This window comes from Diadema setosum, chromosome 17, assembly GCF_964275005.1.
Source record: "Diadema setosum chromosome 17, eeDiaSeto1, whole genome shotgun sequence".
In the NCBI taxonomy this organism is placed as follows: Eukaryota; Metazoa; Echinodermata; class Echinoidea; order Diadematoida; family Diadematidae; genus Diadema; species Diadema setosum.
The window spans coordinates 20,237,064-20,309,152 of record NC_092701.1 but is presented as its reverse complement, the minus strand read 5'-3'; the positions used below and the strand labels follow the sequence as shown (position 1 = coordinate 20,309,152).

General features: G+C 36.8%; 2 protein-coding genes and 1 long non-coding RNA gene across 3 annotated transcripts; all 3 read right to left on the bottom strand.

Annotated features, from left to right (window-relative positions):
- Positions 1 to 11,889: 11,889 nt before the first annotated feature.
- LOC140240803 (uncharacterized) lies at positions 11,890 to 14,647 on the bottom strand. The gene is made up of 3 exons (XR_011902042.1): positions 14,580 to 14,647; positions 13,392 to 13,520; positions 11,890 to 11,945 (listed from the first exon to the last, which is right to left on the bottom strand). It is a non-coding gene; the product is annotated as an uncharacterized lncRNA (long non-coding RNA).
- Positions 14,648 to 16,373: 1,726 nt separating this feature from the next.
- On the bottom strand, positions 16,374 to 22,825 carry LOC140240511 (uncharacterized). The gene is made up of 5 exons (XM_072320278.1): positions 22,513 to 22,825; positions 20,575 to 20,703; positions 18,584 to 18,667; positions 17,778 to 17,861; positions 16,374 to 16,744 (listed from the first exon to the last, which is right to left on the bottom strand). The coding sequence occupies exons 1-5, from the start codon at positions 22,823 to 22,825 to the stop codon at positions 16,374 to 16,376; spliced, it is 981 nt and encodes a 326-aa protein (XP_072176379.1).
- A 30,765-nt stretch (positions 22,826 to 53,590) lies between these two features.
- On the bottom strand, positions 53,591 to 63,722 carry LOC140240802 (zinc metalloproteinase nas-39-like). Its single transcript, XM_072320578.1, has 6 exons — positions 63,555 to 63,722; positions 62,531 to 62,767; positions 60,409 to 60,450; positions 56,894 to 57,244; positions 56,147 to 56,179; positions 53,591 to 55,308 (listed from the first exon to the last, which is right to left on the bottom strand). The coding sequence occupies exons 1-6, from the start codon at positions 63,718 to 63,720 to the stop codon at positions 54,971 to 54,973; spliced, it is 1,167 nt and encodes a 388-aa protein (XP_072176679.1). The 5' UTR covers positions 63,721 to 63,722; the 3' UTR covers positions 53,591 to 54,970.
- Positions 63,723 to 72,089: the final 8,367 nt, after the last annotated feature.

Here is a 72,089-nt window from a genome sequence, read left to right as displayed (position 1 = left end):
TATTTTTGTATGGGCATGATTCTGATTGTTGATCCAGTGAGTAAGTACTGTATGATAGCAGTGCTTATCATAGTGTAATGTTGGTGTTTCATATTAGTTGGGTGTCAGTCAGTCCATACAAGTTTCTAGAGACCGTGTTTATATGGGGATAATGTTTGTATTAATGTTATCAAATCATTGAGTGTTCGTAATGTGATCTAGCTGTCCACATCATTAGTCAGAAGTTTGATTGGTTTAATTCCACACACATTTTTGGCATATTGAATGTGCATGATTATTCCATAGCCAAGGGTTTCCCATTGTGTTATGTAGAAGAAGACAGAAAGAAGAAAGTGATCGCGCCAGTGTGTTATACTGCCCTCTTACGGGCAGTGTTTGAGATGTATGTTATATTGTTGTTGTACAACCTTCGCCCCTTTCGGCCGGCAGTTTGTGTTGCGTGAGCATAATAAAGTTTGCTTGAACCTTAACTATTGTGACTGGTTATCCATCCCCGAACAATGTTCTTTTAATGGCGGAGAGTTGAATTAAAGAGTTTATTCATGAGTTGCTGTACAATTCAATAGGTTTCTGAAGTAATAACATCATTTAACAACGTTTAATATCCTCCAATATGCTAGTAAGGTTGCTCTTTGTGATTGTTATGGCCACGTCATGAAGCGTGAGTCGACATAGATCACCACTGACAAGCCTTTCAAACAACGTCACGTGTTATCAAACGGAGAGAATATCTATTATAAATACATTTGCTGATTGTAGTTGATGTTCAAGTCGATTTCAGCAGAAATGAACATGGTGTCTGAGTAGTATGAAGCCAAAGACTGTCATCAGCTCGTTTTAGAAGTCTCACTTTATATGGTTGATGTTTGTTGGTTGGTTTGAAGATAAACGCTTTACTACAGCAAATGATGATACATTTAAAACCTTAACAAGACAGAAACGGACTGTAAACTTAGAGGTACTAAAACTTACGCACCAACGTTATGCAATTTCAGTTATGTTCTTACCATGGGGGCATGTTGCTGAAATGACTGCCTCAAATCCAACTGAGGCTATAAAGAAATTAGAGTGAAACTTAATCCAAACAGGACTGAAGTGATAGTCGTTCCTGGCTGGTGGGACATGTCCCCCTGAGAACTCATCAGCCACTCCAGAAAAATAAGGGTTGTCTGCGATTGTCAGCGTGTCATATGTACTCCAAATACTAAAACTGACAAAGTACAAAGTCATGTCACAGCCCTCTGGAACAGACACCACCCATGTAATTCTAGTGTTTCTGTAGTAAGGTATGGGATGACTAGGGAAAAAGATGGCGGCTCTCTGGCTAGATTCCAGGTTGAACGTGTGTTCTTCTGTTACAAAAAGAAAGAGGAAAGAGAAGAATTCATTCAAAAACACTTCCCAAAAAGTTTCGTGGACTTTTAAAAGTTTTGTCCTTGTTTCGGTCTGTCTTCCTCATCAATGTGTGATAAACTAATGAAAAAAAATGATGAGGCAAATCAATGAAAAATAAAGTTATCATTCCATGAACAGACACACATGCACATGAAAGAAATAGAACTCACGTGTAAACATTTTGAGGTGCAAATGGGGGAGACCGCCATCGATAAGCAGTGTGCTTGACTAGAATGATCATTGATGACGGTATTTATGAAACTCAAAACCTAAATCACAACTGAAGAAATAATAACAACAACAACGACAATCGTGAAGCTCAAGTGCGTAAATGTATAGTGAATTTGATGATCAAATTTATATTAAGCATAATACTGTATACATCGGATCTTACATCCTACGTCGCTTGGCATTTGCCTTGCAGGAAATAACTCCGCACAAACTTATTTTCAGAATTGGCTAGAGATACTTTTTAGGATGTACATCATGTAAGAGATTTTAAATTCGGTTGACTTCCATGTTGGTTAAAGGTAGTATGGTGATAGCAGGACGGAAATGTGTTCAAAAAATAAAGAAAAACAAAAACCCAAACGTGTACAATTTGGATCTCAATTCAATTTTGCTCATTTTAGATTAAATTTAAATGATTCGCATTTACATGACATTATCTAAAATATGCCAGCAAACCACGACTGCTAAAAGATACACGACAAACTGTAGAAAATCACATAGTCAAACCACCGAAGAACGCAAAAACTGCACTGATTGGCAGTCGAGTAATTAAGGGAAATAATACACCTACAAATTATAATATCTTCTTACCATCTATGCATCTTGCTAAAACGATCACCTCGAATCCATCTGAGGATACTGACGAATCAGAGGTAAACCTGATCCAGGCGGAATTGAAGTCATAGTCAGTGCTTTTTGATTGGGGAAGTTGCCCTGAGAACACATCTGCTACTTCAGAGAAGTCAGGGTTGTCTGCGATTGTGAGACTGTCATGGAAACTCTCGGTACTAAAAGTGACAAAGTGCAAATCAATGCCACAACCCTCTGGAACAGACACCATCCAGGTGATATCAGCGTTGCTCTCGTAAGGTTGGGGATAATTAGGAGATAAGATGGTGACATTTTGGCCAGCTTCCAGGTTGAATCTGTGTTCTTCTGTGGTAAAATGAAATAAGAAAGAGAAAAAAAATATTTAAAAACACTTCCCCCAAGTCTTGTGGACTTTTTCAATTTGTTATTCTTTGTTTCGGTTTGATCTGTCTATTTGCGGGTGATTGATTAACGACGATAGTGTAATATTGATGTGGCAATTAATGCTAACTTAACCATTAATTTACCAGCTAACTTAGTCATTACATAGTTCAAATTCATTAACATCTCCATCAAATAAGTAGAGAAAATTATATACAATGTATAACCTCAATATATTACACTGTATTTGTAATAATTGCACCAAAACCCATAAATTAACAAAATGTATGTGATAATGAATAACAAAATGAACAAAACATAATTCTTATATTTTTCATACAAACATTATGCAAAGTACAAATTAGGTAATGAAAAGATATAAAAATACACGAAAGAAATAATATTAACATGTAAAAATTTTGAGGTGCAATGGAGGAGACCGTCATCAATAAGCAGTGTGCTTGACAAGAATGATCATTGATGACGGTATTCCTAAAATTCAAAACCCAAATCAGAACTGAAGAAAAGACAACAACAACAACGAAATCGTGAGACTCAACAACATACATGTGCAATGAATTTGGTGATCAATTTTATTTATAAGCATAAAAACTATACACACGCAAGATACCTGAACTTGAGAGAAAAGAGAAAAGGGATATTGAAGGTGATTATGCATTTGTAGCTACATTTACTCATAACTCACACGAAGTGATGTCACTTAAGAATGGGATATGGTTGTGATATGAATATGAATAAAGGAATTGGATTATTTTTCGAGTGATACATTGCTGCAAGGATTTATTTGTTTTTAGTTACATGATTTAAGATTGCGAAGAGAGACACTGCGTATAAGGTTACCTGTGCAGGGAGAGTTGATAATATGACGTTTATTGTGAGATCCAATCCCTACTCACGACAACACTTTATTGAATAAAATATACCCTTTGTAAGAATTGCTATGTTCTTCCTTTCTCTCCTTGTCCGTTTTCAACATCCCGTAGGCAAACTTTAACCGTCATTTTATGGTCGACAGTTAACATAATCATTTAGGTATGAGTTTCTCCAATTTGTCTCCCTCTACAAATCTAATTTGTTAAGATCGCAGGTGCTGAGCTATAAATTAATAAACATGTCGGAAAACCTCCAAGAGGGACTCGAACCTGTCATCTACTTCTCAAGTTCCGTGCAGCGACACTACCACCAGGCTATCCCTGGTCGTGACACGATAAACTTGAAAAAAAAAATACCCAAGCTCCGAAACATTGAATCAATCAACTCTGAATTATTACCTGTACAATGTCGTGTCCCACAAGGCTCTATATTGGACCCCTTACCATTCTCGGTGCATTTCAATGATATTTCAAATTCAACGTTGTTACTGCAATACATTCTATTTTGCCGACGATACCAAAGCAGTCTGTTCCAATTTAGATTTTTCAGTCACTCCTACGAACCCCTAATACTAAATTGTCAACATGGTTTAACAATAATATATCATTACTTAATATCAAATAAAAGACAAATTTTATTCATTTCCATAATAAGAAGAACAATAAAGATTGACAATTCACTCTTTGTATTTCGTTTTCCTAACGGTCAGTGTACTATTTTCTTTTTCTTCTTTTTTCATTATTTCAGTTGAACAAGGATGTACACTCTTATCCTAAAAGACAATCTGACAATTTTTCATTATTTCAGTTGAACAAGGATGTACACTCTTATCCTAAAAGACAATCTGACAAGTTTTCATGTGTCTAATCCTAAGCTCTGAAACCTATCAGACACACCGCATCCAATATTTGGAACTCTCTTCATTGTGATATTCGAAATATAATTCAGTCTACACTGGTCTATGTATTATTTTAAGAGGGGACATCGTAATTTGCCGTATCAAAGTCTGCATTTTTCAAATGGCTAACCTTTGAACTTCGTATTGTGGTGTACTAGTACTTGTTTCGTGTTGATTCGTATAAGATGTCTCTATGTACTATATTAGAAGCCAACTGGTTGTTATAAAGATGCACGAAAAACTGTGGAAAACCACACCACTGAAGAACTCGAAAACTAAACCGATCGGCGGTCGAGTAAGACTAGTGATGAAAATTATACACCTGCGAATGAGAATATCTTCTTACCATCGATACATCTTGCTGAAATGATTGCCTCGAATCCATCTGATGTCACTGATGAGTCAGAGTAAAACCTGATCCAGGCAGAGCTGAAGTCATACTCAGTGCTAGTTGCTGGGTCAAGTCGCCCTGAGAACTCATCGGCCACTTCGAAGAATTCAGGGTTGTCTGCGATTGTGAGACTGTCATGGAAACGCTCGGTACTAAAAGTGACAAAGTGCAAATCAATGCCACACCCCTCTGGAACAGACACCATCCAGGTAATGTCAGTGTTGCTGTCGTATGGTTGGGGATAATAAGGGGACGAGATGGTGGCATTTTGGCCAGATTCCAGGTTGATTGTTTGATCTTCAGAGACATTTGTCGTAACTAGAAATAAGACAGTGAAAATCATAAGAAGTTTCCAGAAACTGCTTGCTTTAGGTAGTTTCTTGTACAGATGAAAAAAGAAATGTCATGAAATAAAGATAGTAACTCATGATTTGACAAATTAGTAATAACTAAAGTTTCTCAACATGAGCACGGATAGGCAAGCATGAAAGAAATATTATCATAAAATATTTATATGTAGACTTTAACTGATTTTGAGGTACAAGGGGAGGAGACTGTCATATAACTGTGGGCTTAACTGGGGTGACGGTCTCAGAGTAACAAAGTGTTTATGGAATATCAAAATTTAGAACGGAACTAAAAGAACAGTAACAACAGAAAATGTCTTAAATCTCACGTGCAAACAAACAAATTTTGTGATCAAAATGATATGCATAGAACATGTACTATAGAGACAAAAAAAAAAAAAAACAGTCAAGGGACAGAGAAGGGGTACCTGACTTAGAGAGGAGAAGGCAGAAAAGGAATGTAAATAGTGATTTAGCATTCGAAGCCATATCTTAATTACAAGAAGTGATGCTAATTTTAGAGCCTATGAACATTGATATTGTACTCAACAACAGTTGGGGTGTGACTGTAATAGAGATATTGCAAAATGATTTTATAAGCATTACACACACACACACACACACACATATATATATATATATATATATATAATATATATATATATATATATATATATATGTATATATATATATATATATATATATATATATATATATGTAATGTTCGTCTTGGCATCTTGGAACTTTCCACGTGTTGGACTTCGAATGTTGTAATTATAAGAAGAAAGAGTCTCAAACAAAATTTTCGGTCTGCCACAGATCTTCGTCAGTGTAAACACACTTTACACTGACAAAGGTCTGAGGCAGACCGAAAACTTTTTAATAAAAAAAAAAAAAACTTCTAGATGGATCCATGGCATACTTTGACAATCTTTTTTTTTTTAAATAATTACATATATATATGAATAAATACATATATAGATATATATATATATACACACACATATATATATATATAGAGAGAGAGAGAGAGAGAGATATGTTTGTATAAAATTGTTTAAAATTGCCAAGGGAAACACTTCGTCTTTAAGGTCATCTTACAACAAGTTCTATATCTGGTCCATGATGTTTGATAAATCTTGTGCGTTAATAGGTTTTCGATTTTTCCAAATGATATTTAGCTGTGTAACGGTTGGGATATAAAAGGATCCTTTAGTTTGGGATGCTTAGCGATGCATTTTTAGATATTGCAGGGAGCTGAATACTAAAACAGAGTTGACAACTAAGAATTTGCATTCTATCACACGCGCTTTTTCCTACAAATTCAAAACATACATGTCCACAAGGAATTGTACACATCGTTACAGATAATAATGACAATAATAATAGTGGCTACTTGTATAGCGCACAGGTCCACTCTTCAGTGCTCATGGCGCTTCAGAAATGAAAAGATATTTACATGCATATATACATATTCAAACATTTCAACAAAGAAGAAAATGGTAAACAAAAACAAATATATACCAAATAAAGAATACAACATATACCAATTAAAACATTGATCCAACATTAATGACATACAGCAATTACAGTCCTCAGTATGAAAGGAACAGATAAGTTTTAAGATTGGATTTGAATGACTCTGTAGATGACAGTTCCCTTAACTGAACAGGCAACTGATTCCACAGTTTTGGTCCCATAACGGAAAAAGCACGATCGCCATACCCATGTTCTACTTTGGGTGTTTGGAGTATGAATGTATCTGATGATGAACGTAGCCTTCGTGTCGGATTGTATTTTTGAACAGAATTACTTATGTATACGGGGGAGAAAGAATGAACTGAATGATGTACTACTAACAGAATCTTGAAAATAATCTTTTTTTTTTTTTTTTTCTACAGGTAACCAATGCAAGGAACGGAGAACTGGCGATATGGAATCAAACTTATTAGTAAAAGTTAACGATCGGGCAGCAGAATTTTGCAACCGTTGAAGTTTTGTGACATCTTTTTTTTTTTTTTGGAAGATTACATAACAATGAATTCGAAAAATCCAACCGAGAAGAAATCAAAGCATGAATAAGAATCTCAGCGGCAGATTTAGACAAATATTCCCTTATGAAACTTGAATTACGCAACTGATATCGAACATTCCGCTAAATATGAGTTACATGACTTCGAAATGACATTTCCTGATCAAATATGACACCAAAATTACGGGCTGTTTTCGACGGAGTAATGCAAGTACTACCGATGTTGACATGACATGATTGATAATCAACTTTGCTTAATATATGCTTTGAGCCCAATAACAGAAACTCAGATTTATCATCATTTAGTTTAAGACCATTAGATGTAAGCCAGATTTTCAGGTCTTGCAAACATGCTTCGAGTTTTGCAATGGCGGATGACGATGAAGACACAGTGGGTTTAAAAGACAAATAAAGTTGTATATCATCCGCATAACAATGATAACTAATACAATGCTTGCGAAATACTTCTCTAATTGGTTGCATATACAGAGAAAAAAGCAGCGGGCCTCCAACAGAACCTTGAGGTACACCAAACTTTGTCATAATTTTACAAGAGGTAGAATCGCCAATTTTGACATAATGAGATCGATCACATAAGTAGGATATAAACGAATCAAGAACAGTTCCTTTGATGCCCAAATATCTCAATCTTTCAATCAGAATAGCATGATCGACTGAATAGCATGATCGATTTATACACGATTATTAAAATTTCTCACAAATCATAACATTCTGTCAGATTCTCAGTTTGGTTTTAGAAAACATTACAACACAACCCATGCTTTACTTACTTTTATAGACAAGGTAGCTCATGCTATAGATAGTTTTGAACATACAATTGGATTTTTTCTTGATTTTTCTAAAGCTTTCGACACGATAGATCACGAAATCTTGTTTTATAAATTGTGTCACTATGGAATCCGCGGGACCCCCTTAGAATGGTTTAAGAGTTATTTAACAGAAAGAAAGCAATTTGTTAATATCAATAGCCATGATTCGCAATTAAAGCCTATTTCATGTGGAGTCCCGCAGGGCTCCCTCTTGGGCCCACTTTTATTTATCTTATACATAAACGATCTTCCAAAATCATCGCAAATTTTGTCATTTATCTGTTTCGCCGATGACACTAGCTTGTTTTTTTCACATCGAGACCCTAATGCATTAATAAATATGATGAATACTGAGCTTAGGTCTGTGCAATCCTGGATTTATGCGAACAAATTATCTTTGAACATAGAAAAAACTCATTATATGGTATTCAGTAATTCCTTGAATGTTGTTCCATATGATATCAAAATAAATGATTTATGTTTAAAGCAGGTTAATAATACAAAGTTTTTAGGGCTTTGGATTGACCAAGAATTATCCTGGAAAACTCATATTAATTTTGTAAGTAAAATTTTGTTTAGAAATATTGGAATCTTGAATAAGCTCAAACATTTCTTTCCTGTTCATATTTTGCAGAGTATATATTCTTGTTTAATATCTCCACACTTTAATTATGGAATTTTGACGTGGGGAAATGCAATTCACTCATTACTAGATTCCCTTCTCCGTATTCAAAAGCGTGCAATAAGAATCATAAACCACGCCGGATATTTTGCCCATACAAATTGTTTTTTCCATCAAAACAGAATTCTGAAAATTCCAGACCTATTTTATTACAATCTCGGAATTTTCATGTATAAACTAACAACTAATGAATTACCATCTGTTTTTATCCACATGTTCAAAAGGAATCGTTCTATCCACTGTTATCCCACTCGCCAGAGTGACGCCTATCACCTTCCCCGTACTCGCACTATTTTTGCAAAGAAAACAATTATATTTACTGGACCCAGATATTGGAATGATCTCCCTCTAGATATCACTTCTTCCTTATCTTTATTCACCTTCAAACGCAAATTAAAACAGTTATTACTTAGTGGATACACACTACCAAGTTTTTAGCAACCCTTTTATGCTCCCAGTCTTTTGTCCTTGTCCGCAGCACCAAGTCATTCAAGTTATTTCATGGTACCGATACATCTTTTAATAATATAGCATTTTTGTTATTCAAACACTGCGAGATTTGTATGCAGTCTGGATTGTGCGATATCTATGTGGTTCATTAGTTTATTACTCATCGATTTTTTGTACTTGTGTAATTTTAGTTGGTCAAGACAAACATATCCGTTCTCCGTGTAAAATTATATGCCTATGAACTCGGGAACCTACAGTTTTACAAGCTTTAAAGCTTTTATGTAGGCCCCATCATATTTCTTATACTTACTAGTGACATTTTCACACAATATGACCTTGTACATTTGTGTCAAGTATATTTTCTTTTTCTTTTCTTCTACGATCAAAAGACATGATTGTATATATTTTGTATTCTTGTTTTGTTGTCAATAATTTTGTAATGTCATCATTGAGAAATGGAAATATGAAATAAATTTGAACTTTGAACTTTGACTGTGTCAAAACCTGAGCTCATATCAAGCATAATTTGTTACTACAAACACACACATACCATACGTTTATAGATATGCAAGAAATATTGGGTCAAACTTGCAATTCCTATATTCAACCGATCTAATAAGTATTCATTTCCTGCCCATATTCGCATAAGTAATTATACGTCTATTTATTATGTGAAATGAAATGCCATGATTAGACACAATGTATTACCCGTTATACGCACATAAACATTTTTGTATACATAAAAGAGCTTGCTTCCAAAAGGCGCTAAATCCATCATCGTGGATTTAGCACCTTTTGGTTGAAAGCTCTTCATATACAGTAAATAATATTCCTCATTGCATTGACATCATCTTTTATTGTCCCTATTTTACTGTATATTCTGTGTTTAAAACCCTGAAGAAGGCCTCGAGCCGAAAGCTCGAATGAATTAAGGAAGTTAGCAAGTATTACGTTTGTATTACGTAAGTATTTACGTTACGTTCAAATCAGAATTAGCTGAAACTTTTCCTGTCCGTCTCTCTAATTTTCTGCTTCTATACTAAAAATAACAATCCATGGGGAATTCCCCTTTAGGCTTGATTATTTTGGCCCTCAAGCTCAATTTGAAAGTCTGCCTCTTTGGTCAATTCTAATATGGGGGAAGCATGCCAAACTGCAGAAAATAAAAATGACACATCTGAAGATGGCAGATATTAAACAGGGTGCCTGCAAAATCAGTAGTTAGAATTATACACTAGCATCATGTATTTTTCCAGACAGGTAAACTTGCAGAAGCTGTTATAAACTGTTATAAAGAGGACTGCTCTAACCTTCAGTGCATCTTGCTGAAATGATTGCCTCGAATCCATCTGAGGTTGTTACCGAGTCAGAGCGAAACCTGATCCAGGCAGAGCTGAAGTTATACTCATGGCGGGTTGGGACAAGTTGCCCTGAAAACTCATCTGCTACTTCAGAGAAGTCAGGGTTATCTGCGATTGTGAGTTTGTCATAAGAGCGCTCAGTGTTAAAAGTAACAAAGCGCAAAGTAATGCCACACCCCTCTGGAACAGACACCATCCAGGTAATATCAGCGTTGCTGTCGTAATGCAGGGGATAATTAGGAGATGAGATGGTGGTATTTTGACCAGATTCCAAGCTGAATGTTTGTCCTCCGGAGACATCATCTGTCGTGACTAGAAATGAGAAAAAAAAAAAATAACATACGTAGAAGTTCCTATAGCTAATCCCATCGTGACATAACAGAAACTGATGTTTGTTTGTTTGTTTTATTTGTTTTTTTACATGAAATACCCGAGATACAAACAAGAGTACAATTTCGTATTATGGAGAATCTATTTCATTTCCTACATCAGATCAGGGCTATCACTGATTTCATGTAGAGGTTCATGTTTTTAAAATCTCATGAATCTTACACACTTCGCGTTCAGGAACGACTGTATCCGAAGTGATACCCATAGAAATTGCTGGTAAGAACTACTGTGATGTTGACACTCTTTTATCAGTCTCAGTTCTATCATTTTGTTTTGAAGTGTGCAATGCGGTGGCATCAGACCCTGTTATCTTTTTAACTACTTAATTGAATCACTGTCAAGTTATGACTTACAGGTTGGAAATGCTGTTGAGTGTTATGGATAGATATGCAGATATTGTATGTCGTCAATGATAATTTCACATCATTTGGATTACGCATTTATCTTGATAAGAAATATTCCCCAAATGGTGTTGAAAAGTTTCCTACACCAAATGCAACATATGTTCGATTATACACTACTTATTAATTACATAATAGGCAACCAGTATAAATATTATATCACAGTATCGAGATCCAGAGTAGGCCTTTAAAAAGCCTTCTCAAAATATTGCCATATACTTGATCTCTCATATAATCATATCTATGGCTAACTATCGCAATACATGGCTTACAAAACTTTTCATTTGCACTTGGGTAAAAAAAATAATAGAGTTTGAATGATTTTATATCTGAATATTATATAAGCAACAATTATCTAAAATGTCAGTGCCAACTGGATTGGAGTGACAATGATAAAACATTGGACTTTTTTTTTTATTTTTCCCCCCGGAACTATAGAAAAGAGGATGTGACTCCTTGAAGACTGCCAGTATCCTACAGACCTCGCAAGTCACTGGTGCAATATATTATGACGTATCCCTCTCAGGTAAGGTCATTATCATAAATTGATTATAAATGCACACGATGCATGCACGGGGAGGAAGAATAGAACTCACCTTTTTCTGTTATAGTCACTGGTTGATGGGCAGAAGACTTTTGTAGAGTACTGGTGGTGGAGGCTTCAGGGGTTTCTAATGCATTTTAAGGTGTATTTTGGGGAAGAAAAAGGACACTCGTCACAATTACGACAAAAAAAATATCATATGGCGAAATATATTTGTATAAGGAATATCCAATTTTAGCCGAAATCAACACACACACACAAACACACACACACACACACACACACACACACACACAATTAGTTATTAAAGTTGCTGTGATCACTAATCTTCTGAGTCCTTTTGCTGTCATTGCATTGGAGGTACAATCGAAAGAACTTTGGGATTCTAGAGAAGTTGGGCACACCCATTTCATAGCCTCACGTGAAAACGAAAACAACAAAAATCAGTCTCATTTTTTTTCTTTCTCGGGAGAAAAATAAAAAAAAAATGCTCGTACTTTTTTCTATATAAAGCGAACTCTGAGCTGCAGCTCAACACCCATGCGTGACAACGCTGACAACTTGTCTTATTTTTCTGAACTTTAACAGTTAGATCTTGTGTGTGTGTGTCCGAATTTTCTCCAAATTTTCATTTATTTACTTGTGATTTTTTCTGATTTCATATAAAGCAGTATTCTATATCAGGATGAACTTTCCACTTAACGACAGTAGTCAAAATAACAGTAGAATTTGTTAAATCTCAAATAAAGTGGTAATTGCAGAAATATCACACACCCACACAATCATTAATTTTAATTGACAAATATAGCATGTGAGCCAAATGTAGGCCACCTTTTTTAAAGCTTCCACGCTTTGGGTATACAAATTTGTAGATGGAAAAAAAAACTGTATTACATGAAAATCTCTCTCTTCTTTCGTTCTTTAAAACACCAACAACATGAAGATATATTAGTAACCAATATTTTGTTCATCCTACAAGTATGACAGGGAGTGTGCAGAAATGTATAAATAAATAATTACCCTACAATGCATCACTACTAGTTCGATATTGCTGGTAAATATTTAGATCTTTAACTATAACTGTAACGTGAAATCAGAGTTTTTACTGAAGACAGAATTATTATTCATAAAGACGCAGTCAAGTATTATTTATTTCGAGTCATTGAACGCCAATATGATTTGACAAATGAATTAATAAATGAAAAATGAATAAACAAATTTTGCCTTCTACACGTTCGCATCTAAGTGATATATCCATACCATCTACTTGTAGTTATGATACAGATTTTGTTTTATCAACCGAAGCACAACATAAACATTTCTTCTGACAGAGGTATAGATCTATTAGAGAAAGCAACACAAACGTATCTCGTTGGACACCCCTCATGATATCCAGCCTGTTCCTCTAACATTAGATATTTGTAGGAAATAGGACGTCAGCCTCTCATTAAATGGATAAGAACGAACAGTCTTCCAATGTCCAAAGCAACTCAAAAGAGTAATGGATGCTTATTATCGGAATCTTTTGGAGAACTCCTTTAAAAAAAATAGGGCGTAATATTTTGCTACCAACCTTCAACCACAATTTGGCAAATGGTCGTCCTCTGGTCGCTGCACCTTCCGTTGTGAAACTTTCTATTCAGCATGTAGATGGAGGCACAGTCAGCATAATATCCATCATCTGGTTCGCCATCATCCCAATCTCGAATTTAGAAAAAAAAAAAAGAGAGAGTAGAAGCATCACAATTGATGTCTAATTAATGCATCACTATAAGATCTATTCTCAGTGTATGATCATGATCGATACATGCACAAGGCTTTGGCAGAGGTGAACCGTGTTGATATTACTCTTATGTCTTCTGGTTTTTCACGTGCAAGTACCGGGCTACTATTAAAAGATTTGTTTTCGTTTATCTATTTCTAGATACAATACGATCTACGTATGGTTATTTCCTCAGAAGCGATGGTTTGGATTGCTTCCACTGTTGAAAACAAGATGTCTGTTGAGAAGCTAGGAAATGAAATAGCTCTAGAAGGAGCTTCGTGCCATGACATGTTACAGACATTTATTAATATTGAAATTCAACATTTTCAACATTACTGTAAAGACCAGACACACAAACACAGTCTGACGTTGCATCGGACAAACTACACTTCAGACATTTTTAACCCCCCTGCCAGAACAAAACAATTTCTTTTTGTTCTTTCAGAGAGTTGCTGACAAAGATGAAAAATAGTACAATATACGAATAATACACATTACACATCAGCCCCGTCCGCCCGATTTCTACTTTGGAACAGTCAGAAACAACATGAGGCGAATATTATTTTATTTTGGACTGTTACAAACAATGATGATAAATAATAATACGTGACAAAGTTACACAGAAATATGATAATGTATGATATGATTCAATTTTGGTTGCAGCCATCTCTGCAAGATTTCCAGGACAAGCGCGTAACTATATCCCCAAGATAATTCCTGCACCTTCACACACAAACCATTGCAATGCATTCATAATACACAGGGAGTGTGCCTGAGCGCAGACAATGAAAGAGGTCATCATAGTCCTACTGATTTTTTTTTCCTTTTTTTTGGGGGGGGGAGGGGAGGGGAATAAACTTGGGACTAATAGGGCAAAAATGGTCAGGTGATACAATGTAGCTCTCATGAAATCCTTTGAGCAGGATACATAATCATTTCATGATGCAGGTACACACCTTCGGTGTGCAGAACATTTCAACAGAACTCTTTCCTTACTTCTATAACTTGAGCGGGTGCCGCGTGCGTCCGTCTCACACACCCATTCAGGCTCGCCCAATTTGTGACAGTTTATCCAGGCAGAGACGCCATCAAAGTGAAGCTGCAGCGCGTCAAACTCTGTGTCGCTTTCCAGAAAGAGGAGAGATGGCTGCCTCATCTCACCGTTTGTCAGCTCCACTTCATCCATCATATTGCAATGAAAATCAGCATTCATCCACCCATTTTGATTATTTATCTGCAGACACTTAGACCCTGCTGGGAACCAGCCACTTGGACACACAGATGCGGAGTCAGTCTCTATGTCTATACCATGTGGAAAATATCAAATAACAGGTGAGATAACACAACATCATCGTACAAGAAAAAAAAAAAGGTAATGACACACAATGCATCCATGCTTGTCAGTATCAACATTCTGAGTGTCCATAGCAACCGGTTATGTTGCCAATTGCCGTTGTCACGTTGTTTCCGTACGAGTTGTAGAGTAAGAAATTGATATAGTGCAGTGTCATAATTTCAAATGTATTTTTCCATACTACTAAGGAAGAAGACTTTGTCTTCCACTTCCCATTGGTTGGCTAACATTATTTCAACAAGTCTAATGGTAAATATCGGGCTGCCAATTAACCTTTGGAGATTAAAAAGCCAAAAAAAAAAAAAGAAGAAAAATCCGTAGAGAGAAAAAGGAAAAATTACTTTTTTTTGATAGCACAAAGTCATAATTTTCCCAAAGAAAATTTCAGCAAGCATCGCGTAATAACGAAACAATATAACATTTGGCTGCTGTGTACTTGTACTGAACCAGAGGCAAGCAAGTATGAACTTACCATTTATTTGTAGGTCCCGTTATTATGCAATATTATACATGTGATAAAAACCTAAAATGGCAATAGATAAAAAAACGCTTTATCCTGGCGAGAAAAGCGCATATATATATATATATATACAAATATGTATATATGTATACATACATATATATGTATATATATTATATATATATATATATATATATATACATATATATATATATATATATATATCATATACACACAACACCTCACCTCAGCACGCCCAACTCCAACCACCATCACAAATGATTCGGTTCCCTACAACCGGCTACCAATTGACTGCCGGCATGTAACCGGGCCAAATGTGAATCTCTTGACAAAGGGCAGAGCCCGAAAGCTTGAAGTGATATCAAACTGTGAGGATTCAAAAGCAACGTCTACCGCCTCTTCTTTACTCGCGTTATCCATACTACTAAAAGATGCGACGGCCCAGGGGTTTGGCAGCTGAAGATACACGACTCACACAATATTATATAGTGATCTCACTAAATAGTACCAACAATGAATAATAATAAGACGACGATGTTACCAACTCATAACACTCCCATTGATAAGAACACTAATATTGTTACAAATAAAATAAATGTGTTCAGTCGATAACACAGACATTTTAAGCCTTAAGACTAAATCAGCAAGCCATAATTTACTTAAAGTAAATCTATTAATTTGATGCCTCCAATACAAAATCAAAAAGCTGACGTTATAAAGGGTTATTCCCGACTAGCTCGGCCAATAAGTATAAGCCCTTTATTTCTGAAAAGAAAGAGCTTAACTTTACCAGCAAAACAATGCAAATTCGATCAAAATCGAGGATACATGTTTGCTTGCATGCAGCAACCGATCTTGAATCGATGCAACCCCTTGAGAAAGCAGAAACTGAACCGTTTGGATGTAATAGATAACGTTATAGTGGTACTAAAATGACGCACCAATATAAAGCAAGCTAAGTTATGTTCTTACTATCGGTGCATGTTGCTGAAATGATTGCCTTGAATCCACCTGCAGATATCGCGTGGTCAGAGTGAAACTTGATCCAGACAGGAACGAAGCCATAGTCGGCCCTGGTGGATGAGGCAAGATACCCTGAGAATTCATCGGCTACTCCTGAGAAGTTAGAGTTGTCTGCGATTGTCAGCGTATCATCGGCAGCCTCGGTAAGGAAACTGACAAAGTGCAACGTCATGTTGCAACCCTCTGGAACAGACACCATCCAGGTAATTTCAGTGTTGCTATCGTATGGTTGGGGATAGTTAGGGGATGAGATGACGGCCCTCTGACCAGATTCCAGGTAGAATGACTGTTCTTCAGAGACATCTAAGGTAACAAGCAATCAAACAAAAAAACATATGAAAAAGTTTGGGCTTGTTTGTTTGTTTATTCATTCGCATGTGATAAATCAACGACAATGCTCTAACCATAATATGACAATTCAGTGATAACTACACTTACTCATAACATGAATAGGCTCACATGTACATGAAAGAAGAGGCATACACTGATTATAACGCTATTCATGAGATATGCTCCCCCTTTCTTTGTTTCTGAGTAGGCCTATAACTTGATTCACTTTTATTTTTTGAAATGCAATTTAGTGCATTACATTGGTATTTGCAACTTAGAATTATTGCTTTTATGATGACTTTTATTGTCAGGTAGGTACCCTGTGGTTCATGAACAAAATGTTTCGTTTTTTTTTTTTTTTTATATTGTGACGCAATTTTGTACATGCATGTTAAATCTGCAATGCGTTGTAAGGAGGTGTTTCGAGTGCTGACGGAAGCATTTTCCCCTCTCGGGACGTTGCTCACATGAGGTTGTCGACTCGCTCATTTTATGGTTCTGGAGTAATTCCTAACTCGACATAACCACAGACTCATCGCTTATCATACATGTCATATAGTAAGTGTATTACCAAAGCATTTAACTATCTAGACAGTTAATAGCAACACGCGCAAAACATCCGAATAAACCCAAGCCTCTGATCACACTCATAAGATTTGTAATAAACATCATGCATGCATAAGCATTTGAAATTATCGACACTGTATGGATGGCTTTACATGTACGTAACTGTAAAAGAATTGAAGAAACATGACAGAATATAGCTGTATAAAAATATATCTGTCAAATGGATTGGAATGACAATGATTAAGACATTGGACTTTTTTTTTTCAATCTTTGAAAGTAGAAAAGAGGATGTGACTCCTAGAAGACTCCCATCAGGATGCTGCAGATCTCACAAGTCACTGGTGCAATATATTACGACGTATCCCTTCCAGGTTAGGTCATTAAACATGATTATACAAGTGTATACAGCATGAGCATTGGGAGGAAGGGCAGAACTCACCTTCTTCTACTATAGTCACTGCGTGAGGAGTTGATGACTCTTGTAGAGTTCTGATTGTAAAGGCTTCAGAGGTTGTTGGTGCATCTTAAGGTGCATTTTAAGGAAGTAAGAAAAAAGGCACATCTGTCATAAGTATGCAAATACATCTAAGCGAAGAGTACGGAGCAGTCATATTTGTAGACAAAACTAGAGTCAGCACCTAGAAAAAAAAGAAGGTTTGATTTTCCAGCAGGAAGGATATGATAATAAAGCTCTTAGGTTATCTGTGTCTCAGTTAATGAGTATTCTCGCGTCTGCAACCTTATTTAAAGGTTTGTTGTTTTAAAAAATATATATATCTGTTAAACGTATCAATTGGTCTGGCTTTACACTGTATGTCACAGTCTTATCATTTTACATCCTGTTTTGTCTCCTCTGCTCTCTCTCTCTCTCTCTACCATTTCTATTTTCCTCGATTTCCGTATTTATCTATTTTTGTGATATGCGGTATGCATATATCATTATTACCATTATCACATATTAATTGAAGCATGATGAACTGTAGAATTTTGATAACTTATATCATTGTGTATCCATTATTATGGTGATTTCACTTTTCTATTTTCTTTGTACAATCTAGACTGTGATTCTATCATCAATTATATCCTCTCTTTTCTTTTCTTCTTTTTAATCTCCGGTGAGGAGTGGAGACAGAGAAAATACATTCACTCAGCAACGAATGAAGAGTGATACTATCCATAGGTTTTCCTGTCCTGTCACATGGGTTTATTAGCATGGGGTGGGGAGGAAGGGTAGGTAGAACTCACCTTGGTTTGTTATGATGACTGGTTGAGGTGCAGAGGACTCAGGGAGAGCTCTGTCAGTAAAGGCTTCAGAGGTTGTTGATTTATCTAAAGCATTTTGAGGAATGAACAGAACGATCTTGTCACAAGTAAGAAAATGTTTTATAAATGAAAGAGAAGGATAAAAAAATGTTTCATCTTAAGCCACACACACACAGACACATACACACAGTATTTGTTAACTCGTGATCAGTATGAGTAACCTTCCCAGCCTTTACACTGGCATTACAGTGGAAGTACAATCGAAAGAACTTTGGAATCCTAGAGATATGGGCACACACATTTCATAGCCTCACCAAAAAAAAAAAAAATAAATAAATAATAATAATAATAATAATAATAATAATAATATACATATAGTTTATATATATATATATGAAAAAAAGTAAAACCTGATACCCACATATCATTATACCCAGAACTTGATCAGAAGTACTGGGGAGGAATTTGCATTTGGTAAAAGATACGCATCCTGAAAAACGGGAATGAAATAAAGCCTGTAGCTTCATAATTTGCCGAGCGGTGAAGAAGGAAATGATACTGCGACAACTTACAGTGGTCACTTTCACACACTTACACAAACATACATGAATACAAAAGAATCTCGCAAAAACAAAGCTCTACCCTTTTAATAAGGGTACATATAATGCTTATAAGACAAAATGGAAACCCTGTTTTCACGTAGTTGTAGCAGCTCTCCATTCGTTGTTAACTCGTGATGGTTCAATTTAATTTTTCAACACGAAGCAAATGCATAGCTGTCAAGATCTGTGTTTGTTTTTTTGTTCATTTTCCATCTGAGAAGACGGCTGGATAGCCCATATTCAGCTACGTTAAGCTGGTCTTCCATGGGGTCCACTTGGATTTGACGTGGGACCACTTCACCGGGTTAAACACCGTGCTCTTTGCGATGAATGAATGAAGCAGAATCTTTTACGTGCATGAGTTGTTACTCTCTCATACACGGGACCTCCATTTTACGTCCTATCCGAGGGACATAGTGTTTTGCCTCTTGCTAGAGGGGGCGGTATGCTTGCACACAACATTGCTCAGTCCAGACTCGGGTTCGAACCCGGGCTGCGTGATCGTGAGGCAGACGCGATACCGACTGAGCCAAATCACCGTCGCAGACAGAGTTGACAATTTAACTTAGACTCTAAACTTTAACAGTTAAAACTGATTTTGTGGGTCCGGTAACCCTCAATTTTCACTGATTTTTTCTTCTCGGATTTTTTTTTTTCAGTTGCAAAGCAACATAGTATATTATGAGGGTGATGTTTTCCCTTCATTCGCATAGCCATAGATGATTGCGCACACATTGTATTTGCTAGGTTTCCTTCATTCCTTTTAGTGGCCATTAGTTAATGATTATGTCACATGACTAGAAGTGACAAACGAACCAGCAAATACGTAGATTGAAGGTTTTCCGTCAAAAAGTTTCCGTGTCATTTTTGCTAAATCAAATTGTTTTGAAATAAATGAATAGCCAATATTTTGTTCACCCTATACTGAATGTGGAGGAGTCTAAACTACCTGCAGTTATGGCAAATAGAGTCTTCACAAAAAAGTCAACATGACTAAATAAACAGGTAAATGAATAGATAAATACATAAATAAACAAATTTACTTTCTAAACGTTCACACTAATGTACGTTATATATCATTAACATCACTCCTAACAAAAAAACTCTAAATACAATATCAACTTGAGAGTAGTTTTTACAAAGTTGTTTTGTTTCTGAAAGTGACATTCACAGAAATTCACAACATATTAAACCTTTGCATTCAACCCGCCATCAGCACACTATCAACACTTTCTTGCTTGTTTATGCTTTTATTGTTTGGTGTAATCTGGCTATATTTCAAAGTTATGGCATTGGCTCAGATCCATGTCTGTACCATGCCTATGCACATCATACCATTAGAAGTGGATCAATGACATAATTGCTACCAACCTCCAACCACAATTTGACAAATGGCTGTCCTTCGGAGGCTGCACCTTTCATTGTAGAACTTTCTATTCAGCATGTAGATGGAGGCACAGGCAGCATAGTCACTACTTGGTTCACCAGCTGCATTCCAGTCTCGTATCAAAAAGAGAATAGAAGCATCACAATTTATGTCGGAATATATGCACCACGACACAAGATCAATTCCCAAAGTGTGTCATCACGATTGATACAAGCACAATGCGTGGTAGGGGTGAACTTACTGTACCGATATCACTCTCATGCTACCTGCCGTTGATGTGGTAATATCAAGAGATTTACTTTCCTTTATCTATTTCTAAATCCGATACAATCTAGATAATACGGTCATTTTCTTGTACAAATCAAAGGTTTAAGACTGCTTCCCCTGTTGATAAACCCAAGATGTCTTGACAAGTTAAGAAATGAAATAATTCTTGAATGAGCTCTGTTACAGAATATGCTGAGGATATTTAGAAAGAAAGTTCAATTGTTTTCCTATATCACTGTAAGATCCAACACCCAAACACAGTCTGATGTCGCACACTCTCGATAAACTACCCTGGGACATTTTCAACTTTCCTGCTAGAACAAAACAACTTTTGTCATTGAGTCCTCAATGGCTGACAAAGATAAAAAAAAGAGTAGTATACAATACACATTACACCTCATGGCACAGGCACCAAAGACTCAGCATTGACTTTTTTTAGCAGTAACAGACACACGAGGAGAAAGGAAGTGTACTTTAGGGTATTAAAAAAGAGTTAATTGCGTTACGGATAATTTACTGATGTTGACCAAGTTTTGTTGATTATTTGCTTAACAAGACATGATACGACTTTATTTCCATGGCAGCGATCTTCGCAAGATTTCAAGGAATAGAACTATAGCTTCAAGCTAACTGCACCTGCACACATTGACCGAAAGATTGGTCTGTATCTGGTCGTCGGGGATATACGTGTGTATGTTCAGCGGTGAATGCGTCTGGCTTGACGGATTCCCTCCGGAGGAGAGGGCTAACGTAAAAAAAAATAATAATAATAATACATAAATAAAAGACTCCTCCGGACAGACGGATCTTTCTGTCTACTGCACACATAAACCAGCCCATTACAGGCAATGCAGCTGGGCGCAAACGATCAAAGCAGTCTTTAGTACAGTTTACCAGTACACTTATGCCCAGGGAAAAGAAAAGAAAGAAAGAAAGAAAAATGATCACATGATGGCTCTCGTAAAATTATGTAATTAGGAGGCAAGTCATCATTATTGTGGGCACACATAAAGAATGCGCAGTTAAGACCATTTCACGATGGTATTGGTCTGACCAGTCTGCGACCGCACGGAGCATTATTTTTTTTTTTTTCACTCGCAATCGTTGCAGGTGATCATGTCAGGTCACATCTGAACATGCATTCTTAGGAAAGGACAGATTCACAAAAGAGCCGCCTCTATGCTTTTAAATGGTGCAAAATCAATACAAATGGTTTTTCCTAATCATCTAAATAGTGGAAAGGAAAGTACACACTCTGACAAAATGTCTGCTGAGAAAAGACGCTATGAAGTTCAGTGTCTATTCAAGTGTTTAATCTTGCCTAGTTGTACTCTGTGCAATGAATAGGATAGAAACAGGACGTAAAACTTTATAGCAGCCATTATTGTTGGATTAGACTGAAATTTGGTGTACTCTATAAGCACATTATAAGCATGACTAATGGTTAACTGTCGAAGCTGTAGCATAATCCTTTCAAAAGTTGTTTGAAGTTGAAAATCAATAGTGTGTAAAGGTTTTCTAGGGAATGAAAAAGGACCTTTAAGTTATGCATACTCATTGCAGCATGTTGTGCTACCAAATGGTCGCAAGCAGTCGCAGAACCACTGTCATGATCGTGAAAAGGAATTCATATTCGCACAGAATTGTTTCCTTACTTCTATAATTGGAGCGAGCGCCGTTTGCGTCCGTCTCACACACCCATTCAGACTCCTCAAATTTGTTGCAGTTTATCCAGGCAGAGACGCCATCAAAGTGAAGCTGCAGAGCGTCGAACTCTGCGTCGCTTTCCAGAAAGAGAAGGGATGGTTGCCTCAGCTCACCGTTTGTTAGCTCCACTTCATCCATCATATTGCACTGTAATTCAGCGTCCACCCACCCGGTTGTATTATTTATCTGCAGGCACTTGGACCCTGCTGGGAACCAGCCACTTGGACAGAGAGATGTGGGGTCAGTCTCAACATCTACCATGTGGAAAATATCAAATAACATCGAACATCGATTTGACTAAAAAAAAAGTTCATCAATACTGGAGTTTGTAAATGTAACTGCTTCTTCCGGATTTCACCCCTTGGTAGATAGACCAACTCGCGTTAGTGCTACGCCAGCCACAATTATCGACAATATACTATTATTCACAAATGATAACACCATCTCCACTCTTTCAGGCATTCTGATGACAGATATTTCTGATCACCTACCAATATTTCATATATCATTGCATCCAGAGGAGAGACGTAACAGTAAGAAGCCAAAAATATTCAGGAAGATTACTAAAGAAAACCTCGCTACCCTTTGTGCTGACCTAGCAGACACTGATTGGTCAAGAGTGTATGAACAAAATGACCCCGAGGGGGGCGTATAATGTGTTTTACGAAATATTCATTGATCTGTATGATGTGCATTTATTTAAGAGAGAAATCAAGAATAAGAAAAAACAAGAAATCAGAAAACCGTGGGTTACAAGTGAACTTTTAAAACTTATCAAAAGTGAAAATAAATGTTACAAGAAATATATTAACTCTCCCCTTGAAGCAAATTATGAAAGGTATAAGATAATTCGTAATAAAGTTACTCTTTGCTTACGCAGAGCAAAGAAGGGTTTTTATTCGAAAAAGTTTGATTTAATGAAAAACAATTCACAAGAGACATGGAAATTCATTAATGCAATTTCAGGGAAAGAAAAGATTATTACCAATAAAAAACAAACTTTTTTTTTTTGCACAACGTAACTGATATTCATGATAGCGCTGATATTGCTCAACATTTTAATGAACATTTCGTTAATATTGGATCAAACATATCCACTAATAATATGGCGCATAATAAAGAATTTCTTTTATTTATATGAATAAACCTGTTTCTAATACTTTGTTGTTTTTTTTTAAACCAGCCACAGTAGATAAAATTGTAGATATTGGAAAGGCATTAAAGTCTGGGAAAAGCAGTGGTTTTGACGATATTGATCCAACTGTGGCTAAATATGGTTTACCTTATATTGTTGAACCTTTTTTTTACATGTATGCAATTTTTCGTTAAGTACTGGTACCGTACCATCCAAAATGAAAGCTTCAAAAGTTATTCCAGTTTTAAAAAAAAAGATGTTCCCAGAATATTCTCAAAAAATACCGTTCGATATCTATTTTGCCTTGTTTTTCAAAAATATTAGTAAAAATTGTTTTTACTCGTTTTCATAATTTCCTGCTTCAGTATGACTTGTTATACGATAGTCAGTATGGATTCCGGCAAAATCGGTCTACAAATATGGCAGTTATAGAAAAAAAAGACAGAATGATTCAAGAAATGAATGATGGTAAAGAAGTTTTGGTAATTTTCATGGATCTTTCTAAAGCCTTTGACTGTCTTTCTCAAGAAATTTTACTTCAAAAATTGCAATATTATGGTGTTCGTGGTGTCTGTCTAAAGTGGTGTAGATCTTATTTATGTGGGCGGAAACAATTCACTGTTTATGATTGTTTTCATTCGTCTTTTAGAAATATTAATACGGGTGTGCCTCAGGGATCCATTCTTCGACCTCTACTGTCTTTGATTTATATAAATGACATTGTCAATTCTTGCCATGAATCTCATTTTATTTTACATGCAGACGACACCTCACTTCTTTGCCTCTCATAATGATATCAATGTTTTGATTGAACTTTTAAACAAAAATCTCTATCAAGTACATACTTGGTTTAAGTGCAATAAATGCTCACTTTGAATACTGTATAAGTAAAACACCATGTGTATTTTTTAAACGCGGAGGTATGCAGTATAATACTGATGATATGATTTTAAAAATTGGTGATATACGTTTGCAATTTTATGAATCTGTAAATTTTTTAGGTGTTGTATTAAACAGTATGTTGAGTTGAAGCGATCATATTGATTTTGTTTGTACAACATTTTGTTTGTACAAGAAGTTATTGATTAGTAAGTATTGATTGGATTATATGTATGGATGTATTGGTCTTTCTTCTATTTGTATGATGGTGTTTAATGTTTTTCTCTTTTTTTTGGGGGGGGGGGGTATGATTAACTTGATTTTTTTCTCCGTTCTTTGTTTTGTTTTTTAAGGTAATTTTTAAATGATTATAACGCGGAGTATGTGCAACATAACAAGCCTATTCTGGCTTTCTACGCGCATACCATTTTCCGACAGCCAAACACACAATGTTAATGAGTTTTCCCGATGTCGTTTTTTTATTCTTTTGTCTTTATCATAATCTCGCCTTGTTTATTTTTATAATAATATAAATGTGACCCTGCACCTCAAAACAAACAAAAAGTCGCCAGGCATGAATTTTTAGTTAAGACCATATTCTGAAAGAGCAGATTTTAAGCTTTAAAATGATGTGTAACTCAAATCAAATTGACTCTCCTAACCTGTCTAAATATTGGAAAGAAAGTACAAACTCAGGAAAAGTGTGAACTGAGAAAAGAGGCTCTGAAGTACAGTGTCTATTCAAGGGCTTAATCTTTACCAAACCGTGCTGGCTGTGCGATGAATGGGACAAAAAACAGGAAGTAAACCACCAGAGTAACAACAATGAAGGAATTACTAGATTAAACTGAAATTAAGCATGGCTCATTAACACATTCTGCCCATAATTATTGCCAACTTTCAAAGCAGTAGCATTATCCTTTCAAAAGTTATTAGAGTTAAAAGTGAAGAGTGTGGGCAAGGTTTTTCAGAAATGAAAAAGGGATTTAAAGACACACCTAATCACACTATTCTGCCAAAAATGTTCGAGATAAACCGCTAAAAAAAAAACACACTTTCCTGCCCGTTTTATGATACCAAATTTTAGCACAATGTAAAAGAAGACCCGCTCTTTAAGAATATATGAAAAAGTCAAGTTCGGCTAGGTTGACCCATTTCACTTATTTTCAGTCCTCACGCAAAATAAGTGTGTGCGACTTTATGTTCGTTTTGAGGTGCACGGTCACAAATATGAAAAGATAAATATGAAAAATAACAGTTGTAATATTACAACATCATGACACAAGAGAAGAAGGTAATCATACAAAATGCCGGCATGCTTTCCAATATGGATATTCATAGTGGTATAAGACAATAAAGTTCCCACAATAAACAGATAGAACAGCCAGTTATGTTGCCATTTGCTGTATCAAAAGCTCACAGTAGAGGAAAATTTCAGATGCAGTTAGGCCTGTAAGTAACCTTGAAGCAGGTGAAAAGAGAGAACTTTTTTTTTATTATTGCAACAGGGAAACATTGATCAAAATCAAATGAAAATGATGGATATGGGATTGTTCAGTTTCGGTAATTTTTACAAAACAGTTCTCAAACTTTAAAAATGGATATGCAAATAAGTGATCTGAAGATGTCATCAATGGAGTTAAAAAGATTTTTTTTTTCCTGCAATATAAACTGTAAAACAGAATGCTATATCTGGCAGATTGATTACCGTACCAAAATAATAGTCAGTAGGCTGTATCGTCAACTGCTACGAGGGAAGAACTTATTTTTTTAGATTGTACGTACAATTTCCATCCGATTTTGATAACATTTTAATTGTTGCACTCAATAATTTTACACTTTCTTAGCAGATAAACATTCTACTGGTGTGGCATTCCCTCTTAAAAATTGTGTAGAGTTATGTGCATTTCAAAGGTATGTTTGCGAATCTATCTCCTCCAATTTCCTAAAAAGGTTGTTCCTTTTATTTCATAAAGCCTTACTCAAGATAGAATATTATACCCCCCCCCAAAAAAAAAAAGCAAAAAAAAAAAAAACAACACACATACAAATATTCAAACAAGGTTCCATTTAACCATATAGACCTCTCAATCTCAAAACATATATTTACTACAATGTATGTGTTTTCATAGAAGTTGTGAATTTGATTGAAGCCTCCATTTATATGTTAGAAGACTGATAGCTGGTTTGAAAGTGAACGATTAACATGTGGCAGATAATCTAAGCTAATCCCCTTGAGAAAACAAAATCTGATCTCAAAATAATTAGTACCAAAGCCATGCACGAACGTGAAGCTATTTAAGCTATGTTCTTACCATCAGTGCATGTTGCTGAAATGAGTGCAGTGAATCCAACTCCGGATAAACTGCGATCAGATTGGAAACTGATCCAGACAGGACTGTAGTCATAGTCGCGTCTGATTGGGCCACGTATCCCTGAGAACTGATTGGCTACTCCAGAGAAGTGAGGATTGTCCGCTATTTTTAGCGTATCATAAATAGGCTCGGTTCTGAATCTTACTAGATGCAGAGTCATAAGACAGCCCTCTGGAACAGACACCATCCAGGTAATGTCACTGTTGGCGTCGTAACGTTGGGGATAATTAGGGGATGAGATGGCGACCCTCTGGCCAGATTCTAGGTTGAATGTTCGTTCGTCAGAGACATTGAAGATCACTAAAAGTTAAAAAAAAAATGGAGGTGGATGTAAGTAATTTCCAGAAGGTTTCTTGGACTTTGTAAATTAAGTTTTCAGTTTTGGTATGATTTATTTATTCACATGTGTAAATCAACGACAATAATCTATTATGTGACAACTCAGTGATAACTAATACCTACTCGTAATATGAATATATGTGACCGTGCACCTCAAAACGAACATTAAGTCGCACACACTGATTTTGAGTGAGGACTGAAAATAAGTGAAATAGGTCAACCTAGCCAAACTTGACTTTTTCATATTTTCTGAAAGAGCGGGTCTTCTTTTACATTATGCTAAAATTTGGTATCATAAAACGGGCAGGAAAGTGTGTTTTTTAGCAGTTTATCTTGAAAATTTTTGGTAGAATAGTGTGATTAGGTGTGTCTTTAGAATCCCTTTTTCATTTCTGAAAAACCTTGTCCACACTCTTCACTTTCAACTCTAATAACTTTTGAAAGGATAGGGCTACTGCTTTGAAATCTGGCATTAATTATTTATAGAATGTGTTAATGAGGCATGCTTAATTTCAGTTTAATCTGATAATCCCTTCATTGTTGTTACTCTGGTGGTTTACTTCCTGTCTTTTGTCCCATTCATTGCACAGCCAGTACGGCTTTGTAAAGATTAAGCGCTTGAATAGACACTGTACTTCAGAGCCTCTTTTCTCAGTTCACACTTTTCCTGAGTTTGTGCTTTCTTTCCAGTATTTAGGTATGTTAGGAGAGTCCATTTGATTTGAGTTATACATCATTTTAAAGCTTAAAGTCTGCTCTTTCAGAATATGGTCTTAATTAAAAATTGATGTCTGGCGACTTTTTGTTTGTTTTGAGGTGCAGTGCCACATATAGATATACATGTATAATTATGATAGTAGTGACAAGTACTTGTAAAAACATTCATATGATTTGGGGGATTGTCGCTTGTGGTGGAGACAGTCATCAGCAAGCAAATTTCTTATCAGACTCATTTTATGATTATTTATCTGATTGTTCTTGTTATGTCATCCATGGCAAAGAAGAAAATCGATTAGGCCCTACATTTTTTTTTACAGGTATTAATGTATCATAAAAAGATGCAATAAACGAAAGTCAACAATACTTGCATGAATTATCTACGAATTGGATGAATTAAACCAGATAAGCATCAAAAAAAAAAAAAAACATGTTTATATCATACAAACCCTGCTATCGAAAAACCTTCCAACATTTTTTCCTTTTTATACCATTTACTTTTCATCACATACCATTCATCTTACACCGTGAAGTACAACTGAAGAACCGTTACTATAAGACTCTGCCAACTGAATAACAATGCAACTCTTACCAATGGAATACCATGAAAATACTGTGTACCACTACACTATGCCTTAAATTGTCATTTGCCAATCACCACTACCACAGAATACCGTTTAAAGATCATTTATCATTAGACTGTATCAATATTCTTCGACGACACACGATTGACAATATGAGTCTATTAGTATGCACACTGCGATAAAGTTCACCATTGACCATTCATCAATGCAGTGCCATTGAAACACCATTTACCATTCAAGCCCACGAATGAAATGCCATTCACAATTGATCATTTACCATTAAAAAGATAATACAGTTTTTGTTTAGATGGGGATTCAGATTTTTTCGTAAGGTAATGAGAAACCACTTATGAAATATGAAAGACCATTCAACTCGAAGTGGAATCCAAAGTTTGTTTGATAAAACTATTATAATATAATGTGGTCCTAATAAAAGCTGCACCCCAACTTTTAGTACGACCGCGTTTGTTATTAGATATGTCAGTCATTTCAAAAACCTATCTTCATCTAATTAACATCTAATTCTGAAGACAAATGCATGCTTTATCATATTTTATAAGTAATTTCTCATTACTTCACAAAAATGCTAGAAATCTGAAAAATTTAGTGATCTCAACTAAAACTATCGCCCGTCGCTAAAGTATCTTTGAAAAACCGTTCACCGGTCAGCCCAACGAATTATTGTTAACCACTGACTATTGACCGTCAAAGATAATATTGAAGCACTGTTTACCATTTTACTCCATGAATGAAATACCGTTCTCCATTGTTACCATTCATCATTAAAATACCTTCTGAATCCCGTGTACGGGCATTGACTATGTATGTCATTGAGGTACCATCACTATATTTACTTATAAGAATATACACATTTAAACAAAAAAGTAAGTTCCCCTAGCATTTCTGGATATATCTCAAAAAGTATTTTACCTATTTTCATAATTCAAACGGGAATGGATATGGAATTTTAGTACTCATGATATGAATGGCAAATCATTGCCACCAGATATTATTATTGTGAAAAAAAAAATGCATTTTATGTCAAAATGCATGGGAAAAAAAGTTGCACTTAAGGTTAATATTAAACATATTGTGTACATTTCCTATGCAAGTTAGCAAATGACTTTTTAAAAATTTTTATGTAATTCTCAGGAATTTCTTCAGGTACAATGTGCTTCCCTATTAAACAGATGTTATGCATACTTTTTAAGCAATAAGCCTTTTCAATGTGAAAATGTTGATCGAAGCCATGTGCTTTTTAATTCCAATGTGGGTTGATCACATTAATTTGCTTATGGACATTTTGCATCATGCCGCGTCTGCAATTTTTTTGAAAGAGGGAGAGCTACAGCTTTCCTTGAAGCTGGGATTCTGGTTAAGGAGGTGGCCAGGAGACTAGGGGGTTCGCCCAATGACATAAGGAAACTTAGAGTTTCATAAAACTGGAGAGGTCAAAGATCTGCCAAGAAGTGGCCGACCAAGGGTGACATCTGTCAGGCAAGGTGTGTCCATAATCAATAAGGCTGAAACTTGCAGGAAACTGACAGGTACGTGAAATGTACTTGTATTCTATGAAATGTATTAGATTGCATGAAAATGAGTGATTTGTAATGCTGCTATATTTTCATGCTCCTACATTTTCAAGTATCCCTATTTACATGCTTTTCCCTTTTTTCTTTCCAACAAAACAAATAAAATAAGCGACTACATTGCCGACGAGGACATAGGCCAGATGATATCATTCTTCAGACCGTAAAGAATCGCCTTCATGAGGTGGGCCTCCGAGCTAGACGACCCAAGAAGAAAGTGAAGCTCACGGATCGCCATCGCCAGGAGCGCATCGCCTTTGCAAGACGTCGTCGGAGACGAGTGCAGATTTTGTCTGAGGAAGATTGACGGCAGAATGCGGGTTTGGAAAAGGGCAGGGGAGGAGCTGAATCGTGACTGCATAGCTGATCTACAATGTAGAGGGCCCTGAGGTTGGCAGTGTGATGATGTGGGGCGACATCAGCAGACATCAGCAGCGATACGTCGACGAGGTGTTGGAACCGCACGTCATTCCGTATGCAGCAGTTATGGGAGACGATTTCATCTTCATGGATGACAATGCTATAGACCTCATCGCGCTCAAGTTGTAGATCAGTTTGTTGAGGGAAATGACATCGAACGTATGGAGTGGCCTGGAAGATGCCCTGACTGTAGTCCAATAGAGAATCCTTAGGATATCATTAAGCGGGCAGCGAGCAAGAAGGACGGTGAAAGATAGCACTTCACTGCAAGAATTTCAACGCATCTTGCAGAGAGCATGGGGCAACATTGAGCAGCGTGAAGTACAAACTTTAGTTAACAGTATATATATATATATATATATATATATATATGTATATACAGTATGGGGGGTGGACTCTGCTGTTTGCAAGGTCGATTGTGTATGTATAAAGCCACAACGCCGAAGTCCATGGTAGTGCCAAAAGGCTGTTACCGGATTCACCCCTAAGCCCGGACGAGAGCCTTCGTCGGAAGATACATTTGTACTGTAGATGGAAAGTTACAAGACTTCGAGAAAAAATTACAGACCGCGAGAAAATTAAGTCTTCAAGAAATCAAAGGTTCTCTAAACTACCAAAGTCAGGAGAAGGCGAAATCCTCACGGAGAAATGACTGGGCTGCAGAAGGAGTTAAATTACAAGGACAGAGTCATATGAATAATGAGACTAGCGACGTATGTAGCACGTGGCACTTCAAGGAGCTAGATGTGGGGAGAAGAAAAGGAAGAATTGCAAGACTTACACGTCTAGAAACTGGAAATACCTCCTGACGCATCAAGAATAAAAGACCAAAGGCCTCATCGGGTCCCTGATGCAAAGTCCAGCAAAATCCAGCAAATATAAACGAACTGTACCGACATATCTAAATTTCCTCTTAAAACTGACTAAGCATTCATGAAATAATACTTAAGTACAAAGTCATACAGCCAATATAGGAATAACAACTGCACCAAAATTTAAAAAAAAAAATCTCCTTTCGAAACGTTCACCTAAAATAACAACTAAGAAACTTAATCCTACAGAGTATCATTATGAAAGTTGTTCTTACCAATACCGTTGTTTGATATCAGGTCGGGCACATTTGTTTCTGAAAGGGTAATCAGAAATTCACAAGATGTTAGAAGAGAAATTAACCTCTACATGAAACCCGCCATCAGAGTATTGCCAACATTTATTTTGAACCAGTTATTCCTCATAATTATAACGATATCATTATTTATGAAGTGAATGCACAATCTTACAATGTGCACCGGAGTGGCAATCCACAATAAAATTATGGTATTTCAGGTGACTTTATTTACAGCTGCAAAATGTATGAATTGAAACGCCAAGGTATAAAGCACATGTTGTATTGATAGATTGTTCTTCCAATTTAATCGAATGCATAATTCTATGTTAAACTCTCAAATAAACTTTGAGAGTGATTTCTTTTTGGGGGGGGGGATTCTGGTGGGTTTATAGCTTTTGTTTTTCTTTTTTGTTACTATTAATTTCTTTTTGTGATCCCAAAGTGTCTCAGATTTATGACATCAGGGTCCTGTTTTATGAAAAGTTACAATTTCTTATAAAGTTGATTTCTATCACAAGTCTATGGCAACGTATGTGTTCAGAAAATTTAAAATCGATTATATCTTTTGATAAAACAGGACCCAGGCCAATTTCATATCTGGTCCTGCCATGCCCTCCAAACCATCACAGGTGGATAAAAAACATTGGCTACTGACCTTCAACCATAATTTGGCAAATGGCTGTCCTTTTGTCGCTGCACATTTCATTGTGGAATTTCCTATTCAGCATGTAGATGCAGGCACAGCTGGCATATTCATCATCTGGTTCACCGGCATCCCAATCTCGTGTTGTATTGAAAAGAAAATAGAAGCACAGCAATTGAAGTTCGAATACGAAGAGTTTATCGCAAAACGAGCTAAATCCATTCTTGTTAAGTTGAGATATTTGTGATTAAAGCTGCTAAAAACAAAGAAACTAATAAGAAAATACAGGATTTTTTTTTTAAATCATAACTTCTAGAATATTTTCTGGTTTGTTTGTTTGTTTGTTTTTGTTTTTGTTTTTTTTTTGTTTTGTTTTTTACAAGTGAGGTATTACTGGAAAGGTAAAAACGTTTCCAAAGTTACAGATAATTTAATTAATGCCCATTAAGTAACGTGTATTATCTGTTTAAGAAGGTACTGGTATGATATATTTTTGACTGCAGTAATCTTCGCAAGATTTTCGGGACCAGCACTATAGCTTAATAAGCTTAATAACGCAACCCCTTCCAATGTATTTATAATAAACAAGCAATGCAGCTGAGCATAGACGATTAGAGCGATGATAGTGGGCCACTCGTTATTGATTGTATTATTATTCTAAATCCGAGGCAAAATAACTAATTAGACAATTAACTAACTGTCACGTAATGGCTCTCAGGAAATCATTTGATTGTGATCTATACAACCATCTACCCATAGTATGGACGTATACCTTATAGATAGGGTGTGCAATTATCTTTTTACAAAACTGTTTCCTTACTTCTATAATTTGAGCGGATACCGCGTGCGTCCGTCTCACACACCCATTCAGGCTCGCCCAATTTGTGACAGTTTATCCAAGTAGAGAGACCATCAAAGTGAAGCTGCAGCGCGTCAAACTCTGCGTCGTTCTCCACGAAAAGAAGTGATGGCTGCCTCATCTCACCATTTGTTAGCTCCACCTCTTGCATGTAATTGCAACTACTCTTAGCATTGAACCACCACATTTGGTTTTTTATATGCAGACACTTGGACCCGGCTGGAAACCAGCCGCCTGGACAGACTGATGAGGGGTCAGGCTCAGCTTCTACCATGTGGAAAATAATCGCATGATAAAGCAAACGGCGTAATAGCGCAACATCATCATATGCACAAGGAAAAGATCATAATACACATCGCCTGCATGTTTTCCAATATTAGCATTAATGTAACACGTTTGAGAGATACAAGGCTGCTAAAGTAAACTCTACAAATTGAAAAGCAGACAAATTCATGTACACTGAAAAAAAAAATCCAATAAACATGGACAGTCATAATTTTGTCTATATTAGATTTAAAAAAAAAATGTTTTCATTTAATCATTCGGTAAAATAATTTCTTCTGTTTCTTGGGATAACATAAGAAACATCATAAAAGTTAAGGTTGGCAGTTTTGTTCATGTAGTTTAAGAGCGGCAAGGGAATATGAACTTGCAATTGCATACTTACAATTTCCTTGAAAAAAAAAGCTATGGAACTATCACGACACATTAAAATAAATATGGTATTGTGGAGATTGTAATCAGCTTAAGTTAGCTACTCGTTAGTTTGAATACAAATTCCTCTTCAATATTTGAGGTCCCAGATTTGAGCTCTGGTCAGTCACCATTGTTGTTGTGTTGGTTTTTTTTTCTATTTCAGTTGCAGGATTCTACAATTTCACAATTTTACATTTTCTCACTGAATAGTTCATTTTTTTTATTCAAAAGAAATAAAACGGGATGATAAGTTCGTTATTCCAAACGTTCGCTATTCCGAGGCAGAAAGAAACTCCATATGTGACCCTGCACCTCAAAACTAACAAAAAGTCGCCAGACATGAATTTTTACTTAAGACCATATTCTGAAAGAGCAGACCTTAAGCTTTAAAATGATGTATAACTCAAATCAAATAGACTCTCCTAACCTATCTAGATATTGGAAAGAAAGCAAAAACTCAGGAAAAGTGTGAACTGAGAAAAGAGGCTCTGACGTACAGTGTCTATTCAAGCGCTTAATCTTTACCAAACCATGCTGGCTGTGCGATGAATGGGACAAAAGACAGGAAGTAAACCACCAGAATAACAACAATGAAGGGATTATCAGATTAAACTGAAATTAAGCATGCCTCATTAACACATTCTGTCCATAATTAATGCCAACTTTCAAAGCAGTAGCACTATCCTTTCGAAAGTTATTAGAGTTGAAAGTGAAGAGAATTGACAAGGTTTTTAAGAAATGAAAAAAAGGATTCAAAAGACACACCTAATCACACTATTCTACCAAAAAATTTCGAGATAAACTACTAAAAAAAACCACTTTCCTGCCTGGTTTATGATACCAAATTTTAGCATAATGTAGAAGAAGACCCGCTCTTTCAGAAAATATGAAAAATTCAAGTTCTGGTAGGTTGACCCATTTCACTTATTTTCAGTCCTCACGCAAAATCAGTGTGTGCGACTTTACGTTCGTTTTGAGGTGCACGGTCACATATAGTTGCAGGTACATCAATCTGATAAAGCGTTCTTTTATAATCCGAAAATTTGTGGCGTTATTCCGAAGTTTCGTAAGTTCTAAAATAAACAAGCTTCATTATTACATGTTATTATTTGCTGGAAGCATGTTTATTGATTTGAAGATGAACGCCTAACTGTAGCAAAGGACATAATCCAAACTCTTGAGAAGACAGAAACTGGATCGATCGGCTGTAAACTTGAAGTTCATACACCACCATTATGCATTCTATTGAAGTGAAATGGCTCAGTCTGCCTATGAGGGTAACGGGTTCGATCCCAGACTCTCACCATTGCTTACTGAGCAATATCGTGTGTAAGCATTCCGTCCCCTCTAAAAGAGGCAAAACGCTCTATATTCCTCGGATAGAACATTAAAATGAATGCACCATGTGTGAGTTAGCCACAACTCGACTATGATAAAGATCCAACTTCATTCATTCATTCATTGTAGGAAGCTATAAAGGGTGTTGGCCCGGTTAAGTGGTCCCCATACCAAGATACACAGGAAAACAGGCAAAATGATGCCCACCCCTCGTGGTTCGCCCCAAGTGACTAGCAATACCTGGTAGTCAGCAAGCGGTATCAATCAGGCACATTGTGTTAAACGCTTGAATGAATTAATAAGTTATGTTCTTACCGTCAGGACAAGTGGCTGAAATGATTGCCTCAAATTTATCCGAGGGCATCAGGTAATCAGAGTGAAACCTGATCCAGACTGGACTGAAGTGATAGTCGTTCCTGGTTGATGGGACATTTACTCCTGAGAACTCATCGGTTACTCCGGAAAAGTAAGGGTTGTCTGCGATTTTTAGCGTGTCATATCTTGTCCAAATACGAAATTTGACAAAGTGCAAAGTCATGTCACAGCCTTCTGGAACAGACACCATCCATGAAACTTCAGTGTCTCTGTAATAATGTACGGGAGGACTAGGGAAAATGATGGCGGCCCTCTGGCCAGATTCCAGGTTGAATGTGTGCTCTGTAGTAGAAAGAAGTAATAAGAAATAGGAGAAAATCATTTAAAAACGCTCGTGCACCTTTTGTTGTGCACCTTTTTAAAGTTTTGTCTTTGGTTTTTTTTTCTATTTACTTAGTTGTGATAGATTGACGACGAAAGTTTGATTTTCTCGTGGCAAGTCAATAGCAATATAGCCCTCTCTTACTCGTTTACATTGAACAGACATACAGGTAAATAAACGAAATACTGGTAACATTAACAAATAAAAATTTTTTAGGTATAAATTTAGAAGACCTTCATCAATAAGCAGACGGTATTTATAAGATTCAAATACAAGTTTATATAATTATAACTGACGAAAAAAAAAAACACCAATGACAATGAATTAATATCTTTACTCTTATCTTATTTCAAGAATAGGCCTAAATATACATGAGCTACAGCTCCATGATCAAGGTAAGTATGAAGTGCATATACTTTTAAGAGGAACTCCAAGTTCTTATGATGATTTTTTTTTTTTTTTGAAATGGTCGAGATATCCAAATTCGAAGAGGTCCTAATAATAGGTGGTCCCACCTTTGACATGTATTAGGAACATTTTTTTACCTTGTTTTTGGATATATTAATCGATCGGCGGTCAGGAAAGTGACGAAAGTCCTATACCAACAAATTAGAATATGTTCTTACCATCGATACAACTTGCTGAAATAATTGCCTCGAATCCATCTGATGTTACTGATGAGTCAGTGTGAAACCTGATCCAGGCAGAGCTGAAGTCGTACTCAGTCCTAGTTGCTGCGTCAAGACGCCCTGAGAACTCATCGGCCACTTCAGAGAAGTCAGGATTGTCTGCTATTGTCAGCTTGTCATAAAAACGCTCGGTACTGAAACTGACGAAGTACAAATCAATGCCACAGCCATCTGGAACAGACACCACCCAGGTAATATCCGTGTTGCTGTCGTATGGTTGGGGATAATTAGGGGATGAGATGGTGGCGCTCCCTTCAGATTCCAGGTTTAATGTTTGTACTGCGGGGATTTGCCTCGTAACTAGAAATAAGGCAGGGAAAATGATATAAAATTTTCCGTAATTCCTGCGGTTTTTTTTTTTTTTTAATCTGGGTTTCAGTTTCGGTTTGTGTTACTTTATAATATTGCTTGTAAAGAGAAATAAGAAATGTGACAAATGAAACAGATATTCGTGATTTGACTAATTAGTAATAACTAAACTTACTCAACACTGAAGACGGGTAGGCCGGAAAAGAAATCACGTGATTTACATGTAAACTTTTACTTAAATTTTGAGGTAAAATTTGTATAGAGAAGACCGTCATTACTACAGGTGCTTGACAGGGATGGCTACCTCAGAGAAACTTAGAGTTTATGAAAATCAAGATTCAAAGTGGAACTGGAAGAACAACAACATAGACAATGATAGAAGTGTTTAAAATTTTAAACAAATTTGGTGATCAAAATATGCATATATGATTTTATAAAGAGACAAAAATCGATGGACGGAGAAGGGGACATCTAAAACAGAAAGGAGAAGACAGAAACGGAGTATTAAAAGTGATTTCAAAAGCACTTGAAGCTATATCTAAAATAACAAGGAGACTATGATGTTACGTAAGATTATAATTTTAAAGCCTACAAAATGTATGAACATGAATGATTAGGTACTCAACAACAGCGGGGGTGTGCTTGTGATATGAAAATTTCGATCAAATTGATTGTGCATAAATCAGACGAAGGGAAGTACTGCACATAATTATGATCATCGGACAACGGTACATGTAATTAATTCCTAAGAGTTGGATATCATCATTTTGTACATAATGTCAGATACGTATCTCTTTAGGTCCCTCTACAGCCAGGTGGTTTGATTTTCCCCTTTCTGTAGGTACGATTAAGAGGCGTCTGTTCCAACCAAAGATCAAGACTTCACTGACGTTGACACCGGGCACGATTCATACATGCAGATCCCAATTTCGACTGGACAGTCATGCATATCCCCGTATGCGGTATGGGTGCTGTCAGGGGGTTCCTGTTACCTAGGTCTTTTTGGTACAGTCTATATATTTTTGTACAGGTGTTTTAGTTCAAATAAGTTGTTTTGGGTTGAACATTTGAAATTGTCTTGGGTGTATACCATTCAAGAAAAAAAAAATATTGAATAGATATAGTGTAGGCCTACGTTTACATGGCAGGTATACGCTATACACTGATACAGATGTAATCATTGCATTGTATTCACTGGGCAGGTTGTTGGACATAATTATGTTGTCAATGTAAGAACAAGAAGCATGATAAATTTTCACTGGGTAAATGATGGTCACATCGCATGTCTCCTAGATATTTTTTTTTTTTTTTTGCACACTACAAGTCTAATGGATAAATGAATGCAGAAGGGTATAATAAGTAGACTCTGTAACAAATATAATATACCTGCATTAGTTGCTGTTGATGTTGCAGACACGCCCAGTGGTCCTTCATTGCACAGGTCGCCTGTGTTGCAGGTGCAGAGCCGGCCCTCCAATCCCTGAAAGGTCATTCCACTGGCCTCTAGAGAACCCCGGAGTCCCTCCATCACTCCAGGCAAGTCTGCCGGAGTGAGGCACACGTTAGGAGGCATGCCCGCATCGCTGCACCCTCTCTCCAGTTGAGCCGTTGTAACGTTGCCAACTGTAAACATACCCAACATATCAAAACGGAGATGGGGACACAAAAAAGAATGAATACTCTACATCCCATGCCATTAAGCATTTTGCAGCCTAATATCTAATAGCGTTGCATCAATTACCCACTAGTATAGATATATCACTGAAGGACTGTCAAACACACATGGCAAAATTCTAATATCCACGTATATCAAAGTATACCTTTAATTAGCTCCCTGCGATGTTTAAGAAACAGGCATCTCAAACTCCAGCATTCATTCGTATTCCCCCCCCCCCCCCTCCGTCACGCAGCTGATTGTCATTTGCAAAATCCAAAACATTTATAGCACAAAAATCTATAAGACAAGATGTTCGGAGCTTGTTGTGTAAACACAGTATTTCACTTCGCAGATTAAAATGAGACTTTTGCATAAAAAAAACCTGACAAGAAAAAAAAAAAAAAAAAAAAACGCCAGCCAAGAAAGCACACACTTTGAAAAGTGTGTACTGAGAAAAGAGGCTCTGAAGCTTAAAGGGTCTTCAAGTGCTTAAACATATCAACCTGTGTTTTTGCAGAATGAATGGAACGAACAAGAAAAAAAAAACGGGATGAAAACTCCCTTATAGCAGCATTGATTAGAATATTAGATTAAACTAACACTGAGCATGCTGTAAGTACATTTTGTGCATGACCAATACCGCCTTTCAAAACAGTAGTATAATTAGAGTTGAAAGTGAGATGTCTGTAGGGAGCTTTTGACGAATTAAAGGAGGCCTCAAGACATACCGAAGCACACAATTCTTTAAAAAAAAAAGTTTTCGAAAAACTGGTTTAAAAATCTCATTTGTTTTATGACCCAAAACATAGGTTATCTTTTAAGAAGATTTTTTTTTCCAAAATACACTAAAGCCTTACGATTGACTAGAATGACCCGTTTCACATTGATGAGTCCTCACGTAAAATCAGGGAATGCGACTTTTGTTGGTTTTGTGATGCACGGTCACAAATCATCTTATTAGAAAACATGATGCAAGTTTTATAAAAAAAAAAAAGAGACTAAAACACGGATGTTACGAACAAAATTTAACAAAATAAGTATATTATTCGCAATCACGTGAGCAAATGAGATGCAGGAATAATGTCTTCATTTCGCAAATTTACCTCATACACAAAAATACCGTAAGAATAAACTTACGCAGCCACAACTTCTCATACCGAAAAGATATCACTGCTGCATGGATAACAACACAACACAAAATTGGCAGCAAATGACATATAGTTATGTTATTTTCCTTAGATAGAAATGTGATTCACGTAAAAATAATCATTTAAGGAAAACAATTTGGAGAGACGGAAATTATCCCTCGTGCTCCACGGAAATATAGATGTTACTATTTTGGTATCCTTTTGCTGCATACATAAACTAGTATAACATCTCTCATTCAAATGAAAAGTGCTGTCATAACAGGTGTCAAAGATGACGAGAATCAACAGTTCAGAGATCCTGTATAGAAAAATTTGCAAACTTACACAATTGATGGTACATAGAGATTGTGATATTTGTAAACTTGCAGCTCCCAGACTGAGAACAGTTAATGGGGTGGGCCGACGGGAAATCCTCACAAGGTGGGCCGACTTCACTATCACCACTGAATCCTGGCATATTTGACCTCATTTCCCTGCACTGTGCGCACATAATGCCGCTTTCTGTTGTAAATTCATGAAGAGAGAGGGTGGAGAGATAAAATGAAATTATCTGACGTACATCGATATCTAGATCATAAACAAAAGTAACAGAAAGAAACAATTTGTATGCACAGGTTCGTTCACACACTACATCACGGAGTTGTCTTATTTTGCTTGATTGATCACAACAACAACAACAACAAAACACTTATTTCATAATTTAGATCAGAAGATGCTGAAACGTTCACTGTCTGTTCATGTAATTCCCTTGCTTCTTAACCAAAGAAAAAAAAAATTGTGGCCTTCTACTTTAAGCATCTGACTATCAAACTCTTTGGAATTTTCCTTGTAAATATATCATATGTCTATTAGCGGCCATGATATTCGAGAACTTTACTCAGAGACACAGCAGAATGCACAAAAATTAGAATGGCACATCTGAAGATGGCAAATACAATTAAGGTGACTGTAAAATTTTTAGTTGAAATCATGCACTAACATTATGGATTTTCCAAAAAGATATACTTCAAGGATTTTTTCTTCTTTTAAGAGGACTCTTCTAACCTTCTGCGCATCTTGCTGAAATGACTGCCTCGAATCCATCTGAGTTTATTGAGGAGTCAGAGTAAAACCTGATCCAGGCAGAGCTGAAGTCATAGTCATAGCTGGTCGGGGCAAGTTGCCCTGAAAACTCATCGGCTACTTCAGAGAAGTCAGGGTTATCTGCGATTGTGAGCTTGTCGTAAGAGTGCTCGGTGTTAAAAGTTACAAAGCGCAAAGTTATGCCACAGCCCTCTGGAACAGACACCATCCAGGTCATGTTAGTGTTGCTGTCGTAAGGTAAGGGATAATTAGGAGATGAGATGGTGGCATTTTGACCAGATTCAAAGTTGAAAGCTTGTCCTCCAGAAATATCTGTGGTGACTAAAAATGATAAAAGAAAAAAGGTAGAAGTTTCTTTAACTTGTTTGCATCATGACATATAACAGATACAACACAAACATGCCTTAAATTTGTCGAGAATTTTGAAATCGTTGGTAAATGGTGACTTTATGATCTGCTGAGGTCATCTGTTTTGAAAGAAATATTAAATTGTTAACTCTGAACTGTTTGTTTCCTTTGTAGTTTTGGGCATACTTGTTGCCTGTTTAACTACACTCAAGTCTCGCTTATATTTCCTCTCTTTTTTCCGAGCCGCATTCCATCATCTTGGAGCACGTTGCACTAATTTTGGACAGCCAAATATCTGGTCTTATCCACACTCATCACATTAATAAAAAAAAAAAAAAATACATGAACGCTCCATTGAGGGAAAGTATTCCTTGAGGTCAAATTTCTATAATTCTCTTCACAAACTCATCTCGTATGGTTTTAGGAGCAAGTCATTTTCTTACTAATTAGGGCCTAATCTTCAAGTGGTTTGCTTCTGCAGTAAACTCAAACCATGACTCAATGCGCTTATCCACTATGTCGGATTTGTCTACCCAATTTGGAGCTTACTTGAAAATAGATTTCATTTGCAAAAGATGTATTCAGGAGATATTGGTAGGCTCATTTTTAAAACAAAAAATACAGCAGGCTTCTTTTACATTTGTTTAAGACCAGAATTATTCAATAACTTTTTAACTTCGCCTACATGGTGACTCGACCAAACTTTGCTCCCCGAAACTATAAACACACGTTCATAGTAGCTCTTCACTTGGTCACTATTAAACCAGGTACTAGGGAGCTTGTCTCCCATTTCTTAATGTCTACCTTTAAATTAATTTAGTGGTATATCCATAGCATCAAATATAACATGTACTATAAAGTTATTGCTTCAGGGTAATCAAATCAAGCACTATAAGCAGCTGAAAAATTAAAAAGCATCTGATGTCATCATATTGCACATTTCATAGAACAAAACAGAATGGTAGAACTGAAGACAGTTATATATTGGACAAAGAATATCAATACCAAAACTGTTCTTACCAACTCTTTCTGCATGTTCTGTAGGCATCACATCGGAAACATTTGTTCCTGGAAGGGAAATTTCAAATAGAACTAGTTATAGTATCGCAATCCAGAGTACCGAAGTCTTAACAAAATCAGTAAAAACACCTAAATGATATTTTATCTGATTTTATTCAATATGACCAACGATATAGGTCAGCAAATGCTGAAACAGAAAATGTCATGATGTAGTATGTCCTACCTGTTGTGCTGAAGAATTTGTTCTGGCAGCTTTACCCGTGTTCACAATAAAGTTGACTCTTACATAAAGATTGTTGATTTGTTTTGGTTGTTTTTTTTTTCATTGTTTTTGTTTTTAAGTTTTTATGCCTTTGTCTTGTTTTTGTAATCTCACCGTATTTCCAAGTTTATACGTCACTGGCTCATTTCCAAATTAATATTATTTATAATTTCAATGATTTAAATATGGAAATTAGACTCATTCCTTCCCGTCTGTTCAATCATCTACAGGCATGCCATTTTTTTTTTTAATTTACTGCATTTATAGAATTGGTTCACCTCATCTAAATGCGTGCGTGCAGTGTATATGGGTGTGTGTGTGTGTGTGTGTGTGTGAACGATCGTGTTTGACTTTTTTTTTTCTGGCTACCTACCCCCACAAGCTTCTGCTTCTCTGTAGGTTTCCCCGCACATAATCTTAATCATTCAATACAAATGTAACGTACTCTTGACTGATTTGAACTCATTTACGTAATGAAATATTGTTTAACGTCTCTTTATAGTGAATTTACAAATATATGTTATTTTTTATTGATTACTGGATATGTGTATAACATATACAACACTGTATGCTTTATGTGGAAACTTGATAAATAAAATGAAATGAATTATCCCAGCTAAGAATTGGACGTTTTCTGAACGTTCCCGATATATTTCAAGTTCGTTATTCAAAAGTTTGGCCAAAACGTTTTGCGGAAGGTTTTCGACGTATTTAAAACGATTCAAATGGACGTTTAAAAGATAACCATTGAAAAAAGAAAAACCTTTCAATGTTTTAAGGACCTGCTGAAAACTAATTAGCGTTATAGATGTCAGAAAACCTTTACAATATTCAAAACGCTCTGTGGAAATTCTGCGGACGTCCAGAAAACCTTTAAAAACCGTCTAGAAAGTTCAAAGAACGTTTAAAGAACATCTAAAAGAGTCTTATGACCCTTTCCAGAACGTTTCGAAAACATTTCATACCCGTATAGGCGTCCAGAAAGCCTTGTAAAAAAAAAAAAAAAAAAAAAAAAAAAAAAAAAAAAAATGTCTGTGTATTTTTCATCGGGCTTAAAAAAGAAAAAAAAAATATGTATTGTTATGAGATTATGCAGGCACAGTCTGTGATTAATGTACCCTAATCCTATATAATCCTATTGTAACCGGTTCCTAGATTAAATGTCCTACCACCTATACCTACTACATTCTTTCCCCAGTTGATGTATCTGAATCACATTCTTTTACATACCGGCAAAAATGCATGAAGACGTGGTTACTAAAATTAAACCACACACACCTTAATAGGCCTATTAAGACATAAAAAATACCTTTTCATAACACAATCTGAAATTGCAAATAACTGAACGATATCATGAGTACAATTTTAGTCTGAATCCAGTCTAAATATTTCAGATTTCAGTGTCTTTCATCTATTTCCACTAGCTTTCCAATTTTACATTTTCCTATTTGAATATTGATAAATATGCATTAATATTCATGATAAAGGAACCAGTGACGAAGACGTAGCAGACCGAATAAAAACGCTTTTTAAACGTTCATTAAAGGCGAAGTTGAAGTAGCAGACCTAATAAAAACATACAGTGGAAGCTTATTAATGACGAAGTCGGAGTAGACATCCTAGCTAGCATTTGGACGTTTTGTGAACGTTCTTGAAACGTTCCAGTTTCGTTCTTTGGACGTTTAGTCAAAACGTTTTCAGAAGGTTTTCGACGTATTTTTATCTTTTTAAGTGGACGTTATTAAAACCTTTTTTTTTAACGTTTAAAAAACCCAATAAAAACCTTTCTGAGTTTTGAAGGACCTGCAGAAAACCTTTCAAACTTTATAGACGTCAGAAAACAATTTAAGAATATTCAAAACGTTCTGTGGACGTTCTGTGGACGTCCAGAAAACCTTTGAAAACCATCTAGAACTTTCAAAAAGCGTTTTAAGAACGTCTAAAAAGTCTTATGACCCTTTCTAGAACGTTTAGAGAACGTTTCATATCCGTCTAGAACGTTCAGAAAATCTTTTAAGAACGTCTAAAGTTTATTTTTATGGGGCATAGAAAAGCATAGTTATGAGATTATACAGGCCTGGGATTTATGTACCCTGATCCTAATCCTACATAATCCTATCTTGACCTGTCCTAATGTCCTACGACCTATACCTACTACATCCTATTCGATACGATACTTAGATACAAAAGCATATAAAACTTTATGGACTTTATCACCTTAAAACCTTTCAGTCATCTGTGTTCAAGCAACATGGATACACGCAGTCCCCTCTCTGCAAAAAAAAAAAAATAAATAAATAAATAAATAAATAAATAATAATAATAATAATAATAATAATAATAAATAAATAAATAAATAAATAAAAAAAATAAATAAATAAAAAAAAATAAGAATATAGACTTTGCAGCCCTTACCAGCTGAGAATTGGCCCGAAAGGCACACGACCAAGCTCAACATGCTGCATGCAGACAACATGTTCGGTATAGGGACTACAGGCAACGCCCTGACGACAAAGCTCAGATGTCCTCTGTTGTCGAGTATAGTCTCAGAATAGACAGTCACAACGAATACCGCTCCGCGTTTCTACCGATGAGGAGAAGCCGCAGGTCGCAGTCGCAGTCTTGGCAATGGATTCCCTGCCTCTTTTTTAATAGTAGCTAACGCTCTCCCAGAAAGTTCTGTGGAATAGTCCATATTTTTTTTTTTTTTTTTGGGGGGGGGATCATAGCTGTGCTTTTTTTTTTCTTTCAAAATATGTTGAGTATCGTTCATGGTGGCTTTTCTGTATCAGATGGTGTTTGAACGTCGTATAAGTAGGTAAATTGCTTAATACCCAAATTCATACCCATCCATGTAAGAAAATTAATTCTGCGTCGAGAAATTAGCGTAAATAAAGAACCCAGTTTTGAATGAATTGGAAAGGTCCTAACTGTGACGTTGACTGGTCCTGCAGTCGTGCCCCGACATGCCTCCTCAACTCGACACCCACGCTAATGCAGCGTAGTCTCTGTTTTAAACTTCCAATCTGGACCTTCATTTTCGTTTTCATTACCAAAGTACCGGTTTCTGAAAGACACTATCAGGAAGTGGGAGTGACAAGTTGCAAAGTCCATATCACTGTAATCAGGGACGGATCCAGGAAACACGTAAAGAAAGAGGTTAATAATAATAATATGAACACTATTGTAATGCGCCGGTATCCATCATGAAAAAATGCTCATGGCGCAAGAAAGAGAGGCAGAGAAAAAAAAACAGTGAAAAGGAGGTATGAGAAAAGGAATAAAGGAAATGTTTACGAAAAAGCTTGTCTAAATAACCAAGTTTTAAGTGAGCTCTTAAACTCACTTAGAGAGGACATATTGCGAATGTTATGTGGGAGTCTATTCCATAGGAATGGGCCAGCATACAGAAATGATCGATCACCCCAAGAATTGTGAGTTTGTGGTACGAAAAGTAGAGATTGGGGGCGTAGTAGATTGGGGGCGACAAGTAGGGTTGGGGGCGCCTCAACAAAATCCCACCCCCCCCCCCCCCATTTTTTATTTTCTTTTTTTTTTTAACAAAAAAGAGGGGGCGCTGTGGTCGATTACTGGCAATCGATTATGAAAAATTACAAAGCAACCCTGATCGAGTAAGCCGTGAGACTGTGGACTTCCGACGAAGCCTTTTGGCTTATATTTCTCTTTTTTTATGCATACGTTTTCATTTTGGGGGTAATAATCGATAGTTCTGGTGCAGGCACCACAAGAACTATGTTTTGGCTTTAAATGACGCCAGGAAATGATTTAGGAAATAACGGGACAGTATCTGGTTTGGAAATTCTTTGAAATCCAAGGAATCCCGTAAAAAACATTATGTTACAATATATGGCGTCACTTCAGTTATTTGGCCTCATAAATAATAATGATGGTCTTATGAAATAATAGTGATGGTATCATAAATCAACACGAGTCAAGACGTATTTTGGTTGCATATTAAAACACCCTTTAAAATAAGTTTCGTTGCCGCAGCAAGGGCACCGTGCAGCTGTCTCAACGTGAGCACGTGCAGACCTACCTTCCATGTCTCCGTGGTACTCGGGGTATTGACAAGATAAAGCTCTTGAGAAGTGACCTGATAGGGCCTTCACACACTGCTTCTACCAGTCTTGTTGACGGTTGGGTCTGTGTGAGGGCATTTTGAAGAGATCATTGTAGTGTACTTGACAGCATCAAAGTTTGGAGAGTCACGTTCATCACGTTATCCAAAATGCAAATATAAATTATACAAACCAGAACCACATTAAACAAACAACCCCCCCCCCCCAAAAAAAAAAAAAAAAAATGAAAGAAAAGATAAAGTTGACACTTTATCTCCTGTCTGAAGACAGGAGAAACATGATAGGTAAATTTGTCTTGTTATGTTGTTACAAAACACTTTTTGTTTGTTTTTGCCAATCTTTTATTTTCTTTCTTTTTCATATGAATAGCATACAAATTAGATAATTGCAAAATAATACAAATTTCATGATGACAACATAAATTCTACATTATCAATATTATACAAATGAAAAAGAAAGAATATTTGTATATTAAAAAAAAAAGGATAACCAAAATGCAAACACATCAAACAGAAGGGAACAAGGCACCCTTCCCCCACCCAGTCCTATGTCCGGTGAATCCGCTCACATTCTCACTCACTCAAATACTTAAATCACAAAGTTACAGTGCTGACACTGCCAGGGAAGCATTATGGGTGTGTAGGAAGGTATTAAAAAGCATACAACCAACAACAAAAACCCAAACGCTTGCATCCTACAGACTGCCGAACAGAATAATAAGAAATACGTTCAATAAAATTACAATACTACACTAACATTCCCTATGTATTTTAACTCTTCCTATTCAATGAATTAATGTAACGCTATTTTACAAGTTTTTGTCGCTAATTCCTTTTCCTGATCTTTATGATCTGTAATCATAATTAAAACTTCATTCGTTGAAGGAAGAACTCCTTTTGATCTGGAAAAATATATGATATGTTTTATAATAAGATAATGGAATTACACATTTTGATTCTACGAGAGTGTCCTTGAATCCCCATAAAATTACATTCCAGACACTAATATCTATTTCCCTCAAATCTAATTTATCTATTATTTCTTGCCAAGTTCTTTGAACTTGTTCATAAAACAGAAATATATGCGGATACGTCTCGTCCTCCTTTTTACAATGATAATAATAATGATGATAATGACAATAATAATAATAATAATAATAATGATAATAATAATTGATCAGATACATACAAATCTATGGAGGTACTCTTTAATGTTTAAGGCGCCATGTAGTAACCTATATTGAAATCAATTTCAATTACTCAATTACCTTATCTTTAATAGGGTTATGAATTAACATGTTCACATTTAAAAAAAAAAATGATTCGATTGTGCCACAATCACATGATGCTGCAGGTTAGTGAAAGTAAAGTTTCCCTTTGACTTGCTTATTTTCTGACATAAAATCAGCGAGGATGAATTGTACCACTTCCATTACATATTATACTTGCGTACTTCTGCAGATAGTAACGATGAATTTTGAATTTTTAGGGAAAACGTGGAAAATTTAGGTGATACTGTTACCACCTCATAGCACTGCTATAATGGGTTTGAACACAGGAATAGCTATAGAAAATAGCAGCTTCATCAATTTACTGTAGATCACATGAAATCTACCGATTCATTACCGACGCGAGTGATAATACTTTTTCTTCTGTGATTCCATAGGCACGGAGAGATATAATTGCAGAACAATTCTGAAGACGTGTGAGTCATTACTTTTCATATCACTGCTTTCCTAAAAGAGACATTTCTCTGGTTTAACTCTATCATTTAAAATCAACTTGAAAAAAAAAAGACTGCAATTGTACTAGCGGGATGAACAGACAAAAAAAAATCTTTGCAACGAGATTATCAGATATTGTTGTATGTCATTCAGCGGTTAAGCCGTTGTCGCACGGGAAAAGAGCATTATCAGGTATAATTGTATTTATCATCTGTCTCTCTGATGTATAGAGAACAACATCAATGCCGTGATTACCATAATTCCCCCCCCCCCAAAAAAAAAAAATGCATACACAAGCTAAACGTGTAGTTCTTCAGTGACATCACAATTCTATTTGAGACAGGGATGTGCTGGCCGTGGCCACTTCTGAGACGTCACGTTGGATAGTTTGCTGACACCTAAATCATTGGCTGCATTTGCTATCCGAAAATAATTGTAATCACAACGTTTTCACTTGGCTCAAATCGACAAAATGTAAAATCGTAACGATGTAGAGCAACCTGGCGAAAAGAGAACACATCCAAACTAATGACGTTACTTTGAAAGAAGTCGTGCGCTTTGCTCATAGAGTATTATTTTCTTGTTTGTTTGTTTGTTCGTGTGTTTTTTTTTTCCTGTTTTTTTTTTCAGTTACGGAAAAACAAATTCAGAAAATGATACGAATGACCTCCTGTCTCAAAAAGTCTTAAAATACAGGTGTCTGTATCGAATCGGGGAAAATTATCTCCCAGTGCATCCGCCATGGTTCCTTTACTTGTCGTGTGACCTAGTTTCAGAATAACTGTGCCATAGAATCGGACGTCTTCATCCTTTCTACCGGTATCTCCAGTCACGCATCGATTTCATGTTGCAAGATTTAATCATGAGGAATAAATACGTGTTAAATTACGTGTTTTGCGCAAAATTTGGGGAAATTAGATAACATCGAGCAGAATTAATTGCGTGAATGGATCTAAAGAGCGATGTCGCAAAAGATTTTTGGATTTCAACTACGGTTAGTACACGTATATACCGGCCAATGTTTATTCACATTATTCGGCCTGTATGAGTGTGACCTCGTTCCATTCGCCAATTAATTTTACTTTCCAAACAAAGTTCGAAGTTCCCTCGAAATTATTTATTCCAAGTAAAGGATTCGAAAAGAACTTCGAGCATTTCGTTAAAGAGGAAATTCAGAATTTAAAAAGTCGTAAGCTTTTTATTTTCACGAAACTTTGTAACAATTTTGCGAAGGACACGAGGTGTCGATGATTAAGAAGAAGAAAGAATTTCTTTCTTTTCTTCTTTGCTACCCGGTTACATCTCCTTTGTAAAATGAATTAAAAGAAACCCATCTACAATATAATGATTTTAACTTTGGTGATCATATAAAACGAGTCCTTGTCACAGTTTGTAGCAAATTTGCGGCAATAGCGATGGCTGGAATTTTATTGAATGATAGACAACATGAAATGGAATCGCCAAGTTTTAGTTTGCCTGGATGTTGCTATTCAACGAGAACTGATGTGTGAGTTGCCTCTTACAGTGCCGTAGGCCTACTTTAAGATATGTATTCCAAACTGAGACAGGAATGGAGGTCACAAACAGGGATATTTAAAATATTGAATAAAATAACACAGTCACCTGCACTACAGAGTCTGCAAGGTAGGAGACGGCGTATCAAAGCATGACGCTTCTTTGTAACAGATAGCACAAAACAAACGGAACCAGGATATTAAAAGAAAGCCAATCCAAACAAAGTTCTGCCTTGAAAATTTTGAGATGTGGATCGAGTGACCATATCCCATCAATATGCAGATTCAAGAGCTAGAAATGTTTTCAGTCTCCCTAAGTGGGTCACACTCACAGCGATTGCGAGACTGTACAAATGTAGGAAGACAGCATAACACATGCATGGTGTGGTTGATGAATTACCAGGTGTGTCTATACCAACTGAGCCACATAAGAGATGGAACAGTACAAACAAAATTAAGGGCAAGGTGTACAGTCATCTCTTTGAAACAAATTATTTTGTGCTTGCTAGATTCCGAATTGACTTCGAAATTGACACTATAAGTCCCTGGAAGATGATGCCAAAGCAAAATTTCAGAAATGAACAAATTAAAAAAAAAATAGTCAATCTTGTTAAAAAAAAAAAGAAGTAGGATCATGTGATGAGCTCTGGTCGAACGCGGTTTTGTTTTACTTTCTAGCGTGGTGATGAAGCCTATTCCTTCCCATGATCGGATAATTAATAAGTAGAATAAAGAAATCATCATCAATTTAATAAATTATCCAGCATTGTTTAGAGAAAACAAAGTTGTCGGTTTAATAATATTCAAATGTAACAAATAAAGACAGAATAAACTGACCAGAGAGAATATAAATTATTAGTGGAAAAGTGAGCAAAGAAAATGGGATTCCATCGGGAGTCGAACCCGAGACCTCCGGATTGCTAGACCGGTGCTCTACCGACTGAGCTGCTATAGAAAGCCCTAGTACAGTGTTCGTCCCAGAAACCCTAATTCTCAATGCTCGGGTGGTCAGAAGCTATAGCAGTGTGTTTGTGTGTGACACACACGCACACACTTAAACATGGCATAAACCCGAAGGATAATTCAACTTGGGGATAAATGCACTATATTCAAATGTGATACACTTGAAGGGTAATTGTTTTATCTGGGCTATTGCCAAAGTTTGGGCTTTATTTTGAATATATTCGTACAGTTCTTGATGGGGCAAGATGGAATTCATTCTGTCTTGCATGGGAGGGTTGTGTACGATAGTGACTATTTCGCAGAAAATAAATCGTGAAATATTTTAGAAAAAAATGATTGCGCTCTAGCAAACTTAACATGAACTGGCCGAGTTAATTGTACGAGTGACAACCATACAAGTATTCTAGGGCTGTACAGTTGCACGGTTGTACGGTTTCTTGCGTTCCGATTGGTTAAAACGTGACATCCATTCCATGGCGGTTCAGTTGCATAGTTGTGTCTAATACTTACGATAAATTTCGCCCGCCATAGGTGCCTCCACTTTACGGAATACCTGGATCCGCTATCGGTCGTGATTTGGCAAAAAGGTGTATGTCTGAAAAATATCATGTTTTTGGTTTTTACCATTTGGGGAGTTGATGCCGAAATTTTCATGTGACCATACATACAGGTACACCTTTTCACCAACTTAAATACACGATTTTTCGCGGTGTATGTGTAAATGACATTTGAAGTATATACTAAATCCTGGAATTAAATCCTTGAGCGCTGCACAGTTTAGGTGGCTTCTACGATCAAGGAAACTGCCAAAACTTTAAAGTCGATTTTTCCCGGCTTTGTAATCGTTGTAAAACGGCAGATCGATATACACCTCTTTGCCAAAACAAGACCGCTGTGTATAAGAAGGTGGAATGGTCCTTTTAAGGTATGGTAAAATTGTAACCCACCCCCCCCCCCACACACACACACCATCTCCACTATACGGCACTACCATTATTCTTCTAAAATATCAGCTAGGACCCTCAATATGACTACATGTATCTGTAATTAGCTAAGGTTGTGGGTATGGTAACTAACGCCGTTACAATTGCCCATTAAGATATACCAAACCTTAAAAAAGTCACTTTTTTATTTGGTTATTAGAAGCTTTTAACATAACTTTTTTTTTGCAGCTGATCTTTCGATAACAATTATAAATCACGTACACCAAGCTTTAAACAGTTAAAGCCTGAACATTATCGTTGCCATAGCAGTTTGCTCTATGACTGTTTGTTTCGTCAACAGAACATTTTGTTTGTTGTTCGTTTGTTTTTTGTCTTGTTTAGTGAGGAAAAAAATGGTCTTGCCAAAGTGGCGGTCATCACCACAACCTAATGCACAACGGTATAGACGAATTGACTGCACTCAAACAGGTGGGATCTCATTTAGTTGATTTCAACTGTAAGTCTTTGGCAGCCAGTGCGGTAAAGAAATTTAAGGTCAGTTTTATCTTTCGATAAAAAGGGGCCCAAGTTAATATCATTCCTGACATTCCAAGCTGACACGCAATCAGATCGTTTCATATTTGTATATAACCTTACACTGCATCGAGAATCACGACGACAGATAAGGAAATCCCAATTTGGCAACGGCTCTAGCTTGCGAGCACATTTCAAAGTCAATTACACATAAACACACACACACACACACACACACACACACACACGCACATGTGACATGGTTACACAAACACATACAGTTGAACCTCTATTATCCGGCCTCCCTTTATCCGGATCTCTCTATTATCCGGACGCAATCTCGCCGTGATTTTTTTATCTTTTTTAATAATTACGGGAGGAAAGGGGGATTCCCAACTCCTTGAGCTGTTGAGAACTCCTACACAAACGCACATGAATTACATAATACTTGATACATTTCTTAATAATTATTTAGGTAAATCATCCCAAGAATTTATAAAAGAAAATGATTTCATTCTTGCAAACACGAACCTCTATTTTGGGGTCTGTTACTGAGTGTAACAATGAAAAGGTTGCAGTATACACATTACTACATGTGGTACTACAATGGGCTACATCAGTACATGTGTATGTATATGTACATGTATAAAGCATTGAGTCTCCGGCCAAATCCCTTATCCGGACGAGCCCCGGTCCCGACTTGTCCGGATACGAGAGGTTCAACTGTAATTGTACGCACATGCAGATAGTTAATCAGCCAATAGTTGCGTTAATCATCATGAAGATCTCATAAATATCCCAACTTATGCATGAACGGCTTAAATACATGTTTACAAGGTTATGTTGAAATGTACCCATGTGCGTGTATGTATGCATACATAGAGGTATTTCTATTATCTTTATTGTTTTTCTAGCATTTAGGAGTTCTGTTGATTTGTATGACTGTAGAATATTGACTTTGTAACAGATTGGGCGTAATTTCGGAGACATTAACCATGTAAATGGAAAAATAAAGGCGTCTTCAGTGCATCAACTGCAGGTTTTGTTTGGATTTAGGCATGCGTTTACGTACAATGTATGTATCTACAATTTGCATCTCTTCTATATACAATATGCCTGTGTGTCCATTACAGTGTATAATATATATAAATACATGTTTGTTTAAATTTATATATATAAATATATATATATATATATATATATATATATATGTACATATATGTGTGTATATGTTAATATATATATATATATATATATATATATATATATATATACATATATATATATATAATATTGTTTATTCACACGCTGGGAAACAAAGTGGTCATAAAATTCATCATTTTAGATATTTCTATCTTTTAATTTGCTCAAGAATAGGCATACTACCGAAAATCTACCACAAGAATTGTTATCTCTGTATTCAAAGAAAAAAAACCCCACACACGTGCATGCACATATTTGCATATGAAACAATATAACCATCAAATGCACCTGGTTCCTACAAGTCTCAAAAAAGATCAAATTCTGCTTTGCAGAAAGGAAAAATACGGAGATTACCGTCAGCTCAAGTTGCCATTCATCATGTTGAATTACTGGATTATTTTGACGATTTGTATTTCGTTTGATTTCTGATTCCAATGGGAAGACAGTACACATTCATAATTTTTCAAAATTGACTGATAACACAAACTGATCAACGATTAACTGATACATATATATAAGAACACCTTTCACAAAGGGATAGTATGAGTTATTACAGCCTTGGGCACTATTCAGATGACCAACATCAGCTTTATGAAATACAAAATCACGACAAAACAGTAAACAAAAAAGACCATTTTGTGAAAGCGTGTTAATATCAACTATAACTGGTATTATAATACATCAATATTCTGTGGTTTAATACATTGGGGTACTCCATCAACAAATATAAACTGGAATGTAGCAAGGTATCAAAAGATTGTGACCCCTATGAACATAGTGAAATGCACGTTACCTCTTTGATTAACGTCCATGTCTACGATGCACTGACTTTGCCGTTTGCCATGTACTGGAATGTTGTATGAGCTGCATCATATTCAAGTAGTTGTGAGCATTCATTGTTTGATTGACAAAGCCACAAAAAAGAGCTTTCCAAACATGTGCCTTAACATTGCACACTAATATTCTCCATTTCACACGTAGACTGATAACGTGATAGAAAACAGGTGATTTCCTACAAGTACAGAATTTCACAAATATCTTGCAATGTTTTTCAAAAGATATTTAAGATAAAAAGGACTTTTTTTCGTGTAACTAAGCATCTAACAGAATTCCATCAGCGTAAAGAATAAAACACTCTCTCTAGTTAAGTTTCTAGTATATATTCAATTCAATTCAATTCAACTTTATTTCCACATAATCATTAAAAGGATACAAAGGATACATAAAATGTGATATAATAAACATCAATTGGAATATACAAACTAAAAGAACAATACACATAAGATACCATATTCACCAAAAGGTGTTTCAACAAACACAAAGTGAATTACAAAGAAAGGAAATAACAATATGTTATGCAAATGCCTATCTTTTTTTTTTATGCAGTTTATTTAAATTCCTCAGCACTGGTTCACAATATCATGCTGCACAAAACAGATTTCACAGACATGTGGTAACCATAGGCAATAGGGAAAAAAGGACACGACTTTTTACATATTTCACGCACTGCTGAGAGTGACTTTAATGGAAGCAAGTCAGATCATTTGAAGCTCACGGAATGCACACTGGTCGGACAAAGGCCTTAAACCCACCCATAGTGACTGAAGAATCGGATGTAAATTTCACCCAGGCGGACTCATCATTAACACGGAAGATCTCTCCGTCACGTGACCCAGAGAGTGTTTCCTCAGCAACCTCTGAAGAGCCTCTTCCAATGTTGACGGTATCAAAGTGACTCTCAGTTTCAAACTCTTGGAATCCAATCTCCACCGTACAGCCTGCATCAACTCTGAACCGCCAAGTCCGCAGTGCTAAGTTTATATAAGATTCTGGGAAGTTGGTTGAAGCGATGACCATTTCGTCGCCCTCAGTAAGTGTGAATGAGCCTCCTGAAAGGCAACATGTGAATACAGAGGAACCTCATTATAATGAGGTCGGATATAACAAGATTTCTGATGTAACAATGTAACTTCGCAGGTCCAGTTCCTTTTATGTTGTTTACGTGATGTAATACCACATATTGAAAACTATAAGACCCTCAGTATTAAATACAGTACTTCTCTTCAAACAAAAGTTGGCAATTTCCCTCCTAACAAACACGGGGAAGATAAAAATATTTACTACTAGATCAACTGGAAGCAGTTTATTTTTCTCGAAAAGTGACTGACCAACAAAATTTGCGAAAATACAATCACAATGAAATATTTCACATATACACTACAGTATCAAAAAGTATCTATGAACTCAACAGAAGGGTATTTTGTATCACCTATCAGAAACAAAGAAAGACTATCACAGGCACAGGCATTAGATAGTCTTAAGGTGTAGTACTACATGGCGTTATAATGACTCACCTGTGTAAACACGCTGTACATCTAAGTTTGATGTCTTATGATTTATTTTTCTATGCTACGATATACTGTATAATACTGCAGGAATATCAACATGAGCTTTGTTGCTTTAATTAATGATGTATCATTATGCCACTTTTTCTCTCAAGGTCACAAAGTTTTGGAACAGTTTAATCACTTTCAACCAACACTGAACTAACTGAAATCAGTGGAATAGCAAATATTAGATTCAGGTGTATTACAGCCATCAATGTTGCCAAAGGTATCATCTCCAAAATGACGGAACATTTTTATCGTTTTACAATAATGATCTGTTCCTGCTGAATCAGGGAGAATTGGTAGTTTTTAAAGATAACGTTTCATCATGCTCACATACCTTCTTCGTTTGGAACCACTGTTGTGCCAGCACCTAAAAAATAAATACCAAAATATATGCACAATAAACTACACACACTATTCATTGCTATTTGTGACCCTCGAAACGCAAAACCCCAGAAATACCACCAATTAGATTCTCAATTCTTAGTGGAGAGTTATGATGTTATAATCAATGTATAATTCTACTAATTCTACTTTTTTTCAAAAAAATATAGAAATATGCAGAGTCCTTAAGAGACTGAGGGCATTGTGAAATACACAAAGGAAAACATGCATTGACGTTGCACATTATTTAGCAGGTGATAAAACTATAAATTGGTGGTGTCATTAAGGGGGAGTCTTGAAATATTCACCCACAAAAAAAAATAACAAGGCAGGTTCAAAACAATAATAATTAATCTACGCTTCGAGTATCATTCATCTGTGCATTGAACATCATTTTGTCTATATTATTCATTTCAATTTCCTTTCAACAGGTTAATCAAAGTCAACAACAGCAACAAAAAAGAAATCACAAGAAAACTGTCAAGGGTAAACAAATGTCATGGCAAAAAAAAAAGTTCAGAGGAAAATGTCACAAGTAACAATGTTCCCTTTAAAAATATGACAGAAAATGTTAGAGGTATATGTCATGAATAAATGTAAGATTGATAGATAAATCCATCATTTACACTGCAGTGACCGATTCGTGCAGTGCTTATCCTAACAGCTTTCAGCCCCACTAAAAATTGTAACCATGACCTACCTTCCTGACACTGAAGAGTCAAGTCAGCTCGGAAACCAGAGTAACTTAGGGACCCATCACTGTAGAAGTACACAAAGGCTTCGTTCGAATTCACCATTATGTCAAACGGCGTTTCACGGTCTCCCGAGTGTCTCCTAGACTCAGTTGCAACATCAGCCTCGGTCAAACCTGGTCCTGCTTTCACATAATCGTAGGAGCTCTCTGTCCTGAAATTGAGAAATCTCACATTCAGCGAGCATCCATCGGGAGCACTGATTGACCACAGGACACGGTTGGAATTGGGATAGTTGTTTGGGAAGTTTGGTGAGGCGATGCGATAGGTCAACTCAGGAACAAGATTGATGTATCCGCCTAAAAAAAGAAAAGAAAAGCAGTTTGCGACAACCTCACTCATGTCAGTGCATCGACAAAGGTAGGACCGAGACACACTATTTTTACATTAAAGGGACTGTACAGTAGTGGTTGATGTGGGGATTCATGTTTTGAACATTCCTAAGTGAGATAATGAGAAACTTCTTATGAAATATGAAAGAGCATGTGATTTTAAGAAGGATTCAACGTTTGTTTGATGAAAATTGGTTTTCAAATGGCTGAGATATCAAAAAAAAAAAGTGATGATAATAAAAGGCGACAGGCCACGCCTTTTACTAGGATTTTTTTGTTTCACCTTGCTTTTGGATATCTGAGCTATTTCAAAATAGATTTTCATCAAACAAACTTTTGATTCCCCTTGGAATTGCATGCTCTTTGAAATCTCATAGAGTGGTTTCTGAATATCTCGCAAAATGTTGAAAGCTAAATCCTCACCTAAACCAGAACTGTACATACCCTTTAATTCTCAAAAGTGTTTTAAACTGACCAGATGTTTGAGTTGAAAATAGTCGAATCTAACAGTCATTATAGGGAATTTATGGCCAGCACGCACAGGGGGCTCAGTATATTTTTGGAGTAATGTCATAGAATTCTACATGTCATACTGCATAGGGGAGAGCGGGGAGAAGTGGGACATTATTTCAAGTTCGCCGAATTTCTTCTTATATCTTTTTATAGGAGAGATGATTACATGTCCTTTCGGGCTTGCATGAAGGCACTGGCGTAGCCAGGGGGGGGGGGGGGGCGATGGGGGCGGTCGCCCCCCCCCCCCCTAAGATTTGGACCGGGGATATGGGAGGCGGAAAAAAAATGCGTGTATACTGTATGCATGCACATGAAGCGGGTCTCCTTTGCAACCTTTCATCGAATGAGATCATATTTTTTGAATATTTCACTCAAAGTGTGCACCAGATCGTTGAATTTCAATTCAAAATATGCAAAATCTCTCGTGCTTGGGAGGGGGTATCCCCCTCCCAAACCCTCCCCCTCTGCCTCTTTCCCTAGCTTAGTACACTTTTTAGATTTACAAATAATTATGAATAATTCTGAGTGCACAAGACTTATCACCTATATTCCGAAAACTCAAAGTTCCCTCATGTACAGGGGAATTTCCCTTTTAATCGACCCTTTCCTCTCTCAGTCCCCCCCCCCCCCATCATTTTCTTTTTATGATTTCCCAAATATTTCATCAAATATGCGTATACGAGATATCTCAATTTCAACCTTAAAAAGGCAAAAGCTCCATCGTACGGGAAGGGTGGAGATAACACTCGCCCACGCCTTCTCCCTGCTCGCCCGCCGCTCCCCCCCCCCCCCTCCCCCATGCATAGAAGTAGACTGTGGCTACACTTTGAACATAAACAGTTTTCCAAATATGACACAAAATGTGTGCACCAAAACGTTTAACTGCAATCAGAAAATTATACAGAATCTCTTTCCATAGACTTGCTACACTTCTCTTCTGGTTGACAAATTTTCAGATATTCCAACAAAAGTGAGCGCCAGCTTGTTGAATTTCAGTTCTAAAAGCTTAAAACTGAAAAACAAGGCTCCCTTGAATATGAGAGAGGTATCATGCCACCCTTCCATTGCTTAATTGTTACCCACTATAGACTTAGTACATTTTTGGGAATGACAATTTCCGAATTTTCCACAAAAGTGTGCTCAAGATCGCTTTATTTCAATTCTAAAAACGCAAAAGCTCTACGAGCGGGAGGGGGAATCCCCCTTCCCCTAAGCTCTACCTCACTAGACTTTGTACATGTACATACACACAGATGATGCACATTCGGAATAAGAGCTGAATTCCGTGATTTTAACACTTCGGTGAAAAAGTATTGCACCTAAAATTTGCACCAGATCACTGAATTTCAGATCTGAAAATGCAAAATCACCTTCGTGTGGGAGGGGATATGCCCCTATCTACACCCTAGTCTTCATGCTTTTTCTGTTTGATTGCTGAACAGACAGCGTTCATGATATTCAGTGTAAGAATTAATACAAGAAGATTATTTAAATGACACCATTTTATAGGCAAATTGTTTAATAATAATCTACACTGAAATAATACTGCAACCTTAAACAAGTGGGACTGTTTTAACTCGTTAAAACACGCAAAAACATGCATCAAATTGCACCATTTGCAACATCAAAATGCAAAAAGTTGGGAGGGGGGATACCCCCCTCCTACACCTTCCCCATGGTAGGTTACATAAAGAGCCATAAGCTGGGGTGGCACTGTTCTCAATTTTCTGCAGTTAATGAAAAGAAAAAGCCTTATTTTGGGGAGAAGTTGACCCACCCGTGGGTAAAGTGGGACAACGGCAAGGAAGAAATGGGACTGTGGGGGTAAAGTGTGACATCCTTGATGGTCTATAGAAATATCAAAGTTGGAAGGCGTAATGAAACATTGGTAATGAAAACAGTCAAACATGCTTTAAAATGATCTTTATTCCAACAAAACAAGTTTGAACAACATGTTTGAAAAACTGCTTTACATGTAATGCTATTATGAGGGACATATTGGACACGTCCAAACTGTCCCTCACATGACATATACATAAATATGTACGACTGCTCAGTAACCATGCAGGCATTTGTCAAAAACAAGTTATATTAGTTGCATATTAATAAGGCTCACCACCAGCTTCAGTTGTGACCTGGAAATCATGAATACAAAGACAACAGGTTAGTTAACTTGATTTCAAAAAAAAATATTATATTTTGGGGAACATTTTCAATAGCAGTTTTTTTCATACTTAAAATTTGCCGAACTGCAAGGCTTTCTTAGTGTGGTGTATGGTTGCTAAGGGCTTATTGTAGATATAAGCCAATCGCTGATTGGTTGAACAGTTTTTGATTCAGAGAACGTGTCCCACTTGACCCGCGTCCCAACTCACCCGGCCCGCTCTCCCCTATCTTTAACAGAATTGATACAGGTGCTTAACACGCATCACAATTGGCGATGCAAATTCCAATATCAGGGGACATTATAAGGATTGGTTTCATTCTTCCGGAAAGCATCTTTTCTTCTTCTTCGTCTTCTTCTTTTTCTTTTTCATAGAGCCTTCTGCAAAACTTTAGAGACTTGAAACCTAACACTCTCTATCAGAAGGAATAGCTTACAATAAATTGAGACTTACCGTTTGTGTCCGGGACCAATGGTTGCTCTGTAGTGCCAGCATCTACAAATTGAACACCAAAAGAACAAGAAGAAGAAGAAAGAAATGTACTGAAAAGCACACTTGACACTATTCATGACCCCAGTGACTCAAAATCAACAAAATATCGCTAAATAAGGTTTTGAGTTTAGAGGTTGAATTTTGAAAGCAGTGCATGCTTGAAATAAGAAATTAATGACTCTCCCACATTTAAATTATACCTAACATGCCTAACCTAAAGATACCAAATTCAGTAATCAGAAATCAAACTTCTCCATTAATGTTAATTTTCATGAAGAGGATTTTGACTGCATGAAACACACTGGTGCACATATTCTGCATATGAATGAAAAAAGATACTTTGACTCCCAGAGTATAAGCACCATCCAAAAATTTGGTATGGCTTGTAACAATTACTTATGTATTGTATAATACCATTATTTGCGTATCCGGGCAATTACCCCCTGAGGGCAATTACCCCCCGGCTAGATACTGGTTAGTGGTAAGGTTAGAGTTAAGATTAGGGATAGGGTTAGGTTTAGTGTTAAGAGTTTGGGTTATGGTTAGGATTAGTTTCAGGATTAGGATTAGGATTAGGGACAGGGGAATGGTCCGGGGTAATTGTCCAGGGGGTAATTGCCCTAGACCCCATTATTTGACCACTTGCTAGGATGCAATACACAGGTGTACTTTTATTTGCTCGGCATGATATAGGATTGTGTATGTAATATATATCTAAATTCACAAACAATAATGTAAATATTTTGAAAAATAACTGAAACTCTGATAGAGGGGTTATCGTTGAAATGGTACAAATGCAATCCGCACTAAAAGAAAAAAAAAAGACTTTTTTTCTTAAAAAAAAAAAGGCAAGACATCCCCTTCCCCTGAATAAGTCACTGTTTCTATGTGTCAATCCAATTATCATTACATGCGTAGGCACTATACCTTACAAAACTTTATGTCTAGGCAATCGAATCCTTACGGTGTGTTCTGACAGATCGATTTAGAATACAAAAGACTCTTATCTACTCTTCCAACAAATGACATCATTCAAAATCTTTATTTTGTTTGACATTTGCACCTCTGACTGCAAGGTAATTACATTCCAATAAGGTTGATGGTATTAAAAGAGCCAAACTCTTAAAACTCTGAGAAAGAAATATATCGATATAAAAAAAAAATCAAAATTAACTATCGCAACCACTAGAATCATCTTGTACGTGGGCCTATAAAGTATATACAGATTAACTTTTTCACATGGAGTCGGAATCACTGCATACACATAAATTATGTGTGTGTGTGTGTGTGTGTATTATGTAAGAGAGAGAGGAAGATCTAATAATAAGCGGAGACGAAGACGCCTATGTTCACTATATGTACATGGTCGTTTCCCTACCAATCCAGGCTTCAGATCCCTTACTTAAATCTTCAATGGCTTGCAAGCATGCAAAGAATAAACAATGTAAAAAAATAAATACATGAATAAATAAATATTCAGATATTCAATCAGAGACATATTCCTACAACACATGCACTATAAGCTTAGACAGATGAATGTGCAACGATGGTTAAAATATTTCCCCCACTGAATTAAAAAAAAAAAAAATCACACACATTTCTTTCTTTCTATTTTGAGCACGATATCATGTAATTTCCTGGGGGTCTGTGGATGGAAGATGGCCTGCTTACCCCGCTAAGGAAGAGGAAGCTGTCTTTGTATGGACATCGGAAACGCCGTTAAAAAGATCCCTATTCAGATGATAGTAGAAGGAAAGGTACCAGCAGAAGGGAACGCCAGGCCAGGACGTAGGAAAACAGGATGAATTTACAACATCAGGAAGTGGACGAATTGTGGAATGGTCGTGACAGGAGCAAAAGCACGCAATCGAATGCCGACGGTTCTATGAGGACTACGGCAATTATACAGCAGCAGCTGTGGAATCATTGATGCTCACATTGGAAAAGAGCTACCACACAGATACTACGTCATCAAAACACCTGCGCATTCTTACTGCAAGGTGAAAAAATGGCTTCCTGTAGATTGTATGTCATGATACAGATGGGTGTTAAAACATTACAATCAAACAAAAATACACAATACCTGAAGTGGCTGCCGACGTTGTTGCAACAACGCCCGATGGTCCTTCATTGCACAGGTCGCCTGTGTTGCAGGTGCAGATCTGCCCCTCCAATCCCTGGAAGGTCATTCCGCTGGCTTCCAGAGAACCCCGGAGTCCCTCCATCACCCCAGGCACGTCTGCTAGAGTGAGGCACACGTTAGGAGGCATGCCCTCATCACTGCACCCTCTCTCTAGCTGAGTCATGGTCACGTTGCCGACTGTAAAACACACCCAGCATATCACAGAAGAGAGGGGAATGATGACACAAAGGAATCAACACTTTACATCTCCACGCGTACTGCAGCTGTTATGATGAAGTACACCTCGATCACACAATACATGTAGTTTCACGACCTGGAAAATAGGACTTAATTGAGAGACAAATTCTACCAAAGACACATTTATATATATATATATATATATATATATATATATATATATATATCGTATTAGAGTGAAACGCAACATACGCAAGTTTCATACGAAATCGATCCCGCATATCCCCCCCCCCCCAAAAAAAGAAGAAAGTTATGACACTTTCACAAAAATTTTAACACAACAGTGATACTATTCACAGCTACATGTGCAAATGAGATATGGTAATAATGTCATCACGTCACATACAACGATTATGTATCCCACACTCAAAAATATTTTAAAAACAGCTGATGCAACCACAACTTCTCAAACCTTTTACAGACATCTGGATTATAGTCCAGAGTAAAATAAAATTGGTACAGTTCCTTATTTTCTTTAAATCACTTGAAGGTAAGAGTCTGTGCACAAAGGTTAAGAAACTGATACATCGTCATTGTGACCGTATTAGACCTGATCGGATCTAATTTTATCAAGACTTTTTTTTTTATAAAAATCTCTTTTATCATGTCAACTATTCAAATTACTGACTAAAATAGACTGTTCATATCAATGGCATCAGATCCGGGAATCAGGTATTCGCAGAATCAACAGTAAGAATTACAGCCCACTTAAAACATCAAAACTTACACATTGGGTGGTACAGATAACTTGTAATATTCATAAACTTGCAGCTTCCAGACTGAGGACAGCTAACGGAGTTTTGCAATGGGAAGTTCACACAAGGTGGGCCGACTCCGCTATATCCAGTGAATCCTGGCAAATTTGACCTCAATTCCCTGCACTCTGAGCACATAATGCCGCTTTCTGCTAAACAACAAATAAAGAGAGAGGAGAGCGCAAGAGAATACCCAAAATTAATAAGATATTACATTTATACCTCCCAGCATCACGACATAGTTCATAAACGCAAAAACTCGAGAAACGCGATCCGAAAGACGTTTGCAAACGCGTTTTGATAGTGGGTATTAAAACGCGTTTTAAATGAAACGCTTTTTAAACATGGGAAAGTTCATAAACGCAGCCCTTGATAATTCTTTAAAGGCATTCTGCTGTCACTTGAAAACGTATTCTGCTGTCACTTAAAGTCGTGTGTATTATCCATAGCATGAAAAATGTAGCATGCACTTATCAGCATAACTTCATAGTGATCGAATTAAGCAGTCTATAGCCATCACACCGTACATTTCGTAGTGGATGAGAACATAATGAACAAAGAATATAGATACAGAGTATCTACATCAAAGCAGTTCTTACCAACACTTTCTGTGGGCATCACTCCAGTCACACATGTTTCCGAAAGCGAAATCTATAGAATTCATTAGATATTCACGACATGTTGAATATCTTCATGAAACTAAACGCAGCCTTTTATAGTCCTGTAACTGCAATGCGCTGTCACTTGAGGTCGTGTGCATTGTATTCGTTAGTTTTGAAATAGTGTGGTGATGGTACAAAGATCACAAGAAAACCATTTAGTGACACCTAAATTGGCAACTAGACCGAATCATTATTTTCCCCTTTTAATTTCAAGGCTTAATTATGAAAAGCACACATAAGATAAATGAATGTCCAGTGGTTTTGTTCAATTTGTTAAGAGAAAAAAAAAATCATAATGATAAAATTAATTACTAAATCAATTAAGATAAAAACTCAAAAACCGTGTTTCACATTTCTGATTAATGTGAGATTCATAAAGAGGCTTAAAATGTTGCATGCACTTATCAGTCATTACTTTATGTAGTAATCCTATTAAGCAGTCTAGCCATCACATCGCACATTTTTTTTTATTTTTGTAGTTGATGGGAATAAAATTAAATGATCCAACTCTAAAGAAAAATAGATACAGGGTTTCAACATCAAAGCAGTTCTTACCAACATATTCTATGGGCATCACAGTTGTTTTTGTAAGGGAATTTTATTAAAAAAAAATTCATGAGATATTCACATAGGGAACTAATCAGCAATTCTAACCTTATACTTAAATCACGTGTTCCAAAAATAGTTATTGATTATTATTAATTGATTGTAAACATAACCTAGCAGTAACCACAACCACAGAGACAATTCCTGTAAGAGCACTACAATATGGCGATATGTCCCCTGACCACCTTATTCACTATGGCTGCAATATGCTGAAGGTAATAATATTAGCTTAGTATGATATAAGTACGAGTCAATCTTTTTTGTAGATTGAAGAGGTAAAATCACTATAGAATTAAATGATTGTGGCATCATATCCACAATAACAAAACTTGACGTAAATCAAATTTGAACAAGGAAAAGTAGAAATTACGCGGTGCGTAATATATGTCCCCGCCGGAAGTAGCATTTAGTAGCAAAATGTACAATATAGGTAAAAAGATGAAGGTCAAAGGTCAAAGAAGTCAAAGGTCAAAATTCTATGTAGAAGTTTTGAAGCCCTCACCTAGTGCCATCACATAAAGCAAACGGAATCGAAATCGGGTTAGAAATGGCGAAGGAGTAGCATTTTGTAGCCAATGTACAATATAGGTAAAAAAATCAAGGTCAAAGGTCAAAGAAGTCAAAGGTCAAAATTCTGTGTCGAAGTTTTGAGGCCCTCACCTAGTGCCATCACATAAAGCAAACGGAATCGAAATCGGGTTAGAAATGGCGAAGGAGTAGCATTTGGTAGCAAAATGTACAATACAGGTCAAAAATCAAGGTCAAAGAAGTCAAAGGTCAAAATTCTGTGTAGAAGTTTTGAAGCCCTCACCTAGTGCCATCACTTAAAGCAAACGGAATTGAAATCGGGTTACAAATTGCGAAGGAGTAGCATTTTGTAGCAAAATGTACAATATAGGTAAAAAATCAAGGTCAAAGGTCAAAGAAGTCAAAGGTCAAAATTCTGTGTAGAAGTTTTGAAGCCCTCACCTAGTGCCATCACATAAAGCAAACGGAATCAAAATCGGGTTAGAAATAGCGAAGGAGTAGCATTTTGTAGGCAATGTACAATATAGGTCAAAAATCAAGGTCAAAGGTCAAAGAAGTCAAAGGTCAAAATTCTGTGTAGAAGTTTCGAAGCCCTCACCTAGTGCCATCATATAAAGCAAACGGAATCAAAATCGGGTTAGAAATGGCGAAGGAGTAGCATTTTGAAGCAAAATGTACAATATAGGTCAAAGGTCAAGGTCAAAGGTCACAACTGAAATTCTGTATAGAAGTTTTAAAGCTCCCATGTAGTGCTATCATATAAAGCAAACAGAATCAAAATCGGGTTAGAAATGGCGAAGGAGTAGCATTTTGAACATTTTGATCACACACGGACGCACACACGGACGGACGGACGGACGGACACACGGACGGACACACGGACACACACACGTACGGAGCCCGTTTCATAGTCCCCTGCTCGAACTCGTTCGGCGGGGACAAAAATCTTACTCATTTGAATTTGAATTATACTCAATCCACTCCATTTGTTTATTTAATCTGAAGGCACTTTTGTTTTGTAATGTATCCTGCCACCAATACGAGAGTTATCATAGAATTGTATACAGAGCAAGTGGAAGGTAGCCTCACCTGCTACAACATGGAATAGTCAATTCGTGCATACAAACGTGATCACAACCTCATATGATCACAATTTCACATTATTGCAAAATCAATTTCAAAACTTCAAAAAAAAATAATCACAACTTTCTCAGTCTGGATCAGGATTTGCTTACTTTCTTACTGCGCGGTCCCTTCCATTCTGCTGCACCCATTCACACACTAACTAATTTCACCAACTCTCTTTGAATTGACTTGCCGTCTGACTGCCCATGCGCTTATTAGCTAGAATCCTATATTGGTCAGTTAAAACATGGACCTAAAACATGGACCTATAGCATGTGGGATTTATATGGGTAGCATTTATGATGTGGGATTTATGGGTAAGCCCTAATTGGTGGTCTGTGAAGGATTGTGCGGAATCCATTAGTCACGTTAAACACTCATTTAATGTAATGACCTCATGACAACACAGACCCTTTTGTCAATATACACAGATTAACAGATTTTATCAACACCTTTGAAAACTGAGATCGAAAAATTAAATGCCACATATATGTATTATTATACCAATGATGCCAATCGATCGGCGGATCATCGATCGCCATCGAATCCACCCGAGGGGCGCGCCGCGGACACGCTACTTCAGTACTATAACGAGTATGCTAAACAGATACAGCGTACGCACACGTCATGCACCGCCTGCACCCTCCAATGGCCATGCATAATGCCCGCGCGCACTTTACGTCATGCCTGTCCGCGCCAATCACGTTGCTAATTTCATGTCGGTACTTTCAAACTGCACGTCCTGCTGTAGCCTTTGAACCAGGCGACTCGCTCTGCGTGCCCCCGTATAGCGCGTTTACCCCACAAACCTGTTGGCCGGCGAGTGGAGCGAGCCGCCTTTATCCACTCGTTCAGGGATGTGTACTTTTGTCGTTGTTGTTGCTTTATATTCTTTGACAAATTTGCGTACAAATTTGACGCAGAAAATACACACGGCACCAAGGCAAGCCGCGCTTGCTTGCTAACAAATTTGTACGCAAATTTGTCAAAGAATTTAAATTTGTTAGCAAGCGCGAGCGGGTTGCCTTGGTGCCGTGGGACTGTGTATTTTCTGCGTCAAATTTGTACGCAAATTTGTCAAAGAATATAAAGCAACAACAACGACAAAAGTACACATCCCTGACGAACGAGTGGATAAAGGCGGCTCGCTCCACTCGCCGGCCAACAGGTTTGTGGGGTAAACGCGCTATACGGGGGCACGCAGAGCGAGTCGCCTTGTTTAAAGGCTAGTCCTGCTGCAGCTAGAGAACCATCGCTCGATCATGATCATCTTGCAATGCATAGTTAGTGTAACGTTACTTACACACAATCTTCTATGGGCAGCACTTTCGGATAACGATGCCAATTTCATTTTGCATATCTGGAATTTCCCCACAAGTTTTATCTAAATAAAAAACCTGTTGAAGATATTGCTGTTAAAGATTAATAGATATCGTTTAACATGTTTATTTTAGCTCCATAGTTCAATTATACTAAATAACAGCTTTTGCAGTACTTCGTATGAGATTTCATGAGTTAATTGACATCATTGTAGTTTGTCTTGCCTATTGGAAAGTCGGAGTTGTTCACCAAGAGCACCCATGACGTAGGCCAAATTGTGTGGATCGTTCCATGGCTTGCTCGTTTTCATGTTTTTCAAAAAATCATTACAGGCTTATCCTGGGTTAAAGAATCATCTCTTTCCAGTAGTAGGCATCAAAAAATGTAGATTAGAATTGTCAATTAGAAAATGTCAGTACAGTTTTCTTTTAAAACGAAAACGCTAATCCTGTACAAAACAAATGGTCCTCAAGCGTATTACGCACGTCACCTGAGACCACTCAAAGACAGCGCGTCTCAGGTGATGTGCGTCTTTACCTGAGACGCGCTGTCTTTGAAGTTGTTGTTTATCAAGCGTCTTTGAGGGAGTGTAGCCTGAACTCTATTTTTAGATCATGTTGTTGCCAAATTTTTACCTCCACGAAATAATCCTTATTACTTTAAAATCTCGTTCTTCAAAATAATACCCTTAATCTAAAAAAAAAAGAAGAAGCTACGACTGTAATTTTTGAATCTTTTTAAAATAATAAAAATACAACTACCTTTGGAAATGAATGATGTTCCTAGGTGTACTGAGTTTGTACTTAGCTCTCTTTTGTATCGCCATGTAGGGTAGCCATGTTGTGTCTATTTTTATCGCTCTCCTTCGCATCTTGTTATCTCTACTATCATTAGCCATGTCTACACCTATCCAAAAACTTGCAGTTATACTAACTACGAGCGCAAAAATTCCTTCCCCTAACCAGGACAAAACTTCGATGCCGTTCACACCTACATGCAGTTAGCAAAACCTCGAGGTAATGCTAACTACGATAGAAAATAAAGGGCGCCTAGTTCGCACATAGGGTTCCGCGCTATTGTGGAAAAAAAAATTGAGCGTCGTGGTTAACAAAACTCCGTTCACATCTGTCATAGTTTTAGCGCGCTGTGGGGGGCCTTCCCAAAACCACGACGAAACCACGACAACACCCTAAGAAATCTTATGGTGTTGTCGTGGTGTCTTCGCCTTAAGGTTTAGTCGTGGTTTTTAAAACTACATGCGTCTACATCTACGCTAACTTGGAGTTTAGTGCCTCGTAGTTTTCAAAACCTCGAGGTTTTGAAAACCTTAAGGTAAAGGGATCTAGGTGTGAACCTCATTTTTGCAAAGAAGTTAGGGTAATTGGTGCGCGAGCGCAAGAAAAAAAAAGAAAGAGCGGGCCGTCCGATTGCTAGTGATTATGACGTAACAATGCACGCCTGTGCATGTCAATGGCCTCGCGCTTAGGAGACACAACTGCAATCCCATTGGCCCGAATTCACGAAGGTGGTACAAATGAAACCATGGACAAAACCCATGGACAAAAACCATGGAGCGCCAAGTGTCGCACGGAATATTTCGTTACGAAATTGGTCATCTCGTCGACAAAATGACCGTTTCGTTAACGAAGTCATAATTTCGTGGACGAAATGTTCATTTCGATACAAAATGTTGTCATTTCGTTACAAAATAATCATCTCATCGACGAAATTACTGATTTCGTAACGAAATATTCCATGCAACACTTGGCGCTCCATGGTTTTTGTCCATGGTTTAAACCATGGTTTCATTTGTACCACCTTCGTGAATTCGGGCCAATGCGTCGATCTGGGGGAAATTAAACATGAAGGAACTTGTCGGATAAAATGTCCGACAAGTCAATTATATCCGACAAGTTCAGAGAAATCAGCCAATCAGACTAAAGAATTTCTCAAAACTTGTCGGATATAATTGACTTGTCAGATATCTTTATCCGACAAGTTCCTTCATGAAATGCCCCCCACAAGAGTAGCCTGGGCTATAGCTTCTACTAGGCTTGGAAGAGCTGGCGTAAAGTCTTTAAGTTTGTTATAGGGTCTTTAATGTAGGCCCTGTATTACGGCTTCTAAACCTTTGTTGTTGTTGTTTTTCGTTGACATTGCAACTGTGTATTAACATTGCTACAGTGTAACAGTGGATAGATAATGACATTGCAGAGCTGCCATTTCATGATGTGTACATAGTGAATACATGCATGGATACAAAATGTACGCGACAGTGTACTATTCTTTGTTCAGAAGAAGCAATCAAACCTTTTTTTGTGTGTGTTAATGGAGAACACACTAGTATTTTCGACCTACTGTGATCCAAGAAATGTATGTTTGATATATTCATACAATATATCATTAATTGTTTCTTGATCTTAAAGTTTTATCGTTTTCATATGCGCACACACACTCGGGCTCATGCGCATGCACAACAAGGTGGAAGATTGAAAAAAGACAAGAGCGCTAAGTTCGACTTGACTGTCTTCAATTTTATTCTTGTTGGTTAGCTGACTGGATAGGGTCTAGTGATGCTAAACCCGAGGCCAGCACATACACCGTCCGTGGTCGCCTTTATAAACATATTCGGCCAGTGTATAGGCCCTACGCGTGAAGGGCGACGTGAAATGAGATGACTTTCAATATCATGTTTGTTTGTCGTTTGTGCAATAGAAGATGTTATACCGGTACAACACCTTAGTATGATGTCGAATTATGATTGGCCAAGAACATGTCACATGACATTCAATACTATACAAAAAAATAATGAATGTTTATGAATGCAATGGACAGAATATTTCATGAGGTGAAAGATAAAATGATCCATTCAACGAGGCGCAACCGAGTTGAATGGATCAATTAATGGTTGCCATTTCTGTGCTAAATTCAAGAATCTGTGAGTACCAAATCTGTTGACGTTCGAGGTGTTGTATAAACCAAATAGTGTATGGTCTTTACTCGTGCAATGGAACCAGATTTCGCACTCGGTGAAAGACAGAGGCACACTATTCAACTCGGCTTCGCCTCGTTGAATAGAGCGTCACTATCTTTCACCTCGTGCGAAATCTTGCACCATTGCACTCGTGACCATTCACTATTTTGTATACTAATGCACGGCCGCTCGACTTCACGAGCAAAGCGCCAGCAAACTACGTGGTGGCTGCGCTGACTTCACAGGCCAGGCGGTCATATTGGTCATATTGGTCAGTTAACGGAAGCATGGTAAAGATTGACGGTGGCAAATTCTGATCAGATTTGTTTTAAAACCATTGGTTAACATCATACACCAACATTATACAATCTAAAATATGCTCTTACCATCTGTACATCTTGCTGAAATAACTGCCTCGAATCCAGATGAGGTTATTGAGGAGTCAGAGTGAAACCTGATCCAGGCAGAGCTGAAGTCATAGTCAGTGCTGGTGGGAACAGATGACCCTGAGAACTCATCAGCTATTCCTGAGAAGTCCCGGTTGTCTGCGATTGTGAACGTGTCAAAATTACTCTCTGTACTGAAACTGGCAAAGTCCAAAGTAATGCCACAGCCCTCTGGAACAGACACCATCCAGGTGATGTCTGTGTTGCTCTCGTATGGTTGGGGATAATTAGGGGATGAGATGGTGACACTCTCTCCAGATTCCAGGTTAAATGTTTGTCCGTCAAAGGCAACCGTAGAGACTAAGTGAGAAAGAGAGAGAGAAAAAAAAATCATGTCAATAGTGACAGTCTACTGCAAGGCAGACACACGCATTTCATACAGATGCACGAATACGATATTCATAACCACACACACACACACACACACACACACACAGTCACATGTACATACATAACATCTCTGAGAATGATAGAAAAATTCAAAGGCAATACAGCAGCTGTCCTGATTGAATTTGGAAGAAAATGGGTAAAGGCAAACGAAAAGAAAGGAAAACCAAAATTTATTTGGTATTTCAAAACATATCGCAAATTCGAAAAAGAGTTTTGAATTAGAAGTTATTAGCCTTTTGAAATTCCGAAGCTACATATATATATATATATATAAATATAATACAAATTGTCATGAAAAAATAAAGACTTCTGAGGAAAAAGAATTTCATATTTCATATTAACATTTCGCGTCCTATTGTTTGTGAAAGCAAGCCATGAAAGTCGCATTATGATCGCGAAATTTTCGTGATCTTTTGTCGTGCGGTCACTCTGGCAGCCAAACGTCTCGATCTTAAA

What these genes read in the sequence shown, in the direction of transcription:
- LOC140240511 (XM_072320278.1), bottom strand. Translation starts at nt 22,825, where the DNA reads ATGGTAGATGTTGAGACTGACCCCACATCTCTCTGTCCAAGTGGCTGG. An exon ending in CGCTCGCTCCAATTATAGAA is followed by an intron (nt 20,704 to 22,512) that starts GTAAGGAAACAA and finishes TTTTGATACGAG; the next exon opens with ACTGGAATGCAGCTGGTGAA. An exon ending in AGTGACTATAGTAGAAGAAG is followed by an intron (nt 16,745 to 17,777) that starts GTGAGTTCTGCC and finishes TTGTTACCTTAG; the next exon opens with ATGTCTCTGAAGAACAGTCA.
- LOC140240802 (XM_072320578.1), bottom strand. Translation starts at nt 63,720, where the DNA reads ATGTGCTCAGAGTGCAGGGAATTGAGGTCAAATTTGCCAGGATTCACT. An exon ending in AACGTCGGCAGCCACTTCAG is followed by an intron (nt 60,451 to 62,530) that starts GTATTGTGTATT and finishes TTCAATTTGTAG; the next exon opens with ATGCTGGCACTACAGAGCAA. An exon ending in GACTCTTCAGTGTCAGGAAG is followed by an intron (nt 56,180 to 56,893) that starts GTAGGTCATGGT and finishes TTTATTTTTTAG; the next exon opens with GTGCTGGCACAACAGTGGTT.